Source organism: Cololabis saira, chromosome 10, assembly GCF_033807715.1.
Source record: "Cololabis saira isolate AMF1-May2022 chromosome 10, fColSai1.1, whole genome shotgun sequence".
In the NCBI taxonomy this organism is placed as follows: Eukaryota; Metazoa; Chordata; class Actinopteri; order Beloniformes; family Belonidae; genus Cololabis; species Cololabis saira.
Genome location: NC_084596.1, coordinates 34,390,221 through 34,442,671, shown reverse-complemented (window position 1 = coordinate 34,442,671; position 52,451 = coordinate 34,390,221). Strand labels below are relative to the sequence as shown.

At 43.2% G+C, this 52,451-nt stretch overlaps 4 protein-coding genes across 6 annotated transcripts; 2 read left to right on the top strand and 2 right to left on the bottom strand.

Annotated features, from left to right (window-relative positions):
• Window positions 1–1,120: 1,120 nt before the first annotated feature.
• Window positions 1,121–4,543, bottom strand: lyrm9 (LYR motif containing 9). 2 transcript variants are annotated; one of them, XM_061732717.1, is made up of 4 exons: window positions 4,518–4,543; window positions 4,051–4,188; window positions 1,437–1,529; window positions 1,121–1,357 (listed from the first exon to the last, which is right to left on the bottom strand). In XM_061732717.1, exons 2-4 carry the CDS (start codon window positions 4,174–4,176, stop codon window positions 1,340–1,342), a joined length of 237 nt encoding a protein of 78 aa, XP_061588701.1. In that variant the 5' UTR covers window positions 4,177–4,188; window positions 4,518–4,543; the 3' UTR covers window positions 1,121–1,339. The 2 variants fall into 2 exon arrangements, with proteins under 2 accessions (XP_061588701.1, XP_061588702.1); XM_061732718.1 differs by having other exon boundaries at window positions 4,427–4,535.
• A 2,136-nt stretch (window positions 4,544–6,679) lies between these two features.
• Window positions 6,680–15,601, bottom strand: si:dkey-154p10.3 (zinc finger protein 786). 2 transcript variants are annotated; one of them, XM_061732699.1, is made up of 8 exons: window positions 15,386–15,601; window positions 13,711–14,262; window positions 11,726–12,236; window positions 11,604–11,658; window positions 11,343–11,489; window positions 10,616–10,749; window positions 9,040–9,163; window positions 6,680–6,952 (listed from the first exon to the last, which is right to left on the bottom strand). In XM_061732699.1, the coding sequence occupies exons 2-8, from the start codon at window positions 14,170–14,172 to the stop codon at window positions 6,796–6,798; spliced, it is 1,590 nt and encodes a 529-aa protein (XP_061588683.1). In that variant the 5' UTR covers window positions 14,173–14,262; window positions 15,386–15,601; the 3' UTR covers window positions 6,680–6,795. The 2 variants fall into 2 exon arrangements, with proteins under 2 accessions (XP_061588683.1, XP_061588684.1); XM_061732700.1 differs by having other exon boundaries at window positions 15,406–15,601.
• A 7,307-nt stretch (window positions 15,602–22,908) lies between these two features.
• Window positions 22,909–27,514, top strand: ccr9a (chemokine (C-C motif) receptor 9a). Its single transcript, XM_061732715.1, has 3 exons — window positions 22,909–23,083; window positions 24,193–24,258; window positions 25,009–27,514. The coding sequence occupies exons 2-3, from the start codon at window positions 24,193–24,195 to the stop codon at window positions 26,089–26,091; spliced, it is 1,149 nt and encodes a 382-aa protein (XP_061588699.1). The 5' UTR covers window positions 22,909–23,083; the 3' UTR covers window positions 26,092–27,514.
• Window positions 27,515–39,211: 11,697 nt separating this feature from the next.
• On the top strand, window positions 39,212–48,946 carry bfsp2 (beaded filament structural protein 2, phakinin). Its single transcript, XM_061732703.1, has 8 exons — window positions 39,212–39,744; window positions 41,010–41,092; window positions 41,733–41,889; window positions 42,611–42,772; window positions 42,851–42,979; window positions 43,065–43,309; window positions 48,002–48,055; window positions 48,593–48,946. The coding sequence occupies exons 1-8, from the start codon at window positions 39,295–39,297 to the stop codon at window positions 48,687–48,689; spliced, it is 1,377 nt and encodes a 458-aa protein (XP_061588687.1). The 5' UTR covers window positions 39,212–39,294; the 3' UTR covers window positions 48,690–48,946.
• The last annotated feature ends 3,505 nt before the right edge of the window (window positions 48,947–52,451 follow it).

Genomic DNA, 52,451 nt, shown 5'->3' with positions numbered 1-52,451 from the left:
ACAACTCTGTTGATGACACAGGTACTTTTATCACGGTGTTCTGAAGCAAGGTAGCATCTAAAACATGCAGGACAGGGGTGCCTCGAGGACCAGGATTGAGAAACACTGCCATAGACTAACATGACAGCAGCTTTGTTTGGGAACTTTCGGGGCTTCCATGAACCACGTGAACCCCTCTGGCGGCGAGAACAAAAGTTGTCGCCACTCTGTTTTATCCACTGCTCTGCTCTGACCCAACAGAATTAACAGCAACAGTGACCTTCTCCCACGCAGCACTTTTTCTTTTGTTGGTCACACCTGCATTCAGTGTTCCAAACAGTATTTCCTGGTTAGTCTCAACTTCTCCCACCAGTACCTCGATCTCGGTGTCGGAGAAATTCCTCTTCTTCGCCCTCTTTGCCATGATTTCGGTGAGGGGGAAAAAATCCATTCACGCATTATTAAAGGGATTGTTGCTACCATATAGGGTCAATTGGAGGCGTTTCTGAATGCAAATGACCCTAACCATACACGAGCACGGCAGTTAAGATCAGGTGGGATTTATCATCACTGATCACTTACCGGTACTAGTGTGCGTACGACCGGTGTCCGCACGTTTAATAATTACGGATTTTTTTGTACTTTTTCTGTAACCTGGAGTGGCCTAGCCAGTCTCCAGATCTCAATCCCATAGAAAATCTTTGGAGGGAGTTGAAAGTCTGTGTTGCCCAGCGACAGCCCCAAAACATCACTGCTCTAGAGGAGATCTGCTTGGAGGAACGGGCCAAAATACCAGCTACAGTGTGTTAAAACCTTGTGGAGACTTACAGAAAACATTTGACCTCTGTCATTGGCAAAAAAGGTTATGTTAATAAATACTGAGTCGAGCTTTTGTTATTGACCAAATGCTTATTTTCCACATTCATTTACAAATTCATTTTTTAAACATCCTACCATGGGATTTCCTGGATTTTTTTTATAATATTGTCTCTCATAGTTGAAGTGTACATATGATGATTACAGACCTCTCTCATCTTTCTAAGTAGGATAACTTACACAATCAGTGATTGACAAAATACTTTTTTGCCCCACTGCGGCGTGTGTGTGTGTGTGTTTGAAATGTTACATTTAGACAACTGAGTTCTTCTTTGAGAATAATTTAATGAAAATATAGTATACATAAAATATAAGTATTAACAGTTGCCATGGTGACTTGTCCTTTTGTGTTCCAGCAGTCCAGTATGTCTTTCATCAGTCACATGATCAGAACTATGACAGCAAATAAAAGGAAGACTCGTACTGTTACAAATGGTCACGATGAAAACCGTCAGCAGGTGCAACGCTGCAGAAACCAGAAAGCTCACTTCTTCTTGGTATACTGTAAATCACAGCAAGATTCAAAATTACTCTGTTGAAAAAACAAAGAACTAAAAGCATCATTTGTTTCTCATCCTCACTTTGCCAAGTATCCAGTCTGCATCCGTGAGGGCCCTCTGGATTATCATCTGTATCCTCTCTTGGTCATCTTCATCTGAGTGGCTTTTATAACCCTGGGCATTAAAAACAGTTCAGGATATGTTTGTTAGGATTCAGTGGCAAGAATCATCTTTTCATGCAAAAGAAACCACTTAAGAGATATCAGCTTATGATATAAATACTAGACAATTCATAGTTCTCTCTTTTTGTAAATTTTAACCATGTTAACAATATAAACCTGCAAAAAAACAAATGCAACCACAATCCTGCAGCACCTGCAGTTGACTCGATATAAGGCTCCGAAAGACGCCTAAACATTCAATAAAAACTTTATTCATATGTTGCTGAGTCACATCAGTTCGTACCAACGTACATTTCAGTGACACGTTAGTTTTATTTAAAAAAGACAACTTTAGGGAACCGGTTCTTCGCTGCAAATTGTGTATTAATGTTTGTTCAGACAGTATACGGGATGTTTTAAGGATCTGGCTTTCATCTGGAGTAGTCCCATACGGTCGCCATGGTGACAGAGATGTCCAACCTGTCAGCAGCTCCCGCTGAAAGGGTCATGTTGTTCGGAGCTGGGACAAGTTCAGGGCAGCTATCCAAAAGGATCCTCTGGTTACATCATTTTGCACCTACCTTTAACTATATGTTCATGTGTTTGATTGTGAAATTGTTGCAGTTCAACTCGTGTGTAACTTATCTGGTGATGTGGGGACTGTCGTGACCAGTACTCGAGTCGTAAAAAAAAAAATCAGGGGGGATGGTGGATTTTATCATATGGGGACAGATAATTTGTGCTAATTACAAATAATATAATATATTACAAATAATAGCACTGACCAAAACACCTGCAGAAATACTGCAGGAATGACATAGCAGCAGATAAATGCAGCCTTCTGTAAGCTTTAAATATCCACTGGGCTTACATCAAATACATCAAAACACAAAAATAAAAAACAGTTTTCTGAACTTATCAATATGACTCTGTCCATCACAGGATAAGTAAAATGGATCCCTGCAAAAACTCTTAACAAGAATATTCGTCTTATTTATAGTTAAAATGTCTCATTTTAGTAAAGAAATTTCATTACACTTAAAACAAGACTCATCACTGGCAAAAAAAACAAAAAACAATTTTCACCTGTTTCAAGTAGATTTTCACTTGAAATAAGTAGAAAAATCTGCCAGTGGAACAAGATTATTTTGCTTGTAATAAGAAGATAAATCTTGTCCCACTGGCAGATTTTTCTACTTATTTCAAGTGAAAATTTACTTGAAACAGGTGAAAATGGTCAAATAAGTTATCTTTCTGGTGAGGTGATGACTCTAAATCAGGGGTGTCAGACTCGAGTCCTCGAGGGCCGGTGTCCTGCATGTTTTAGATGTCTCCTTGCATCAACACACCTGATTCAAATTAATGGTCGTCACCAGCTTGTCATCCAGGTCTGGACAGCTCTGTTGGTGACACAGCTCCTTTTATCACGGTGTGCTGAAGCAGGGAAACATCTGAAACATGCAGGAATGCAGCCCTAGAGGACTGGATCCCGACACCCCTGCTCTAAATGTTGAAATAGCAGTAAAACCACATTCATTGATGAAATGACAAGGAAAGGGGGGATGGCAGTTTTACAGGGGAGATGATTTGAACCGTTTTTATTTCAGGGGGGGATGCCATCCCCCTCATCCCCCCTCAACTCCAGTACTGGTCGTGTCCTTCACGTGTGGTCGTGAACTTATTGTCGACGTTACGTTTCCTAATATTTTGGACTTCACTGCATGGCCATTGAGAGCTGCCAACCTTGATGTGTGCATGAGGGACCGTTCATTTTACTTTTTAAACATCCGACCAGAGGTGTCAAGTAACGAAGTACAAATACTTCGTTACCTTACTTAAGTAGAAATTTTCGAAATCTATACTTCACTGGAGTAATTATTTTTCAGACGACTTTTTACTTTTACTCCTTACATTTTCACGCAATTATCTGTACTTTTTACTCCTTACATTTTAAAAACAGCCTCGTTACTCTATTTCATTTTGGCCTTTAAAAAAAAACTATCCAGTTAAATTGCTCCATCCGGATAGAGTGAATTTGGTTGTGGTTGTTTCAGATGTTCTTGTCCAGTTTTGTTCTTACATCCGTTCCCTCAGATTCCTGCAACTAAACTTGGATGTACATTCCAATAAACATTAGGATAAATGATAACATGCCTCTGAAGTTTGACTTTTTGCACCATGACAATACTTATAGGAAACTAGTCATATCTCCTGCTCTCTGAAACACATGTTAATGCTCAATAGTACACATATATGGTTCTTTAATATATTTGCATTATACTAAGATGCATTCATTTTCAATGGCTTTTGTCCTTAATGGCTTTTTCCCCCTTACATTACTTTTACTTTTATACTTTAAGTAGTTTTGAAACCAGTACTTTTATACTTTTACTTGAGTAAAAAACTTGAGTTGATACTTCAACTTCTACAGGAGTATTTTTCAACTCTAGTATCTATACTTCTACCTGAGTAATGAATGTGAATACTTTTGACACCTCTGCATCCGACCGTGAGGGTAGAACCAGGATGGTTACCTGTCTGATGGCGTGTCGGTAGTGCTGCTGCATGGCTGCTGACGGCAGCTGTCTGCAGCATCTCAGCAGGTGCCGGTACAGCTGCACCGGCGTGTGGATCAACTCAGCTCTACCTACACCCGGCATTCCTTCCTCCTGCTGGGATTACACAAAAACAACACTTTCATGTTACATAATACATCAAGTAAATAATGTCACCAAGTTTAAACACCAGCCGTTAATGTTACAGGAGCTGAGACATTCCCCTGACAGTTACAAGCGTCCTAGACAACATGAGTCTGTTCAATAAAATGCTGGAGATCAAAAAGCAGCTACGCTTTACTTCTGTTTCCCGACATTTTTTTATCACAAGCAAACCAAAATAAATCGGGCTTACTGTGGCTTTAAACTGTAAACTGTCAGTAGCCGGGAATCATGTTAAATGTTCTCACAATCAACAAGAATAAAAGGGAAGAACCAAAACACACCAACGACAAAGCGTAGAACTTCTTCTTCTATGGTAAGACAAGCCACGTTACACGGAAACAGCGCCACCTACTGGTTATAGAATAAATACCAAACAGACCTGCATCCTGGCTGGTTGACTAGTTTTCTTTTCGTAATCCATATTTTATTTTAATGATAGCCCTTGTATATTATCATGAATCATTCTGAATCCCTGGTCCTTAAAAATGATGGAAATAATTTCTTAATTAATTTAATTCAGACTTTTCTTACACAGATAGTTAAATTAAATGAAAAATACTTGAATAATAGCACGTGAACACTGGTGCGGGTATGAAGTAGAAATTTGCCTTGAATATAAAAACAGTATAGGACAAATCTGAAGCTGGTTTCCAATTCACATATTCTGATTATATATTTAAGGGGAAACTTAATAATAACTGTGAGCAACTAAATAAAATTAAATATTATTTATTTCTCTGTATCCCTTAGGAATCACTGAGGCGTGAAATTCTTCAGCGACTGCATGACCGACTGCTAAACATCTTGGAGAGGCAACCTGTTGACATGGAAGGGCTACATTTTGTTTGTCAGCAGAATGTAGTTTTATTATGTGCTCTCTAGGTGAGACTGTGAATGCAGGAGAAAATATACTGTCTGCTCTTACAGATTTAAGTACAGTTATCCAGCAGGAGAGAGAGAATGAGCAGACATCTGCAACACTTGAATTGCAAAGAGGCTTTTGTGGGCGTCCACGATTGTCTGTGTCAGTAGAGACCCTCACATATCAGGTTGAACTTGGATTGTCGTCCAAATGTATCGCCAGACTCCTTGGAGTTTCAAGAGCTACACTTTTTAGGAGGATGACTGAAAATGATATTTCAATATCTGCCTCATACAGTGGCTGCAGTGATGATGAATTGGACTCATTAGTCACAGGAATTAAGAGCACAATGCCATATGCTGATGCAGTCGTCAAATGTGCTCTACTTGCACAGAGACACAGAGTGCAATGGGACAGAGTGTATGCGTCCTTGCATCGTGTGGACCGTGTGTGCTCTCCAGGATGACTCGTCTGGGATGCGTGGTGAGAAGGACGTACGTAGTTCCTTACCCAAAATACATGGTGCACATTGACACCAATCCTAAGCTCATCAGGTATGTCTGCACACTATCTTTCTTAAGTTCTTAAATTTGTTTTTAGCAAATAATCTGCCCTTGTGTGTATTGTATCACATCAGAGTAATAGATCACACTGAACTTGATTGAATTAGAGTCCCATGAACTGGTTTTTGTTCTGCTTACATTCTTACATCTTACATGAAGATGTTATGTTTTGTGTTCTGGACTTACTTCTCGTCTGTTTTTGTTTAACCTATCAGCATAATATATGATTTTTCCAGAAATCTCCTTTATACCGTGTTGTTCTGATGGTGGGTGTGGTTCAGGCTCAGCTGTAGGGGGCGCTGTGGAGCAGCAGATCATCAGCTCTCCTTAAAACCAGTAACAGCAAGAGCTGGGAGGGCTGAAGGACTCCTTCAATGGATTCATTTCAGTAGCTCAATAGTCATCTTTCCCCACAAAGACCATTCCAGCCGTTTCCATGTATCAATGTTTTGTTTGTCAGTTACGGTTCTCAGTTGAACATCATCATCCAGATTCGGAGTCATTCCACTCGGAGGAAAGTCACGGCCTTCGGGACTCATTTAAAGCTGATTTACCGAATGGGACCACCGTGTTTGGGATATTAGCATAGCTTCAGATTTCTCAAATTTAAATATCATTCTGTTTAATTCATTGATTAATTCAGTCCTGTGTTGGATCTGCTGCTCTCCCCTCTCTCCACAGTCCTTTTTGTATTGATTTCAATTTACATTTTAGGTCAGTGATCCCTTTTCTAAGTTGATGACATTTGCCAGCACCAAATGTAGGGTTCATCACATTTATTTTGACTAAAACCCAATGCATCTTGGGATCTTGGTCGGGCTGCTGCTGATTTATGTGTGATAACTGGCCCGCTGGTGAGTCCTTGAAATATTTTGATGAAGACGACATTTATGATCCAAAACTTATCTTTATTGCCAAGTCCATTAACCTCCTGCAGGACACTAGATGTGAGTATATTAAACTGAGTATTATTATAAGATAGTATTATTATCAATTAATAATCATAATAACAACAGAATGGACGTGACTGTTCTGTATTTTATTACATGACAGTTTTCATTTTCAATTTAAAGTCATCAGATATAAACAAAGTCTTTTGAGAGTCCATGCAAGCATGTGACATCATCAGTCCAGTCAGAGCGGGGAGGCGTGTTGGGGGGGGGCGTGGTGTCTGCGGATGTGTCTCTGCAGCAGCTGGCGGTCCGGGCTCGAGTACTCGCACTGCTGACATGAAAACACCTCTCCAGTGTGATGGCGCCGGGCGTGGAGGCCCAAACTCTTCTTCTGGATGCTGACGCCAAGAAAGAAAAAAAAATACAAAATGTCCTGTTACCATGGCAACCAGCAGCATGAGCAAAGACACGTGTGCAATGACGTGTGCCAATCATAGCTATGTGGTATGTTGTCCAGTGAGAAGCTGCGCTGAACTGTAATACCAGTGAGAGCCACCAGGGGAGGCCAAACTTTCAACAAAGTCTCTTTCATTGATCTTATTCAATTTTTTTAAATAATTTTTAATTCCTGTTTGGATCCTGTGCTGCTTGAGGAATTTCCTTTGTTACCTTTCCGTTTCTAACTACCTGTTTTGATGAGTAACCATAGCAACGAGTGGATTGTTTACATATGGGAGGAGCTGATCGAGGTTTCAAGAAGCCAAATTATAACCAGACCAAGACCCTAAATCCTCCATGAGCTGAAGAAGAGACGTCTGGGATGCAGAGCAGGAGCAAAGCGGAGAGAGAGGAGGAGGAAGTTTTAAACCAGTGCTTCCAATTGTGATCATTAGTAACAGCTGGTCTCTCGCAAATAAGATGGAGCAGCTTGAAGCACTGACGAGGACAAATCTGGAGTTTGGTCAGTGCTATCATGTGTTCCACTGAGACATGGCTGCAGGAGCGTAAACCCCAATTTCAGTCCAGACTTCAGACGATACGGGCAAGGGTGGTGGAATTGAAGGCTTGTCAGCAACAGATGGTGTAATCCAGGATTACTGGGAACCATCAGCTCACACAAAGCGCTATATACAGGACTGTCTCAGAAAATTAGAATATTGTGATAAAGTTCTTTATTTTCTGTAATGCAATTAAAAAAACAAAAATGTCATACATTCTGGATTCATTACAAATCAACTGAAATATTGCAAGCCTTTTATTATTTTAATATTGCTGATTATGGCTTACAGTTTAAGATTAAGATTCCCAGAATATTCTAATTTTTTTGAGATAGGATATTTGAGTTTTCTTAAACTGTAAGCCATGATCAGCAATATTAAAATAATATAAGGCTTGCAATATTTCAGTTGATTTGTAATGAATCCAGAATGTATGACATTTTTGTTTTTGTAATTGCATTACAGAAAATCACAATATTCAAATTTTCTGAGACAGTCCTGTACTTTGTAAGTGTAAGCCATTTACCATTTACCATCATTTCTGCAGCCTGGATATTGAAGTCTTAGCTCTGAGTTTCAGTCGTTATTATCTAGTGAGAAAGTTCACCAGTGTTTCTGTAGTGGCAGTTTGCATCCTGTCGTCAGCTAGGACAGATTCTGCAAGTTACTTCATCAGCTCCGCTGTTGCTAAACTACAGACTCTTTTCCTGCTCTGTCCAGCTGGCCTCCAGCAGGAGGGTCCCCCCTTATGATTCAGGTCCTGATCCAGGTTTCTTCCCTCCTAAAGGAGTTTTTCTTGCCACTGTTTAGTTTAAGGTTTTTCTCCTACTAGGGGAGTTTTTTACCTGCCACTGTTTATGTAATAATTGCTCGGGGGTCATGTTCTGGTTCTCTGGAAAGATTCTAGAGACAATTTTGTTGTAATAGACGCTATATAAATGAAATGGAATTGAATTGAAACCCTGCACATTTCTAACTGTTACAGGTGATTTCAGCCTCGTCTCTCTCTGCCACATTTCCAACGTTTCAAACGAACAAACGTTGGATTTGTTTTATGCAAACATCAGGGATGCACACAGGTCGTCTGCACAACCTGCTCTCAGCAAGGTGAATCATAATCTGGTCTTCCTCTCCTCCACATATCAACACATCCTCCAGAGGCGTCTTTGAATTTGAATCTGTACCCTCCTATGTGATTTTGTGGTTATGTTGTTCTCTCATATGTAAGTCGCTTTGGATAAAAGCGTCTGCTAAATGACAGTAGTAGTAGAATCGTGTTCACGTTAGACCAATCAGGTTTGAGGACTCACTCTGATGCTCCGCCCCCGTCCATATCTGGTCATTTATGGTTCCAGGCAGACGAGCATGCAAACAGCTCATTGTTTATGAGTGAATGAGAGGCATGAGACAGGTGTGTGAGTTATGGTAGGAGAAGCGTGTGTGACAGGTGAGACAGGGGTGTAACAGGTGTGAGTCTTGGGTGCTACCTGCTGTAGTCACAATGTGGACACCTGTACGGCTTCTCCAGACTGTGAGTCCTGCGGTGTCTTAACAGAGAGCTGTGGTCGATGGAAGCGTAGGGACACTCGGGACACCTGTATGGCTTTTCACCTGAGGATACATAAACATAGTCACCTCACACCGTCTCACCACAGGTAACACACCCGAGGACGAGGAGTGTCCACACACCTGTGCACTAGGGATGGGCAGTATGGACTAAAAAATGTATCACGATCATTTCTGGCATTTATCCCGATAAAAATGACGATGAAAAAAATACCAATTCAACTCCTCCTTTGTAACTATAAATCTATCACCACATTCAGTCTTTGTAGCCCCCAAATCACTGCTCTAAAAGATACTAAATACTACTAAACTACACCAGTTAAATTGAATTAATTAAAACCAATTAAATGAGTTACACCTGTACTGCAAAACTGTAATGACTCGGATCCGCCATGTTTGTTACACAAAAACCTCATCAACGGGAACCTTCCTTCCTTCCTTCCTTCCTTCCTTCCTTCCTTCCTTCCTTCCTTCCTTCCTTCCTTCCTTCCTTCCTTCCTTCCTTCCTTCCTTCCTTCCTTCCTTCCTTCCTTCCTTCCTTCCTTCCTTCCTTCCTTCCTTCCTTCCTTCCTTCCTTCCTTCCTTCCTTCCTTCCTTCCTTCCTTCCTTCCTTCCTTCCTTCCTTCCTTCCTTCCTTCCTTCCTTCCTTCCTTCCTTCCTTCCTTCCTTCCTTCCTTCCTTCCTTCCTTCCTTCCTTCCTTCCTTCCTTCCTTCCTTCCTTCCTTCCTTCCTTCCTTCCTTCCTTCCTTCCTTCCTTCCTTCCTTCCTTCCTTCCTTCCTTCCTTCCTTCCTTCCTTCCTTCCTTCCTTCCTTCCTTCCTTCCTTCCTTCCTTCCTTCCTTCCTTCCTTCCTTCCTTCCTTCCTTCCTTCCTTCCTTCCTTCCTTCCTTCCTTCCTTCCTTCCTTCCTTCCTTCCTTCCTTCCTTCCTTCCTTCCTTCCTTCCTTCCTTCCTTCCTTCCTTCCTTCCTTCCTTCCTTCCTTCCTTCCTTCCTTCCTTCCTTCCTTCCTTCCTTCCTTCCTTCCTTCCTTCCTTCCTTCCTTCCTTCCTTCCTTCCTTCCTTCCTTCCTTCCTTCCTTCCTTCCTTCCTTCCTTCCTTCCTTCCTTCCTTCCTTCCTTCCTTCCTTCCTTCCTTCCTTCCTTCCTTCCTTCCTTCCTTCCTTCCTTCCTTCCTTCCTTCCTTCCTTCCTTCCTTCCTTCCTTCCTTCCTTCCTTCCTTCCTTCCTTCCTTCCGTGGATTTAACGCAGAACCATAAATCAACTTTACACAAAAACATCATCAACGGGAATTTATTGTTTTTACCGCGAGATGACAAATTCTTACAGTGGGGAATTTTTTTGACGGTATATCGTGAACGGTAAAATATCAGCCATTCCTACTGTAAACTACCTGCCCTCAGCTTTCTTCCCTGTCCTCAGGTGTCTCTCAAGTATCTCACCTGTCCTCTGGTGTTCCTTGGCCGTGTTACCTGTCTTCAGGTGTCCCTCGGCTCTCTTACCTGTGTGCGTTCTCAGGTGCTGCAACAGTGAGGCTTTCAGTCTGGCGCTGTAGGAGCAGTGAGGACAGGTGAATGGTTTCTCTCCTCCGTGAACCCCCAGGTGACGCCTCAACGTGAGCTTTGACGAGAACTTCCTGCAGACAGGAAAAAAACACAAAGCAACCATCCAATCAAATACCTGTGCTGCTCCTGAAAGCACCTGGTCTCACCTGGTACAATATCACCCTCACTCTGTCTTCTGGAGACTCTTCATCCCTCCATCACCCTCACTCTGTCTTTTGGAGACTCTTCATCCGTCCCCCAATGGAGAAGTCAAACTTAACCAATACAGCCAATATTTAACTAATAATAAAGTTAAGTAGTTTAAATGTCAGATCAGTTAGAGGGTCGTCATCAAAGTTCACAAATGATCCACGACAATTAATTTGACAATGAGTTTCAGAAGATCTAGAGCAAAAAAGAACAAACGAGTGTAGAAGACCATCCATCTCTGGAGGATGATGACTTCAGATTCTACAGGGTGATCTGGAAGATTCTGCTGCACTTTGGACGCTCTTTATCACTGATTCTATTCATAACCTTCATGGACAAAATTTGTAGTTGCAGTTAGGGAGCAGCAGGGTCCAGTTTGTTGGTCTCAGGTTACTTGTCTGCTTTTTGCTGATCAATGTGGTTATCAAAGCACTCCTACACCAGTGCAATGAGGCATTGTGGGTAATGCAGTCACCTGTGGCAGAGCGAGCAGCAGAAGCCTGTCTGCTTTCTGCTGTCAGCTTCTTTCTGTTCTTTTTTCTTTTTTCTGCTCTTCTTTGTGGTTTCCGAGATGCTTGGCGATAAACCAGCCGGAGGTCTACTGGTCTTACTGGGAGCTGACCTGTTGAATTTGAATACATTTGTTATCAAATAATGGTAACGTGCGATTACAGCAGAAGTGTTTTAGGGTGATGGAATGACTGGTTGGTTGAGCTGAGTGAAGGCTCTGACTGACCTGTCAGGCGGCTCTGCCTCCTTCATGTCTGTCTGGGCTCTCCATTTGTCTGAAACTGATCAATCACCGGAGTGAGCAGCAGAGACATGACAAGTGACTGATGAGCTGCAGCAGCGGCTGACCTGCAGATTTATCGTCCTGCGGCGCTGCTTCTCTCTTCATCCTCCGACAGACTGCTTCGTCATCCTCCCTCCTCCTCCTCTTCTTTCTGCTTTTCCTCCTCCAGTGGCCCCTCCAGTGAGGTTCCAGCTCCTCCCAGCTGTCTGCCGTCCAGCTACAGCGGACACAGCCGAAGCCGCCACCGGCACGGTGAGACCTGACATGGATGTCCAGCAGCCGCCGTGACGGCAGCGTCTGCGGACACAGGAGGCAAAGCCTGCGGCGGCCGTGGGGTTGCGTTTCCGTCTGTCCGTCGGTCCTGCCCTGCTGCTGGTCGGGGGAGGGGTCGGCGGGAGCCGGAGGAGGAGGTTTGGCGGCAGAGATCCGACACAGTCCCAGAGTCATGAGGTGGGCGGACTGTGCCATCTCCTCCTGGCTGGTGGGGGGGTTGCTGGGACACGGCAGGTCCACTGCTCCTCTCTTCAGAGGGAAGATGGGGGACTCTTCCTCCTCCTCCTCAAACAGAGTAGTGACCTGCGGAAACACACAACTTCCTGTTTGAAACCAACAAACATTCATGATCGTCTTGGACGACAAAAACAATGTTTATAAATCTGATGAAGATGATGCAAAGCTCCTTCCTGTGACACAACGTCCAGGAAACAATCTGTAAATCACTCAAGGAAAATCCAAGAGATGTTCTGAAAACTTCAGGAAACAATAATGTGACCATCAGGAAATAGTCAAGGAGCATTCAAGAAATGTTTGGGACACTTAATGGAGCTTGAGGCAAGAATAAGAAATGAGACTCATTAGCGCCACGACGGGCGTCGGGGTTACTGCAGCCAACAGCGAAGCCGGCACGGGAGAACGCGCATGCAGCGTCATGTGACGTCACATCCGCAGGACAGCGCGGGAAATTCGGCCCCACAATTGCAGCACATTTTGCAGCACACAGCCTGTTCAAGGCAACGGAAAGATACGCTAGAGGGCTCATTCTTTTTGGTTTGGAACGCTTCATCTGACATTATTACTAGAAAACTTAAAACGTATACGAATTTTTTTCATAAATCCTGCCTCAAGCTTCTTTAAGAGATGGTTTAGGAAATCAGGGAACATTGATGGAACATCTAAGAAATGTTTTGGTAACTTCAGGGAAAGATCATGGGATGATGGGAGAAAGATAGGATATGTCCAAGAAATGTTGAAGGAAAGCTAAGGGAACATTCAAGGGAGAAGAAGAGGAAAAATCAGGTAATGTTACGGGACACCTTCAGCAACTGTTCGGGAAACAATCGGGGAATGATCATGGAATATTTTGTAAATGTTCAAGGAGCAGTCATGGAAAGTTTAGGGAATGATGAGGGTAGGATCGGAGAACATCTAGGGCAAGGGTCTCCAACCCTGGTCCTGGAGAGCACCTATCCAGCATGTTTTACATCTTTCCCTGCTTCAGCACACCATGATACAAGGAGCTGTGTCAGCAACAGAACTGTCCAGACGTTGATGACAAGTTAATGACGACCCTTGATTAGAATCAGGTGTGTTCATGCAGGGAGACACCTAAAACATGCTGGATAGGTGCTCTCCAGGACCAGGGTTGGAGACCCCTGATCTAGGGAACCTTCAGAGACTGATCAGGGAACAATCAGGAAATCTTTTTCAGAACATCAGAACTGACTTCAGTTCATTTTACACAAAACAAGCCATGTTTCCATGGTGATCAGACAGGGACAGACAGATCTTAAGGCGGACTGATGAGTATTTTGCCTTTCGTCTCCACTTTTTGCTTTTCTGCTGTTTCCTCCCTTGAAACAAAGTCCAGATCTGAGTCGAACATTCAGTATGAATTGAGGGCAATGATTCTTATACTTTAATTTAACTACAACCCGAACTGTCAACAAAACTAAACTAAGCATTCACAAATTCATCTTAGATTTAGACACGGCTGAAAAGGGGCTAGCAGCACAGTGTGCACTGAGGGGTTGGTGTGTGTTAGCTGTGTTACCTCACAAGTGTGTGCCACCTGCAGCCCCCCCTCATTGGCTATGTCACAAGCGGGTGGGCTCATGTTGTCCAGCATGTTGTAGAGCAGGAACTCCTCGTCTTCGTCACTCTGTTTAGACTCTGTGTTCAGATCCAGCTGATAAGGTGACACCCCTCGCTGCAGCCCTGCGTCCGCCTCAACCCCCGCCTCAACCCCCGCCTCAACCCCCGCCTCAACCCCACCCTCGGATGTCCCCAGATATGGTAGGGTGGGGGGTCGGTGCTTGAGCAGGTGGGTGCTAATGGTGGTTTTGAGGCCGCAGGTGAACTGGCAGAGTTTACAGCGATAAAGCTCCACCAGGAAGGACTCCACCTGTGACAGACCCTCCACCTCTCCACAGAAAAGACTGGATCTCATGGCCCCACCCCCCACCTGCAGAGTCACAGGGCTGACGTCACTGTACCGCTGCATCACCCAGGACATCACAAACTGCTGTTAATGCCTCAGTGGAGAGGCGGGTGTCCAGGGGAGACTCTGAAAGCGAAAGATGATCCGACTGCCAAAACGTTACACCTGGAAACAACAACAAAAAAAACATACTTTAGAAATACGATATAGAGATCCAACAAATCCATTATTCCTTCAGTTAAAATTTCATGAATTAGTAGACTATAGTATTCTGCAAATTATGTTTAAAGCTCATAAAAAAACTTTACCAATCAACATTCAGAAAAGATTTGAAAAAAGAGAAAGCAAGTATAACTTAAAAGGAACAGAGATTTTTAAAAAACCAAGATGCAGGACAAAATTGATGGAACGTTGTGTTTCTGTGAAAGGAATCAGTTTATGGAACAATCTGAATAAAGAAAACAAATAATCCAAATCAAACATTACATTCAAAAGAACAATTAAAGCCTGTATGTTAAGTAAATATAATGAAATATGTTAGTTAAGTTGGATTGACATACCCATAGACGGCGGTACATTTATTTTATTTTAGTTTTTTACTCACTTAGTTGTTGTTTTTTTTTAATTTATGTTATTTGTGAATTTATTTCTTGGAAAAAGGGGCAGATTAGATAAGATTCTTCTTCTTTCTGCTCCATTTTCATTCACAATTTATGAACATTTGTATTTGTATTGAATTGTTTGTTTTATTTTTTGAATGAAATAAAGAATAAAATGAAAAATGAATACTTTAGACATGCTTCACCTGTTCCTGACACAGTTCCTGAGTCTACACCTGTTCCTCACTTTCACCTTCTCTATAATTGTTCCTGGGTGTCTACACCTTCTTGGAAAGTTTTTGTAAATATGATGATGATCACCAAAGCACGTAAATGTACATTTCTGCAGGTGCTGAAACATCCAGAGGCTTCCTGCCTCAGTCTGACATTTAAGGCCTGATAAGATGCTTTTAAACCATCATGATGGTTTGGTGGACTGTGAAAAATATTAATAATAATGCAAATAAATATAACACGGATTAAATGGTTGTTTGGTTGTTTCTGTGACCAGATTATACAGACGTACAGAACTACAAGGTCAACCTACACATCCAGAATTCAAGGAGAAATGAGATGAGCTGTCTTCATGTGGAGCAGCAAAGATGAACGTGTGTAAGTAAACATATATAAAACCCTAAAGTGCAACAAGTCTAGCCTTTTTTCTTCCTCGAGTGTGACCGTGAACGCACCGTGAAGACCATGAACGCACCGTGAAGACCCTGGGACTCGCACTGGAGCAGGACCCCAGGAAGGTAGTGAGATCCGAGCAGAACCTGCACCACAGGTCCAGGGGGAGAGGTTCTGTCTCAGGTCCTGACTGACAACATGCAGAAGAGACCTCAAACTTCAATAAAACACTCACACGACCAGCGAGCAGCTGGCCGCGGTTTGTTTACATCCGCGTCTTCTTCTTCTTCTGCTGCTGCTATTACGACACGCGTGTTCGCGGCTGCGCGGCTGCGCGCCCCCTGGTGGTCCGGTGAGAGACGGAACCCTGCAGTTCAGAAAACAACTTTACAACAAAACAGGATGTCGGGCAGAGTAATTGACTTTTTTTTTCATTATTATTAGTAGGCAGAGTTAGTTTATATTATGCCTTTATTTGCGTGGCGCCATGTTTTCTTCTTCTCTTGTTTCTCTGGCAGCCCTTTCCTCAGGGAGCTGTCCAGTTTACCGACACACACAGAGGTGCTGAAGTTGCTGTATGATGGAGTCCCAACAGTAGGGCTGTCACCTTTCAGAAATAGAAATAAGAGATGCCACGATTTGAGCAGTGCAGGCGCCAAAAAAAGGGCATCCCAAAAACTTCTAAAATGCATTTATTTTATATGAAAAAACAAAATGCTTTGATTTAAAGTGCTTTAATAGCATTGGATTTGCATGACTGTACAGACAGCCAACCATACAAGCAACTGAAATGCTATGTATGTCCACATCAGCCAAGATGTACATGCAAGTAAATATAAATATAACCTACAGGTGAAGGTCGGAAAATTAGAATATGGGGTAAAAGTTAATTTATTTCAATAATTCAACTTAAAAGGTGAAACATATATATTACGTAGTCTCATTACATGCAAAGCAAGATATATTAAGCCTTTATCTGTTATCATTTTGATTGAATTGTTCATTCATAAAATATTCAAATTTTTTTAGATTTTTTATTTGGGGTTTTCATAAATTGTGAGCCATAATCATCAAAATTATAACAAATAAAGGCTTGAAATATCTCACTTCGCATGTAGTGGGAAATAATGTATTTAAAATATTTGTTTCACCTTAGTTGAATTTACTGAAACGAATGAAGTGACATGACATCAATAAATAACAGAGCGAACCAACACATGTTGCTGTCTTTAATGTATCCTGTCCTTTATTTTGTTCATTATTGTTAGTTCGTTGTTCATGTGTGTGCAAGTGTGTGTGCTTGTGTGAGAGACATACATGGGACAATTGTGAAATAACGCAACTTTTAATTCCCAATTACGTAACAATTCCGTATTTCAAGGGACGGGTGGCAACCCTGCCCAACATCTGTTTTTCAAATCTGAAGCCTTTGGGAAAGTAGAGACATCTACAGTTCCTTCAATGGCCACAAGGGGCCGGCTCTGAACAGGAACCCATGTTTGAATACAACCTGGTCAGCCATCCTAAACCTTCTCCTCTTTACAAATGGAATCAGTCGGGTTCCTCTGACTAGACTTTGATTTCCATGAAGTGGAAGCCCAATAAAGAAGAAACTGCCTCAGGTCACCTGTGGATAGACATCCAACCAATCAGAGAAAGGAATCATGTGACACAGAGCTACAAGCAGATGTGTATCGACAACATACATCCAACATGTCTGCAGTGGATCCCTGGAGAAAACCAGCTGAAGCTTTTATGGTAAAAACTCTGCAGCATCTTCGTTGTTCTGACCAGTAGATCTTGGACGCTCCTGTTTGAGTCGTTACATAAAGCCCCACCCCCAGCTGGTTGTGAACAGTTATATAAATCATACATTTAAGCATCACTGGGGATGTGTTTTTTTTTTTCTCCCTTTGTCTCCATATGTTTAATACCAAGTTTGGTAAAACCTAAAGCATATACTGTATATGCATTTTAATCTTCAAACAGAGGTTGTTTATTTGTGTGTGTGTACATGTGCATGGGTGTGTGTGTGTGAGTGTATTTCCTTCACCAGCCGTATTAGCAGCCTCCTATGTGGGCGTGTGGTTTTGATATGTGACAACTGCACAGCGGTCTCTGGTGTGCAACAGCTACCCATCACTTTAGCTCTATATCGACTTCTGAGCTTCAAATAAGGACCAATTGAACATAATTATTCTTATATTCAAGAAAATCAAGAAAATTCATGAAACGTGAACAGAATAAACAATTGTGTAAAATGATCACAGAGTTACATTTACATGTTTCAACATTCATGGGAATGTTAGAAGTTCTGAACTTAAATAATCTCTTTCTACCTCTGACCAGTGTAGAACTGGGGTTAATGAAGATGACAGAAATGTTGCTGTCATTCTCAGACTTTACACTTTAACGTCTGATACGGAAGGATATTCTCACTTACTGTATATGCTCAACTACTAAAACACATCTTCTTCTTTTCCTTTTGGCTGCTCTCTTCAGGGGTCGCCACAGCAAGCCATCCGTCTCCATCTGCTTCCTCTTCTCTCACACCAACCAACCTCATGTCCTCCTTCACTACATCCATGAATCTCCTCTTTGCTCTTCCTCTGGGGCTCCTGGCAGTCCCCACTTTAGCATCTTCTTCCCAATAAACTCACTATTCCCCCTCTGTACACGTCCAAACCATCTTAGTCTGGCCTCTCTGACTATCTACCGTAACTTGTGCCGTCCCTCTGATCTTTTCATTCCTGATCTTATCCATCCTCGTCACTCTCAAAGAGAACCTCAACATCTTTATTAGGGCCCGAGCTGTACAGTGCGAGGACCCTCTTGTTTCTGATTGCTGCAACTCTGCCTCCTGTCCTTTGCTCAGGGCCACAGTCTCTAAGCCAAACAACTTCGCTGGTTTCAACACACTCTTTTAGACATGTTCTAAAAATGAAAAAAAAAGACACATTTATATTCAATCTTCGCATTTTGTTTGTCAGAACATCAGTATGTTGATTAAATGAGCTCACCAACGATGTCATGGAGGTGGTTGTGATTGGACGCCAGCAGCAGCTACCTGCTCTATTAACCCAAGACAGTGTGAAAAATACTATAAGCTGGAAGTCTCTGCACAACAAGGGCATGAAACCAGACCTTCCAGTACCAGAGGTCCAGATGCACCTGCAGATCCAGTTCACCTATAAAACTGGTTCACCTGCAGAAGAACCAGAGTATCCACACATGTAATCAGACAATAACTGTATTAATAAGCCAGGGGCATCGTCCAGAATTGTGTTTTATTCTCAGAAACTTCATCAAACATTAGCAGGAAGAGCTGCAGGAGCCTGACGGGTTAATCAGGTCAATGAAACCTCCTGACAGACATCAGCAGAGTAGGTTGGTCTGCTTATTAATCATCACCTTCCTGCAGCACTGATTCTGACGCCTCTTACCATCTGTGGTTTTGTAATGATTTTATATGTCTTTGTGTAAGCACTAAGGTCACCGTGACAACCAGAATGTGAAAAAGTAAGAGGGCAACCAGGTCACATGACCCCGCTGTTTTTTCCTTTTCTGAGAGGAAGTGTGTGTGTTAGTGTGTGTGTGCGTGAGAGAGAGTGAGAGATGTCACACAGCCACATTGCGTGACAGTTTTTCACACTGTGCAACATTGCATGACAAGCTGAAACCACACACATGCACGCACGCACACACACGGGCACACACACAGTCTTGTGTGTGGGTATATGTGAGACATCACAGCATTATGTGAAAAAAGTAACATTTATTAATCGCTGATTGACAGAGAAATTTTTGTGGTCTTGCTTGACCTCACGGTGTCCTTAAAACAACAGCAGGATGGAAATGAAGTTCAAGCTGCTCCAAGTGTGAAAACAAATATGAGAGCAGTGATGGCAACTGGGTGATTCACCTCAAGGATCGGATTAATCCAGCTAGACCCAGTCCAGACCTGAACCCATCCAGCTGGTCCAAACCCTGAGATCCAGACCTCCTGAACGAGAAGGTCCAGGTCTCTGACCATCTGTTTGGAGAACTGATTTGTTTGTGATTTCTATGTCAACGGATCCCTCGAATGTACCTGGGATGTACCCACATGTACCCACGCCTGAACACACGTGTTTTTGTGTTGGCACAAACAGGAAGTTGACATAAACAGAAGAACATCGTGTTCACAGAGACACCACAGACACCTCACACCGATACCACTACTATGAATTTAACTGAAAGTACAGAACAGTTGAAAGTACCAAACTTTTGCCCAGCTCTGTCGTCATTGTTACCATGGCAGTCTAGCGGCTAAAACAGGAAACTGTTTGGATTTGCATAGTTTCTGAACGTCTAGCTCAAATAGACAAACCAGCACACACAACCAGGCCCGCCTGGCAACGACCTCAGCTTCAGTGACGTCTTCAAGTCCTGACCTGAGTCTAGACAGTTTCGATCCTACCTGAGCTGACCTCAGTCAGCTCACGCAGCACTGGTTCGAGTCACGAATGACCTTCTTATGGCCTCAGATAAGGGACTAGTGTCCATACTGGTTCTACTGGACCGCAGTGCTGCTTTTGACACTGTAGATCAGCATCTTACTACACAGGTTAGAGTATGTTGTTTGGATTAAAGGGGCGGCTCTAGGTTGGTTTAAATCATATCTGACAGATTCCAGTTTGTTCATGTACATGAGGTTTCTTCAGAACAGTCGAGGGTCTATTATGGTGTTCTGCAGGGTTCAGTGCTAGGGCCAATCTGGATCAGTTTATACATCTTTATACATCAGTTACATCACACTGCAGTAGGGCATCAACATGATCTGCTGATAGTGAGCGGTGCCCTTCAACCTTTGGCACTCCTCTTCTTTCTTACATGTTTGCAGGCCAGAGCTTCAGGAGCTGCATGCTGACCTGCAGTCCCCCCAATGATCATCCCAGTGTCTGCTGTCTACACCTGTTTATACACCTCTGTAGTTCATCAACTAATCATGTATCAGTCATATGTACTGTACATGGAACTCCTAGTCCTCCAGCTAACGGATAATGACTACTAATATGCTGTATTTTCTCTTATTTACCATTGACAATATATGTGTCTACACTCTCTCTCTTTTTCATAGTCTCTGTCATATCTCCCTCCTCTTTTCATCATCTTCTTGGGTGGCCTTCAGCAGGAGGGCCCCCCCTTATGATTCAGCTCCTGGTCAAGGTTTCTTCCCTCCTAAAGGGGAGTTTTTATTGCCACTGTTTGGCTTAAAGGTTTTTCTCCTGTTAGGGGGCCATTGTTATTTAATAATTGCTCAGGGGTTGTGTTCTGGGTCTCTGGAAAGTACATACAGAACCATTTGTATTATAATATTGTAATATAAATAAAACTGAGTTGAAACTGGAAGCTGGCTGGGACATGCCCATCTTTGTTTAGTAACTACAATCTAACTTTCTCACCCATCATACTTTCTGGGCTTTCTTTATCTCCTCTGTAGTGATGTCCAGTGTTGCTCTGTGAACTAAATTTATCATTGTGTGATGTGATGATGTGAACAAGACGCAGTTGTTGGAAAAGAGAACCAGGATGGAAACTAAAACTTTACAGGGTTTTGGTTGCAGACAGAGACAGAGCACAATGACAGCAGGCAACCCTTCCTAAACTTAAGATGCTACTGCTACTTTGGCGGTCAAATAGATCAAACTGTTGTTGATCAGCAAAAATTTCTTATAATTATTTACCCAACAGGCTGATTGCTACCAAATAGCTATAAAATCCACTTGGGTCTGGATCCAGACCTGCAGTTCCCCTACTGAAAACTCTGGTCTGGATCCAGACCTGTATATCCTTTACTGATCATTAGGGTCTGGCTCCAGACCTGCAGTTCCCATACAGACCACTAGGATCTGGATCAGTTCTCATGAGAACAACATGGGTACCATGTGGTGAAAACCTAAACACTTCTCACGTCTCACATTTATTGGACCAAGGCTGACGTTCCTGTTGTGGTCCAGAGAGTTTTCAGAGATTTTTGGGAATGATGATGGATGTGGGTGATTGACACTGGTGGGATCCTCACAGCCAATAGAATCAATGGAGAACCCACAAACCCAAGTCACTTCAGGATTCATCCAGTGACATATCAGTGTGCTGCTTTGTACAATGTTTTATAATCAAGAAATTATCTGCTAGAAAATTATTTAAATGACTCCCGGAGAATTGTAGTTGCAGGAATCCAGAGTCGTCACTGGAATGTGATTCATGTTGAAACACCAAAGATGAGACTGGACCTCACTCTGAACAATTTTCTCTCTCAGGAATACTTTTTCTCTGCAGTATATGTAGCTACACAACAGAGGTTTTTCACGTGTGTAGGGGATATCGTTTTACTTTTTATGTGTATGCATAAAATCAAATCAAATCAATCTTTATTTGTTTAGCGTTTTTCATACAAAATAAAAAATGCAACGCAAAGCACTTTACATAAAACATAAAACTTAAAAAAGGCCAGAACGACCTCCAGGACGACACCCCTGCAGGCCAGAGTCACTCCCAGCATGGAGGCTCCCCATGAGGAAACACTGGAGCTAAAAGCTACAAGAAAGCAGGATAAGATAGGCTATGAGGTTAAAATACACACTAAAAGAGTTTAAAAGTATAACATAAAATCCTAAAAGTAGGCCTAAAAAGCAAGACCTGCTAAAACAAGCATAAGAACAACTTAAAACCATAAGAGCATAAGACCTGGGTTAAAACAACAAGAACAGCTAGTTTACAAGCCAATTTAAAAAGTATGTATGCAGTACCTTATTTTACGCCATGTGAGTTGGGCTGTAGAAGGTAAAGTTGTTGTTTTGTTGTCTTACAACTACCAGCTCAGTCATCCTTGCGTGTGTTGCATCACATTTTACTTGGTAAAAACCATGTAGGGTACTTTATTTATATAGCCCTTTACACTTTACCTTTTGCTGTGCCAAAGTGCTTTACAGCAAGTAATAGATAAAAAGGAGGATAAATTGGAACAATAAAAAACAATAAAATACATCAAAATCTAATAAGATAAAATGTTAATGATGTCTGTTGTTTGGACCAGAACTTACCTTTCAGCGTTAGATGGTATAAAGTCAGTATGATATCTATCATATGATGATACCTGGGCAAGGGGGCATGTGTGTGTATGTGTGTGTGTGTGTGTGTGTGTGTGTGTGTGTGTGTGTGTGTGTGTGTGTGTGTGTGTGTGTGTGTGTGTGTGTGTGTGTGTGTGTGTGTGTGTGTGTGTGTAAACAACCGTTAAACCGTGCTGTGACGGTGGTATTAGTATTGTTATGGTTCAAACACGTCTGTCAGGTCTGTGTTTGTGCTTGTGCACAGTCAGACAGATGTGTGTGTGTGTGTGTGTGTGTGTGTGTGTGTGTGTGTGTGTGTGTGTGTGTGTGTGTGTGTGTGTGTGTGTGTGTGTGTGTGTGTGTGTGTGTGTGTGTGTGTGTGTGTGTGTGTGTGTGTGTGTGTGTGTGTGTGTGTGTGTGTGTCTGTACACGTGTGCTGGAGGACGCTCCTCCTCCAACAGTTTGCGTAACGTCTACATCTCCTTCCTTTGACTCGTCACTTTGTGGTTTAACGGACAAAGACTGAAAACTGAACACTGCAGGGACAGAGACGCTGAAGTACGGTTGAGTCCTCACGCATCCATCCACCTGCTGTCCATCCACCTGCTGTCCATCCACCTGCTGTCCATCCACCTGCTCTCCATCCACCTGCTGTCCATCCATCTCCTGGTAATTAACTGCTGATTACACACACATACACACACACACACACACAGAAAAACTGTTCAAACAAAGAGCGGGACTTCAGAGTAACAGTTGAAACTGTTGTGCAGCAGCTAGTGGCGAAGAGATACTCTGCAGAGATACTGGTTTATGCAAACATACTGAACATAAAGGTTTTAGTGGGCTGAACATGCCGCCCTCAGATGCAGATAGTTCAGAGCAGTTACATCTGAGGCGTTTCTGTCTGCGGTGGTCTTGTTCAAACATTAGTTTCGCCAGACTTAAGTGTCTGAAAGCTGCCGGGTCACATGCCCCGCTTAGCTTCTCACTCTGGGATTCTGCACTTTTGTGGTTGTTTTCTGAATAAAAACTGACATTGGTGCAGCTCGTCTGAGGTTGGACCTGCTGGCTTCATGTGCTGCTGAATCAGAGTCTTACACCTGGTACACCTGGTTTTTTACTGGCAGTAGCTTGGATATTTTTAACTGCACACCCTATGTATGTATGTATGTTTTTATGTTGTTGATGTTCTATTTGTCTTTTAATGCTGCTCCTTATGCCTTTTAAATTGCCCCTCGGGGACAAATAAAGTGTTTTGAATTGAATTGAATTGAATTGGTAGCAGTGCCATGGTCTGGGTCGGTCCATCCCAGGTTGGATATACTGAATTTTAAGACCGGTTTTATTGTGGACATGCTAGTTATTATACAATTTATCACGTTTACCGTGCCTGGACTGTTTTCTCTGTCACACTGAATAAAAGATAAATATCCTATAATGTACGAGGATGATGTGATGTTCGGGCATGCGTGATGACCAGGGTAAAAACACCTTCCTTCTGAGGGAACCTGGTGGCAGTATCATGGTCTGGGCCTGTTTTCAAATACACCAAGTAAAAGTACATCATGGCGGGAAAAGTACATTGTGAGGCCGGGTGTCCCGACCGAGCGCACTCGGACACGTGGCGGGGCTGGGAGAGTCAGACATCCCCCCTCTAACCAGCTCAGCCACAGGCGCAAATGTCAGACAGGAAGTGATGCAACTCTGAGGCAGATGTCTGTGCAGCAGGGAAGCATGTGACCGGAGAACTGAACATGTTTGTGTTTGTGTTACAGATGAACGAGTTACTCCACATAAACTCCACCTCCATGGATGACTTCATCACCGCCATGACTACGGAGGTAATTACATCTCACTTATGACTCATCCTGCATCCAATAGGGACTCCCATCCATATTCAGGGTATTCAAGGTATATTAAGGTATATCCAGGTGTGTTTGTCAGGACTGGTATGGTGAGGACCCAGATGCAGGAGAGAGAGTGGGAGGCCGGAGTTCTCAAAAAACAAGGATTTATTAACAAAAAGGCAATAACCAAAAACAAAGCGCTGCTTAGCAGGATCAAAACTCACAGGAAAAGGGATAAAAAAACTAGAGCAAATGGAGCACATGGGGGGAAGCACAGTACGGAACCATGAGGAGCAAGGGAATGACAAGACCAGATATACACAGGGTATAACGAGACACAACGAAACACAGGTCAGACAATCAGGGCAGATGGGACACAGGCGGGGCAAAACAGAAACTCAAAGACTGGCGGGAAGAGTCAAACCCTGACAGTGTTCAGCTAATATTTTTAGTTTTCTTCTCTTCAAGCAATTGAGGTTTTAGAAGAGAAGTTTCATACCTGCGACAGTTTAGCTGTATTGGCTGAAACTGTCTATTCTGAAACTATAAATATACCGTATCATAAGTGACAAAATACTGTACATCTGATCAGCCCATGTTCAGGTATTTCCGGGAGTGTTCAGGCTTATATCCAAGTGTGTCCACATGTGGTCAGGTACACTCAGGTTAGGCATGTCAAGGTGTATTCAGATGTGTTTCCAGGTATTTCCAGGTGTATTCAGTTGTATCATGTCTTCTTGTCAGGACCCACTGTCCCTCCTTCCCTCCTCCACCACCGAGGAGGACTATGACTATGACAAGTTTGCGGACATGATGTGTGACCGGGAGTCTGTGCGGAACTTCAGAGGTAATTTCGAGCCACCACTTTTCTGGCTGATCGCCATCATCGGTGGTGCGGGGAACCTCGCCGTGGTGTGGATCTACCTGCACTTCCGCCGGCGGCTGAAGACCATGACGGACGTGTACCTGCTGAACCTGGCGGTGGCTGACCTTCTCTTCCTGGTGACACTGCCGCTCTGGGCGGCCGAGGCATCACATAGCTGGATCTTCGGCACCGCCCTCTGCAAGATTAACTCCGCCTTGTACAAGGTGAACTTATTCAGCAGTATGCTGCTGCTCACCTGCATCAGTGTGGACCGTTACATCGTTATCGTGCAGACCACCAAGGCGCAGAACACACAGCTAAAGCGCCGCCACTACAGCCGGCTGGTGTGTGTGGGGGTGTGGCTGCTGGCGGTGGTGCTCGCCACACCTGAGCTGGTGTTTGCTGAACCTGCACAGGCGGAAAGCATGACCTACTGCAGGATGGTGTTCCCGGCCAACGTGGGCAACCGCACCAAGATCCTGGTGCTCTCGCTGCAGGTGAGCATGGGATTCTGCCTGCCCTTCATCGTCATGGCCTTCTGCTACAGCGTTATTGTCGCTAAGCTCCTCAAGACCCGCAACTTCCAGAAGCACAAGGCCATGCGCGTCATCCTGGCTGTGGTGGTGGTCTTTGTCGTGTCTCAGCTGCCCTACAATGCCATGTTGGTGGTGGAGGTGTCACAGGCATCCAACATGACCGTGACGGACTGTAAGGCCGTGAAGAGGCTGGATGTGGCCAGGCAGATACTGAAAAGCATAGCCTACATGCACGCCTGTATCAACCCCTTCCTCTATGTCTTTGTGGGCGTGCGGTTTCGCAATGACATCTTGCATATGCTGCAGTGCTGCTTCTGCATACCGACGCAAACCAAGAAACCTCCAGGGAAGTTCAGGAGTCCCCTGAGCTCCACCAGGGCCACCGTAATGTCCGACAGCGACACCTCACAGGCTCTGTCCCTGTAGAGACACCCTCAAGAAGATCTTATGGCACAGTCACTTGCAAAAGTTTGAACGCCCCTCTTTCAATAAAATGTTTGATGAAAAATCATCTGATCAGTGGGTTGTACTGATCAGTACAACCCAAAGCAGCTTGCATTGACTGAGAGGTGTACAGGTCCCAGATTATCATCAAATGCTGTCTTTGGTTTCCTCTAAACATGGTTCTGGACATTAAAACAAATCTCATCCGTCCATAGGACATTGTTCCAGAAATCTGATGGTTTGTTCAGATGCAGTTTGTAAAACTCAGTCGTGCTTCCATGTTCTTGGAAATTCACTCCTGAGGAGATTGACAACTGTCATGACCTACTTAGATCTTACTGATATATTAGGGGTGCTCAGGATTGCCTAAGTGCATGAGTGTATGTGCTTTTTTCTTTGGCTTATTTTTTTAATTTTTGGTTTAAATATGATCGGATGAATTTTTTTCATGATGTTTTTACACAAGAATCCTTTTATCAAAAGCGGAAGTACTAAAGTCATAAATACGTCAGTGGTTTTTCTTAAGTTTAAAAACAGTTTTTGTGTGACTGAGGTGTCAGAGAGGTTAAAACTCCCCTTATCACAACTTTCAGAGCCCAGAGTTGTGAAGAGCTCTGAGCCGGACGAAGGTGTTTACATGATAAAGATTATTTGAGTTCTGGTGGTGTTTGTGCGGGCAGGACACGGGTCTTCAACCTGGGACTGTTACAACAAGGATGCTCAAACCCTGCCGAGAGTCACCTAAAAGGTCTAAAAGGTCCTAACTATGAGGCCTTATCCCAATGAGACATGTTTCCAGGAACTTCCCAAGCATTTACATGGACCAAATCAAAACTTTCCTAAGACTTTGCGGGGATCAGGATTTTTCTGGACATTTATCAGATGTTTCCAGATACTTTTAAAGACTTTCCCACAAGTTCTTCATGATTTCCCCAGGGTTAGGGTTTTTCTGGACTTCCTCAAAATATTTCCTGATATGTTAAGGAGTTTTCCAGAAGAAATGTTCTCAAAGTTTTCAGAATGTTTCCAGATAATTTGCTCTTCTGTAAATTGAATGTAAAGCTGCTTTTTTTTGCTTTTTTCTTTTTAAAAAAATAACAAAAAAACAAAAAAAAGACCCTGAAAATGTGTGATATTTTCAGCTGCTGTTGATGGAGACGGGTCGGTGGTGTTTGTGTTGGATTGAGGTAATATCATATTCTGAGTGTTAAACTGAGCCGAACATGTCTCTGTCATGAAATGTGTATGTGCCAACATGTGCTAATGCATGCTTGCAGAAGCCAGGCTGTCCTCGTGGTCTCTGTACCTGTATATATTTTGGTGGCAGTTTGTCATCGTGTATGTCACTGTTTTCACATATAAATGTGTTTGTTTGAAATTCTGAGAATAAAGTGTGTTTAAAGAGTTCAGTGCTCGTCTGAGTGTGAAAAACAGGAGGAAGTTGATCAAACTTTGTCACAGGTTTTCTTCACATCCTTCCTGCCTCCATCCTGTTCATGTTTTTGAGCTGAACTTCTGCAAAATTGTCTCAGACATTCAGAAACGCTCAGTTCCGAGCACCTGAGAAGGTGGGATCACTTCCACAAATCACATCACTGTTTCTGATGAACACAAACCGGCTCAGGTGATGCAAGCCCAAACTCCTTCCTGCCTGACCTGTTCCTGAGGTTCCTGCTCTAAAGCAACGTGACTAAACTTAAATAATTTTATCTCTGCAACTACCAGGTGTACATTAATAAATCTGGTATTAAGATAGAGGAAACGTGAGATTTAGGCAGGAATCTAAAGTTAAGTATAAATATTATCACAGTAAATGTAGATGGAACACAGCAGCACCCGCATAAATCTACTTTGGGAGCTCATACCTTTTTGGATTCATGTGGTGAAAACCTGAACACTCTAGAAATCCATTGTAAGGCATCTACTGTATCTTTCCATTATTTATAACCACTGCTGTCTACCCTGGGTTACGGTAGTCTGCCGGAGCCTATCCCAGCCAGGTTGGGCAAATTCAGGGGTACCTGCCACCAGTCCATTGCTGGTCCCACATCAAGATTTATGTTGTCTGTTTACAATTGACAAGATTCTATTGTCAATCTTATTTGTGATCACAATATTGAATTATTTAGTCAATACTAGTGAATAAATGTGTCTTGCATAACTCTGGCTCTACCTAGGCTCAACTCTATGCCCCCCAGAAACCACAGGAACCACTTCTCTTTGTTGTGGTGTATTGTCCACCTCAGTACTGTTTGTACAAGGAGGAATTTGATGAATCATGTGAGCAGCAACTCATCTAACCCGCCTGCCACATCACAACCAGGAAAAAATATGGAACGTCATGTGACCTGAGGATGAAAAAAAAAGTGCTTTCATTACAGGTTTGGAACATGTTTTTTTTTTTTCAAATCAAACAGAAACTAAATCAAATGTAAAGTGTTATTTTTTTTTCTGTGTTACATGTCTTTACTAAAATGTCATGTTTCCATCAGGTGTTTTTTCAATCAATAATTTCAAGGGGAATGAAGATGCACATACAGATTCTTTCTCCCAGCGCTTTGTGATACCATGAATTTACTGATGGTGAAACACTGAAGATCAGACTGAATTCTGAGTTGGACTCTCTGAGTTGTTTTTTTTTGTTAATCTTTCCCTGTGTGCTCAGTGAGTTTTAGTTTCAAGGTGGTCATCCTAACACCTTCACAATTTGTGGAGTCTTTTAAAACTGGCTTGGTCAGCCATGTCGGGTTTACTTTTACCTTTTCCATTTATTACCATTTCCACAAATACAGAACGTTGGCATATTTGATAGGGTTGGTTTTGATATCTGTTTTTACCATTTTGTTATTGCCCAAAAATACAAATAAAAAGATTTATTAAAAAAAAAAAAAAAAGGTGCAGGGATGGGCCCTATGTGATGAATCATACAGGAGCTTCCAGGAGCCACTATTCAAAACAAGTAAGGGGGCTGCAGAATTGCAAATAGCATCTTGACTCAGCAAGTTTTTCCTATGAAACCAACTGTGATGGAAAGCCTTGGTTAAACCAAATCGACTGTGATAAGCATTGGCCGTGGCCTGGGTACAGAGTGCGCAATCTGATACTTTGTTCCTAAAAGATAAAATCTGACATTACAATTGTCTGTTTATCAGAATTGTAAGGATGAATCATCATTTGTGTTTTAAAATCATTATGCATCTTTTGTTCTGTGTCATTGCTGCATTGCATGATATATGTTCTGACCCAATTGCATGCAACTGCTTAATTAAATCTACTGAAATCTGGCTCATCTCTCAAGTCTTATTCTTGGTAACTTAGATGCATTAAGTTTCAGTCCAGATACTCACCTAATGGTTTAAAGATATTATACAGAGGCAGTGTTGGGGAAGTTACTTCCAAAAAGTAGTGTTTGATCATTCTTCTTTACTTTTTTAAAAAGTAACCCATTACTTTACTTAGTTACCTTCAATGTAAAGTAACGTTATTCGTTACTTTTATGTTACTTTTGTGCTTGATTTTGGGCAGGACTCCATATTGTTTTTAAATGTGTAGGCCTAATGTAGGCCTCCTACATAAAGTTTAATTGAGGACATAACATGTATTTCTTTTGTGCTCTTTATTCTGCACTTGACATGAACATATTTGGCTACAGGTTTCAACACCAAAGCCCCATGAAACAATAGCAAATACAGTAGACTCAATACAGGCTCCTTAGGAACAACATGAAAACCTCAAAATTGCTCATATGTCTCAAAATAAAACATGCCTCATCTAAATTCAACAGAAAAAATTACCTAAAAATGGCTTGATGTTGCTGGCTTGAGTGAATAACTCAGCCTTTCCACTGGTGCACTGGATGGTGTGGCAGTGTTGTTTTCATGAACACAGCTTTTACTCGTGGGGAAATGGTTGAGGATTAACTCTGAGCCTGATCTCATGTACTCAAGTACCTCTGCATCTGCGCTAAAGGACTTCATCCTCCTCCTCATCAAACGCAAGAGTCCTTCTCATTGGCACTGCTGTGTGCGGCAACTTCTCGAGTTTTATTCTCGGCCGACTCTGCATCCTGAGGTAAAGTGAGACATGCTGTGCCTAGACCACTGCACAAGCATGAAGCTGAGAAGTAGTGTCGCTGTCAAATATGTCCCTGGGGAAAGTAACTTGTTACCAATTTTTCGGTGAAAGTGCGTTACACTAGTTTTAGTACGGTAACGCTTTTCAAATAAATAACGCAGTACACACAACACTGTACGAGGCATTAATAGGTTTTTCCACAACATTTTGGCGGCCATGAAGGGACATCATCTCTGCGACTGGACCGGCACAGAGCGGAAACTTTGGCAAACTATCTGACAACCTTACCCGGCAGAGGCCTTCAGGGATGTGGACCTGATGTCTGCTCTGCGCGTGGGGGGTGAACTGCCCATTTACTTAATTTCAAATTGTTTCATAATTGAGATGATAGATGGAAGGTTGAGTCAAAGATCCTCTATACAGAAGATAGCACATTACCGTTACTGCCAATGGTATGAAATGGTATACACTTCCGGTCTCCTAAGTGGGCGTGGTCGCCCCTCTGACCTCACTTCCTGTCTCCTAAGTGGGCGTGGCCGCCCCTCTCCCCACATCGTTTTGGAACATACAACACTAGATACAGTACAACTTTCTTCCAAAAAGACTTAAATAATAAAAATAACAGTATTATTAAGCAAAGAAGCAAGTTTTCGTTTAAGTTTTAGTTTTTTCGTTTTAGTTTTAAACTTCATTTTATCCGATGGGAAAACGATGAGAGCCAAATCTCGCGAGAGTGTGTTGCTCAGACAGAGACAGGTCTCAAACAAAGTTCATTTTCTCCTAATCTGTCGGTCTGAAAATTGCCATTTGGGTGTCAGAATGTTCAGAAGGTTTGTGGCTTTTGAAAAATGGGTCCCATATTTACTTAGGTTACTATGGGGCGAATTAATTCGTAATAATCTGTGCTCACGTTCACTTTGCCCATAGGACTCAATAGACTCAGGACCTACTTCCGGTCTCCTAAAGGGGCGTGGCAGTCACGTGACACAGATACAGGAAACACAACCGTAGTGGGCTGTCTCGTTTATTGAACGTCTCTGGTTGAGTACATTTGGTTTAATCAAACTGGCCATGGCTAAATTTTCCATCACACCAACAAAAATCGATCAGCAGTGTTCCTACTCCGCTGTGGACATTTTGGATATTTTTTGTTTGTTTGACATTTGTGGATGCCTAGTCTGGTTGTGGTTCCATCTATCCTTTTACCGATTGGTTGGATGTCTCCCCAGTGGTGTCTGTTATGTTTGGAAAACTAAAGGATCATAGTAAACACCCAGAGTGCAGACATCCAGAAAAAGGGGCCTACCTCCGTGAGAGCAAACAAGCCAAGAGAAGGAAAATGATGAAGCAGCTGCAGCAACTCATTCCACTACAGGGTTTGATTTAGGTGACAAAGACACAGGGCCCAGACAGGTAAAGCTGAAGAGCTACCCACATGATACTTTTGGTACACAGAAGCGAGCATTTCACCACAGCTGGTTTGAAAAGCACAACTGGTTAGAATATTCAGTCAACCAGGTAGAGTGTTTGGCAAAAACATCAAACATGATAGTCTGGTCAGTAGTGGTTGCAAGAACTGGAAGAAAGCTTTAGTCATCTTTGGCATGCATGAGATGGCACAAACACATAAGGACAGTGTTGTTGCATGGAAAAGCTTGTGCTCGTGCGCTACGTTCGCTCATATCCTGTGCATCTCTTGGGGGCTAAGCCCCCCCTGTCCTTAAAACCTAGTGCCTGCCCTGCCTCCCACAAACCAAACTGCCATAGAACGGTAGTTGTAACAACTGCACTATTACCAGGGCAACGGACACTTACACAACAGCGTCCAAAGGCAGTTTCTCCTGTGTTCTTCTAAGATTCAAAGACGATCCAATCTAGAAGAACCAGGCTTATTCTTCATATCAAAGAGGAAAACAATCAGGGTGGCTGAACAGGCTATTTGTAGGAGCCGGCTGCTAGAAGTGGTTTTCCAGGGCACAGTGCGCTTTACTTTTCCTTTTACATTTTCTGTGATGCTGTATTTGGACTCGGTAAAGACAGTTCTAAGCTGTGAGGTCATATCTGCATTACTGGAACTGATGGTGTCGTTTGATGATGAAGAAACAAGATCTGGGAGGAAGTGTTTGTAGTCTGAGCTTTGTGAAGACACTTCCAAATGATGTAGAAATCATTGATTCTACTGGCTTTAATTCTCCTCACAGCTGTTAGTTTTCTGTCTTTAGTGAAATGATTTCAAGATTTTACGTCAGCAGCAGTCGACACAACAACACGAGTTACGGAAAGAGGAAGCTGACCTCAGATCAGTGGGTTTGATATTTTTTGCGGGTCATGTGTATCAGAAACAAGAGGAAAAACAAAATGTGACAAAAGCAGAAGTGAAAACTAAAACAACAAGATAATAAATGCAAACTGGTTATCACAATTTTAGGACAAAGCAGAGTCATGTAACAGGACAAACAGACTTGTTAGACGTCAGACAGTAGACTGGTGTCTATTCTGGTTCTGTTAGGCCTCAGAGGGTGGAGCTGAGTTACGGACTAATGGACTTCTGTTGTTACTGGTGGCCACTCACAGCTCTATGATGCTCAGTGCTTCATTTAATACCGTAGATCAGTGTCTCCCAACCTGGGGTCCGGGCCCCCCCTGGGGGGGCGCCAGAGATCTCTGGGGGGGCGCGAAACTTTGTCTGCTTTGAAATTACGCAGTTGTAAAAATTATATTTGCGAATGAGTCATTCATAAGACATTGTTAGGAATAATTTATGAATGTCTTGAATATTTTTTGTGTTTTTTTATACACTGGTGACAAACACAGGAAATGATTTCATTCCTTATTATTATATCATTACTCAACATTTAATCTAATAAGGAAAAATGTTAAAACATTTTGGTCTCATATTAAGAGACATTTTTCAGAAATATTTTATGTCCTTTTATGTCCTTTTGTGTGTATTTTTTACATTGGTGACATTGGAGAAAAACAAAGTCATATGTATAGAGAGTAAACCAAAGAGAAATGTATCAAAAAACATAATTAATGTTCAGTTTTTCAATTAAAGACTATTTTGGTGCTAGTATGTACGGGTCGGGGGGGGCCTGGCTGGTCTTAGACACAAGTAGGGGGGGCTCCAAGGAAAAAAGGTTGGGAACCACTGCCGTAGATCATAACATTCTTTTTCAGATGGACTTGTTATTGGAATTAAGTTAAAGTGGGTTGAAGATAGATTTCATTTGAATCAAGAGACTTCCTCACCCACCAGAGTTGGTCTCATGACTGATATTCAGATTTAACTATGATTCTTATTGAGGTACAGAAGCTTACAGTGTAGCATAGATCCTGCGATTTTCAGAAGAGTCAGATATGCAGGCTTCTGCACTCCTCAACTCGCCTCTTCCTACCTGAAGACAGCTAGGAGTATTATGGGTACACCCCTTTCTTCTTCCTGAGTGAGTATGGCTTCATATGCAGGACCATAGCCATATCAAACACCCTCACCACCCTCCTTACTGCACCCTTTCCCTGATACCATAAGGGTATGAGCTGCTTTTAGCCACAAGTATTGAAGATGGTAAATTGAGCGGCAGCCGGAGTGACCACCAGTCACAGCGGAGCTCCACTATTCTTCATCTCAACTGTGGAAGCACTTGTTTCAGATTTCGTTGGTTAGTGGAGATCAGTGACTGGAAAGTAGTGGTAGGTGAGTGTGACCAGACACCAGAGGAGGGAGAGAATGGTTTATACAGGCTGGCGAGTTAGAGAGACAGAGATGGAAAGGCGTCAGAAGTGTGTTAGGAAGATGGAAATAGTACCTTGAAGAGTTGATGAATGAGGAAAATAAAAAAGAAGAACAAAAAGTAAAAGAGGTGACTGTTGTGAACTGGGATGTAACAAAGATTAGAAGAGGTGAAGTTACGAGGGCATTGAAGAGGATGAATGATGATATACCTGTCATCATTCATCAGTATGTAAGTTTCTAGGAGAGTTGGCAGTAGAGTTTTTGATTAGGACATTCAATAAGATCTTAGAGCGTGAGAAGATGCCCCAAGGAATGGAGGCGAAATGTGCTGGTGCTCTTTAAGGACAAGGGAGACATGCAGAGTTGTGGCAACAACAGAGGAATAAAGTTGATGAACCATACAATGAGGTTATGGGAAAGAGTTGTAGAAGCTGGACTAAGGGCAGAAGTGAGTTTTTGTAAACAGCATGGTTCAGTACAGAGTACAGAGAAGTACAGAGGGAGCTGCAATGTGTCCTTGTAGAGACAAGGACACTTTCCCTGGGAAAGCAAATGAAAAGATGCTGAGAGAGGAGCTACGGTATTGTATGAGGAAGTCTGTACCAGAGATGTTTGCTAGAGTGGTGCAGGTTAGGGTTAGGGTATATGTATACGAAAAGATTGAAGTGTGCTGTAGGTATCACAGAGGAGTTCAAGGTGGAGGTGGGATGCATCAAGGATTGGCACTGAACTCATTCTTGATTGCCATGGTGATGGATAGACTGACAGATGAAGTCAGACAGGAATCTCCATGGATCATGATGTTTGCAGATGACGATGTGATCTGCAGCGAGCAGATTGAGGAAAATCTGGAGATGTCACAACTTGGGGGTGTTGGACCCATATTGAGGAGACAGTGGTGGCAGAGGTTTGAAACAAAAGGTATTTATTTAACAAAAAACACTGCTGTGCAAAATCCAAAACAAGAGCCCAAACTTCCCAAAAACCAAAACTAACCATGACACAGGAAACAGTCAGGAGAAAACAGGACAGACCAGCAAGGAGCAAGTGAAAGACAAGACAAGACAAGACATACACATAGGACTTGATGAGACACAGGGGCAAACAATCAGGGCAGAAGGTAACAAGGCAAGTCAAGACAAAAGTAAAACACAAGGACACAGGCTTTCAAAATAAAACAGGAACATGGACCCAAAAAACGTGACAAAAGAGGTGGAGGTATGCACTGAGGGAGAGGAATGAGGGTTAACCACAGCCAGAAATAATACGTGTGTGAATGAGAGGAACCGAAGTGAGAAGGTTTTGGGCAACAGTCCTATGTGAACATGGGAAGCCTCAATCAGTTTTAGAAATGAATTTTGAGTTAAGCTCCAATTTGTATTTATTAAATGATACACTGGATCTTCAGTTAGACCGGAAAAAAAGCAGGATATTAATTATGATCACATACTTCGCTAAGAAATGCATACTTTTACTTTGGAAAGATGATTCCCCTCCAACTTTCAAGTTTTTTTTTGATCAAATTTCAGTTTTTTTACCATTGGAGAAATTAACTTTGGAAAAATACAACCGTGGTCATATTTTTCAAGAATTTTGGTTTCCATTATTTTCAAAACTGGAGAATTTTTCCAAAGGGGACCAATGAGTAGCTCTATTTTCGAACTTGTGCCTTATATGTACGTATGTTTGTATGTATGGATGGATATATTTATAGTTTGATATCGCTGTTGCTGCCATTATTTTATTATTATTATTATTATTTCATTATTTTTTGTATTTTTTTTATTAATTTTTTAATATTTATTTAATTTTGTTCTCCCTTAATGTATGACTTTTTTTATTTTATTTTATTTTATTTTTTTTGTTTTTTTTTCCCTATGGCAATTATGGAGAGAGTAGGAATGTGGGTAGAATAGAAATCGTGAATGTGAAAATGTGAATTGTGAAAATGATTGTGAAATAAAAAGATATAAAAAAAATAAAATAAAAATAAAACAGGAACATGGACCCAAAAAACGTGACAAAAGAGGTGGAGGTATGCACTGAGGGAGAGGGATGAGGGTTAACCACAGCCAGAAATAATACGTGTGTGAATGACAGGAACTGAAGTGAAAAGGTGAGTTTTGGGCCACAGTCCTATGTGAACGTGGGAAGCCTCAATTTCAACCTTAAGGCCCAGCTCTGAGGCCTAACTCTGAGACCAGCCTCGATTTTAAGACCACATTGTCTTAGCTTTGATCGCATGGTCTTAAAACCAAGGAAATTAAGCAATGACTCCAAAGCCCAGCTGGCTTTCCTGGTTTAGGGGCAATAAATCGAGAAGCCATCCTGCTAGTTGAGCTCTTGAAAGCCCACTGGTTACTACACTGTCCACCAGCGTTACAACGGAGTGACCAGCAAACGTTTCATCCATCCATTCCATCCATTATCTATACCCGCTTTACCACACTGTGGGAGGAAGCCGGAGTACCCGGAGAGAACCCATGCAAGCACGGGGAGAACATGCAAACTCCACACACTGCTGGGCCTGGGAGTCGAACCGGGGACCTTCTTGCTGTGAGGCAACAGTGCTAACCACTAAGCCACCGTGCTGCCCCTAATACATAATAATATGGCTCAAACTTTTCCGATAATATTTAATTCATAAAAAACATTGATGGTTTATACTGTCGTGCAGACCTCATCATGACATACTCAGATTAAAAAGTAACTGTCTTTTTTCAATGCTTCAAAGAGCGGAACGGGGACCCGTGTGCAATGAGACGACGTGACCAGGAAAAGGGGGACAGCCCGGCTGTCAGCGACAGTCAAAAGCTGAGAGCGAGTGTGGTGGATTTTGCACCACTAATTCCGAATGAAAATGGCCATTCCCAAGTAAGTGGCTGGTTTATTCCGATTTTAAATCCGAATAGAATAATTCCGCGATCATGTATACACTCATTCCGCTTTAAATTAATTCCGGTCTTTCTGCGCTGCTCGTTCCCTCGCCCGTCTGTCTCCATGACACTTATTTTCCGCGCTGGCCTTGTTTTCAAACAAAGTTTCAAGATGGCGGCACGCAGAAAACGGTGGTCAAGAGCAGAGACCATTTATTTAATAAATAGCTTGGAGGACCTGGAAATAATTAAAAGAACAGATGGCAGGAAACATAAAAATTGCCCTTCCCAACCCACAGACCTCAAGGGGAATTGGATAAAGCCGATCAAACGTGTTTTCCATGTAAACTTTAATTCGGAATTACCATTTCCATGTAAACTCTGAAAAGGAAAATAGTTTAATTCTGAATTATTTAATTCGGAATAATTAATTCCGAATAAAAACATGTCATGTACCCGTGACCATTCTGGGATACTTGGCCATCTCAAGTCTACACAAGCCTCAGCTGGATGCAGCCTCGCATCCTAAAATGGGCGGAGCGAGAACACGTGGGTATTTATTCTGTACTTGCTTTTTTGAAATGGGAACAATACTTCAGCTGCAGGTGATGACATTTCACAAGAATGCAAAAAAGCATACTGAGAAACAGCTTTAGTCTAATCAGGAGAGAACCTGAAAACTTCCAACTGAAAAAACCAAGCTGGGGCTCAAGAGCAGCTCTCTTCTCACCACAATCTGCTGCCTCATTGTTTCTGTCTCTATTGTTGTAACCTGGCATTTCTTTAACTGGTATGGTTACTCTGAACTTTTGTGTCATTCAGGACATCTTGGCACTCATCCATGAACCAATAAATCCACAGGTCGTGAGGACTCTGACATCAGTTTCACCCTCCACCTGTCATGCTGACTGGAAGTGAAACTCCACCTTCAGATGTGGCACTGGCTGGGAAACTTTCAGCTGCTGTGTTGGCGTTTGCGACTTCCTGCTGAGATTGAAGCCAGACATCTGAGCAAGTCGAACCGTAAATCTGAGGAGGATGCACCTGAACACCTGCTGACGGGTTTTCACAGCAACGCTCGCACACAAACGCATTGACGTCAGGAGGATGTTTAGCGTGTGTTCAAATCACTTTTTACTGTCACTGGGAATTAAATGAAAAACAAACCATAGCTTACATGAGAAGATGACAAAAACCCCAACTTAGTTTCTCTGTAAACCAGGTTGATTCAGAACACCACGAAGAAAAAGTGCAAACAAAAGAGAACTTTTCACAGGAAGAAATCTCCTTACTTTCATAGGATTTACGAAGTTAAGAGACAGCCAAGTGCTGTTAATTTGCATTGATGAACTGATTATCAGCAGATGTTCAGACCTCCCATAAAAGCTGATGTTTTGTCAGTATGCTGATCTTGAACATTCAGGTGTGTTATTACAATGACAAGAAGGAAAGATATCAATGGTATCGGAGAAATAACTATATCCTGAATAAGCTTGAAAGAGTTTGAAAACCATTTCACAAATATGTGGAGTTCAACATTCTTCAGGGAGAAAGATTATTCTGGAAAACATTCAGTAATCAAGGTTGACTGCAGTTCACAAAACTGCATCTGAACAAACCAGCAGACTTCTGGAACAATGTCCTCTGGACAGATGAGACTAAAGTGGAGTTGATGGGTCTTAATAAGACCTTAAGTCTTATTAAGTCTTAATATCCAGAACTGTTTGAAGAAAACCAATCATGGCATTTCAGCAGAAACACTTCATACCTCCGGCTGAGCACAGTGGTGGGGGGTGATGGTCTGGCACCTGGACACCTGTCGGTCCCTGAGTGGACCATGAACTCCTCTGTACACCAGAATATTCTAGAGAAAAATGTGCGGATCAGTGATTTACCAATAAATAATTAAAAATAAAGGTTTTGGGATGACCAACTTCATACTTCCCACAGGATTTTTCTTTTTTGGCATGATTTTTTGTTTAAAAGATAATGGTATGTTGAAAAGATTAGTTATAATTAGTTATATTTTGTTCTTCATCTGAAGTTGTGTTTGTTTAATAAGGTCTACTAATGAGATAGGATTAAAAGAGGGCGTCTAAACTTTTTCACATGACTATACATTCTACGTCTAACATAAAAGTAAACATTTCGGTGCATGTAATGAGTTTATTGGTACTCAGCACTCAGTGAGATTAAGAAATATTAATTCTGAGAATATAGAGAAACTCGTAGTAAAGACCAGGTGGACGATACACCACAACAAAGAGAAGTGTACTCAGCATGCAGATCAGAGGGTCTGTGGTTCAGGACTCTTCCCGACCCCACCCCTTCCGTGCTGATGCAGCTGAAATGCAGCTATGTGTTTCCATGAGGACAAAAGCTTCAGTGGCCTGAAGCACAAACGGCTTCTGAACGCACACGTTTCTAGAACCCTGCCGTCCCATAAATCCTGGTGGCGAGCAGCTCTGAGCGGTTTGACACTGGGAGCTACTGAGCACCATGCCTCTTCCCCGACGCCGCTCATCCTTTCTCGGACAGCCGCCCACCGAGCGCCCGGCCTCTACCTCCTGTGGGAGGATGGGCGCGGCGACGACCACTGCCCCCCGCGGCGTCTTCGTGGGGCCTGCACCTCCAGTGGGCGTGGCCTCTGGGCTGGGGACACGGGTGTCCCGCAGAGCCCTGGGGATCAGCAGCGTGTTCCTCCAGGGCATGAGGAGCACCGCGGTGCCCGTACTGCCCCGGGCCGGGGATCGGTCTGCCGGGCACGGAGCGGCGGCAGCAGCGGGGAGCCTGAACAGCTCCCTGATGGAGTATCGTGACAAAGTGAGAGCCCTGGAGCAGCTGAACCAGCAGCTGGAGCAGCAGATCCGCCTGAACCTGGACCGCAAGGCCTCCACCGCCGGAGCCTGGGGGGCCCTCCGTAGGGAGTGGGAGGAAGTCTACAGACAGGTGAGGGAAGGAGTCTAACAGCATGTCTACAATGCTCTGCAGTACCTACACCAACACTGAAACTGTGAACATACCTCTTAAAGGAGCTTGAGGCAGCAGGATTTATGAAAAAAATTCGTAAACGTTTTAAGTTTTCTAGTAATAATGTCAAATGAAGCGTTCCAAACCAAAACAAATGAGCCCTCTAGCGTATCTCTCCGTTGCTTTGAACAGGCTGTGTGCTGCAAAATGTGCTGCAGTGCTGGGGCCGAGTTTCCCGCGCTGTCCTGCGGATGTGACGTCAAATGACGCTGCATGCGCTATAGAGTCTCATTTCTTAAAAGGAGCCTCATGCTCCTTTAAACATTTCCACCAGGAAAACTTGTTTCAGATAGAGCTAGACTAGTAAATACTAGGATGTAATTTCTTCTTAGAGAGAAGAACTTTATGGAGGTCCGATATGACCTTTGACCCCTAAAACACAGAATGAAATCTGCTGTTAGATAACGTTCAAAAACTAAAAGACGACTGCAGACAGCAGTCAAGTAAACATGCTGATCCAGCTTTGTTGGTCTTTTTCTGATTTTTTTCAACTGCTCGTGGTCCATTGATGTGATCAGCTGTAAATTGATGCTAGGCAACTCTTGGCATTCTCAAACTCAGTTAAGATGATATTTGATCTCAGTAATAGGATTTTAAGTGGTTCGAATCAAGGAAGGTATAGTATAAGTATAGAGGAGGTACTACTACTCCACATCGAGAAAATATATATAGTCACCGTGGGCTCCAGATCCTTCAGCTGCTCTGCCCCTCGTCTCTCGGATTCTGTCCCACATCACATACGCAATCCTGACTCTTTTCAGACTTTGAAAATCTCAACTGAAGATGCATCTTTTCAAAATTACTTATTCTTTGTATTTTTTATTATCATTTTATTATTTTTCTGTCATATATTGCATTTCTCAGTGTGAATGTTGTGTTTTTGAATTGTGCCTATAAATAAAATGCATTTGAATTCAATGTATTTTATTTAGCTACCTGTATACATATATATATATATATATATATATATATATATATATATATATATATATATATATATATATATATATATATGTACACTTGTGTGTGTCTTTATGATGACATCTGAAGTAATCATAAAGACTACTCCGCTACTCCTACACTCATAAAGACACAAAAACCTGTGAAATGATGTGTCGTTATGATGACATCTGAGTGTGCTGCCAGCAGTTTGCTCAAGTGTATGATTCCCTGCGTCTCTGCAGGTCAGTGAAGCCATCCTGGACAACGCTCGACTGATGCTGCAGACAGAAAACGTTCAGGCCAACGCAGAGGACTTCAAGGAGAGGTTAGCTCTGAATTAATATTTCTTCCTAAAGTTCACCCTTTCCTGAGCGTCTCCTCGAGAAAGAAATGTTTGTTGGCGGGAGTTTCCATGACGACCAGGCCCATGAACCTGCAGTAAAACTATTATGTTTCCACATGTTCTGTCACGTGTCTCCCCCCAGTGGCTAAAAGGAGAGTCACAGTCAGGACAGACGGAAATCTGGATACAAAATGTATCCAGATTTCAGTCAGTGATTGGCAGGAGGAGCTCCACCACGAAAACATCCATTTCAATCTCTCCTTTAATTTCAGAATTAATAGAATAGATAAATAAAAACATCCTGGCCCCAGAATTCATCTGTGTGAGCTGACATATATTTGACATCTAAGCATCAATCTCCCCAAGGCAAGTCAGGAGTTCTTGTAAATGTTTAATTTCCTCAGGGTTCATAGATAAATACATCAGGGTGTCATCTGCATAACAATGAATGTCATATTTCCTGATTAGTCACCCTAGAAGTGTTTGGTCCTAGTCCAGAATCCTATGGATATCCATCACTAACTCTGTTGAGAGCACTTGATTTGGAAGAACTGTTACTTAAAAATAGTTTAAGCTGGCATTCCGCTCCTGCAGGAGGATAGTAAGAAGTTGCTCCCTGCAGGTATGAGAACGAACAGCCGTTCAGGAGAGCTGTGGAGGAGGAGATCAGCTCCCTGTACAGAGTGATCGAGGAGGCCAACACGACAAAGGCAGAGCTGGAGGAGCAGATGGACGACATGAGGGCAGACCTTCGCAGCCTGGAACAGAACCACGAGCAGGTGCTAGCAGACTCCATTAAAAACACACACAATTTAAGAGTACAGACAGTAGACCTACATTTCTGATGAGTGGTTTTAAAGTCAGATTGTTGGGGCTCTGCTAGCCTTCTGTCAAGCTGGTGTGGTGAGGACCCAGATGCAGGAGAGCGAGGCATGAGGTCGCAACAAAAAGGGTTTATTTTTCAAACCAAAAAACAGGATCAAAACACACGGAAACAGGGATCAAAAAACTGGAGCAAAAACCGGCAGGACACATGGAGGAAAACACAGTACGGAACCACAAGGAGCAAGGGAATGACAAGACCAGATATACACAGGGGATAACGAGACACAGGTGCAGACAATCAGGGCAGATGGGACACAGGCGGGGCAAAACAGAAACAAACTGGGGGAAATGTCAACCACTGACACCTTCTTGGTAAGACTGATTCCAGCCAAATCCCCAGTTAATCTAAAATTGGGTAAATAGCCAGATCTACTGAGTCAGGGAGCTGACTGGAGCACACCAACAAGCTAGCTATTTTAGTTCAAATTTGGTCATCCAGACCCTTGACCCTATGAAGACAGAAACTGGAGATCTGGATCCAGACCCTAGTGGTTAGTAGAGGAACTGCAGTTTTTGTCACTTCGACATCAGATACATTCTTCAAAGCTGGAGGTTGTGTCTTCGTTGAGTCAAACATGTCAGTGTGATGTTAAATGACCCCCACTGTCCATGCAGGATGTGCGCTTCCTCTACAATCAGATGGCCGGCCGTGAGGTGGACGAACCCGACGCTCCCATAGAAACCAGTCTGGACCAGATCCTGGCCTACATCCGGAGTCACTGGGAAAAGGTGACAGAGAGGAACCGAGCTGATACTGACAGCTACCTGGAGTGTAAGGTAGGTGTGTCTCAGCACAGCTGTGCTCCCAGGTGTGTATGTGGCCGTGTTTGACGGTCTATGTGTGTTCTCCAACAGGAAACGCAGTGTGTGGGCAGCAGGCTGAGTCCTGAGGAGGAGCAGGTGGAGGCACTGAAGGCCGAGTGCAGTGATACTGGCTGTAAGATCCAGAGTCTACAGGCTGAGACAGAGTCCATCAGAGCGCTGGTGAGGCAAGCTTTGAGCCTGACCCTCACCTAACTATCACTCCATCCTCTTTGATTAGCCTAACCTTGGTAATTGTTACCTATAGAAACGAGGTCTGGAAAACTCATTAACCGATGCACGCCACTGGCACGATATGGAGCTGCAGAACCTGGGCTCGGTGGTGGCCAAGCTGGAGGCAGAGCTGGGCGACGTGCATGCTGAAATCGAACAGCAGCGGCGCGACTACGACACGTTGCTGAACAACAAGCAACGGCTGGAACAGGAGATCGGCCTGTACCACGGTATCCTGGATGGGGAAGAGAACCGCTTCCAGCCCATCACCAGGATGCAGTAAGTCCACAAAATACAGCCATGACAATAGACAAATGACAGAAAACACAAACCCCGTCATAATTGACCTAACCATCCCTAGGATGTACCTAGCTCAACCATCATTAGCGGGTATCTGACTTAAGCGTCATTACCATGTAACCGACTTGGGCATCATTAGCATATAGCTAACTTACCCCTTATTAACATTTAGTTGACTTAACCATCATCAGCATTTAGCTGACTAACATGTGGTGAACATGTACCTGACTCAGCCATGGTTAGCATGTAAATCCCTAAGTTTTGGTTAGCATGAAGCTGATTTGGATGAGGTCAATGGAGATTGACCCCGCAAACTGTAGTGGCTCCTGGAAGGTGCCTGTCCGCTTATTCAGGTTGGCCGATAAAATTCTCTCCAGGACCTTTGTTAACCTACCACTACTGGAACAAGCCAGGATGTCTACCACAGCACTGGGACCTTGTCTTGGTTCAGGCTGAGGTTGAAGAGGGGTTGCAGAATCCCACATATCCCACATCTGAACAGGCTTTCAGGACTCTGGGGTTGACACCATTCAGACCTGCAACGGGAGGGAAGGAGGGCCCCAGCATCACTTGATGTGGCAGGAGACGATGGAGCAGCAGCAGGATCCACGATTGGGATGGAAGATGAGACAACTGAGGTGTGACAGGGAAGCCAAGGGTCAAGGGAGGATGGGGGGTCTGTTTGTCTGGAGGCCGAAGAGGATGCTGGGATTGTTTCTAGACTGAACCTGCTGAAGAATGTGTTCAGTTCTTTGGCTCTGTCCAGACTTCCTTCTATCTGGTTCTCCTTCCGCTTGAAGCCTGTGATCTTTTTCATCCATGACCACACATCTCTTGCATTGGTCTGCTGGAGCTGGTTCTCCAGGTTCTTCCTGTAAACCTCTTTTTTTGTCTCAAATCTTTACCTTCACTTTTTTTTACTGAACTCAGTTAGCATGTGGCTGATTTAGCTGCAGACATCACATAAAGCTTGGCCCCACCTCATTGTACGTCATTTACCTGTGGAAATAATTGAATGGGGGGCCAGGTCACAGCAGGAGGTGTTCACATTAGGAGTGGAGGAGAGAGTAGCTGAAAATAGGGATACGTTGAGAATAAAGATTATATCTTTAATTAGATGTGAAGGTGAGTAGTATTAAACAAGCTGGTAAAAAGGAGAGACCAGGATCTTGTTGTGTAGAGAGAGCGTTTAAGGAAATGGGTCAAAAGAAACAGAGGGTAAACTTTCCTTTCTACATTCAACTACTTTTCATGTGAGTTCTGGATTGAAAATCAGATTTTCTCGAGGTTTATACAGAACCTAATGTCAGCCAGCCACTGAGCGGGTGGGTGGGGCAGGATCCCTCCATCTTCTGACCCAAAGACAACTAACAACAATAAACAATGTTTATTTAAATTCAGAGGGGATTCATCTCCTCCAGTTATATCAAAAAGAGCAATCAGGGGATCGGCTGCGAGGTCAAGAGTGATTAACATTTTTCCAGACTGTGACAAAAAGCGAGGCCTCCTCTCTGCAGTAGTGACAAACATCTGGATAGTTGATTGTTTTTGTAGGTTCAACTTACAGTATAACCAGAGAAGCAGCCAGTTTGGGTGAGTATTGATAACATGTGGGGTGTTGATATGAATACCAAGAGGTGATGTGCATAAAGAGACAGTTTATGTTCAATCTCGCTCCTCCTAATACTTCAAATGTCTTTGCAGGATCAACACAACTGTTAGCGGTTCTATGTTCAGGTTGAGAATTAGCTGACGTACAGGGAACCTTTGTCAGGTTCCTGTTAGGAGGTCAGAGGGTTGCCATTGTTGCAAATTAGTGAGAAATTAGGCCAATTAAGGTATTTATCCACATGATGAAGACTGGACTGAAATTAAATGTTTCTAGAGCTGCAGGCCAGTATCTCCACAAGAGACTAGATGCATTCAGGAGTCTCCTTTGAGGCTGTATGAAGAATAGTAAATACCTGACATGTGTTAAAACAGCAGTGATGATTTTTTTAATGAAACCTGTTTGGTTCTCTGATATAAGTAATGATAGAAAATTATCTATCCCATGGACCAAAACTTTAGCTGGTATTTTGGGAGCAACTTGTATTAAAGAGATAGGTCTGTAGGAGGACACTCCCCTGACTCCTTGTCCTTCTTGGCCAACAGTGTGATTCAGACCTGCGGCTTGCAGTTATTTCAATCAGTACGTTTACATGCACAAACAGAAAGTTGAATTGTTGCCTCCGACCGATATTGAATTTTTAAAAGCCATGTATTAGCCATTACATTAGCCATGTATGCTTAGCCGGGCTGTAGTCGAACCGAACTGAAGCTCTTGAGATCAAGCTGTTGATAATGCGGCCCTAATCCGAGATATTCCGGCATGTATACGCAACCCACGCTTAGCCGAGCTAGTGACTTCCCCGGGACTCCCCCTTCCAGAAGTGACGACACCACGAAAGCCAGAATATCAACACAGTAGGAGAAGAAGAAGACGAACAACAAAGTAGGAACCGGAAGAACGCCAACGCAAAAGTGTATGTGGCGCCACCTAGCAGCGTGGAGTTGAACGCACCTCACCTAATAATCAATTGTCTTCTTGCGCATGTTTACTTGGATTTCTCTGAAACTCCAGTTTAATCCGTAGTTAGACTGTTGCCAATAGCTTGATTTAGATGTGCATGTAACCGCACTGGCTGAGTCTGAGAACACTGAACAAAGCTGAGTTGAAAGAAAACAGGAAAATCATCCAAGGAACTTAATTCAGTTCAATTTAATTTATACAACATCTATTACAATACCAATTGTCTCTAGGTGACCCAGAACAACACATCCTCAATACATGTCTGAAGTTTATTTTTCTGTTCGGTTCTGTTTCTTCTGGCTTCATAGACAAAAAGAGCTGCGTATCATCAGCATAGCAATGAAAATTGATGCAGTGGTTCTGGATTATACTGTATATAAGGGCTGTATATACTAACTAAACAAGATTGGGCCTAGCACTGAACCCTGTGGCACACCGTAGCAGAACCTCGTCTGTGCAGAAGAAACCATGAACAGCACTTGAATCACATGAACAAACTGGAATCTGTCAGATAGATATGATTTAATCCAACTTTAATCCCAACAACATGCTCTAACCAGTGCAGTAAAACACTGATCTACAATGTCAAAAGCAGCACTGATGAACCGGTATGGACACTGACACTATGGACACCATTATCAGAGGCTATGAGAAGGTCATTTGTGCCTCTAACCAGCGCTGTCTCTGTGCTATGATGCATTCTGAACCCTGGCTGAAAAACTTCAGATAGATCATTTCTGTACATAGTCACATAACTGGCTTGCAACTACCTTTTCCAGAATTTTAGATATAAATGGGAGGTTGAAATTGGTCTACAATTAGCTTAAATTTCTGGGCCAAGAGAGGTTTTTTTTACTTACTGCAATTTTAAAAACATGTGGGTCACATCCTGATTTTAGGGATAGGTTGATCTGATCTAATATTGGCATACCAATAAGAGAGAAAACAGTAACTTAGAAAACAGGGCCGAGGTAGAGATATTTAAGTCATTTCAAAAGTGGAGTAGTGTCTTTTAGGAATTAAAAATTGTAAGTAGCACAAGGGGTGCAGTCTGGTGGTGTCACGACTTCATGACCTCTTTATCATATAAACAATCTGATTATGTAAGTAAGTACACCTTTTTCATACAGCACCTGCTACAGACATGAGTCACACAGTGCTTCACAAGGCAGAAACAAACACTACATAAGAGCAAATAGAGTGCATTAAAAGCACATCTATGTAACGAATTGGTAGAGGTAGAATGTTTCATAGCTTAGGTGCTCAACTGTTGCTGCAAAGGAGCGACCATCTCACATCTTGAAACAGGTTTTTGGGACCACAAATAACATCAGACCTGCAGACCTCAGATTGCAGGCCAGGATGTAAGGTTGTAGAAGGTCTGAAATATACAGTATACAAAGGAGCTTGACCATACAGGGCTCTAAAAGTTAGGGTCAAGATTTAAAATGTGTTCTACAATTCACAGGTAACCCATGAAGAAAGTGTAAAACAGACATGATATGAGTGTACCAGTTAAAAGCTTTGCCGGGGAATTATGGACAACCTGCAGGAGATCAAGAAGATATGGTTACAACAATCAAGATGCAAGGATATAAGTGTTAACAATCATCTCCAATCCAGCCTGGGAGACAAGGATTACAATTTAGAGATGTTATAAAGATGAAAGAAATAGCTTTTTAAATAACTGCTTAGGATTACACTTGAAGACATTGTTAAGTCAAATACACGCCAGAGTTCCTAAAGAGTTCCTATAGCAGGCTGAAGGACTTGTTGTTTTATCAGTGAAGGGACACTGTCAGGGAAAAACGATCAAAATTTCTGCTATTTCAGACTTCACTTTTAAGCAACTATCCCTTAACCTCGAGGTAGACGATTCTGGTTCTGAGAGACTACTGTCCATGTTTTAGATGTGTCCCTGCTTTAAGCACACCCTGATACAAATTAATGTCATTAACAGATTTGTGCAGACCTTAACAGGCTGACCCTGACAAGCAGCTCATTAAGGAGGATAGGAACTCCGTAAGCAGTACAGCTGTATACCATTGACATAAAGGTTGTAAAAAATATCACTGAACCTGCAAATTATCTGTCTTAAGGGAGACGAATTTAAGTGTATTGGACTCAAGACGTTACCCTGAGGAACCCCACAGGTAAGCTGAGTTGATTCACACAGAATCTGATTATTAAGAACTTTAAAACTGTGAAGTTGACCATTTTAAAACCGTTCCAAAAACTGTACCACAGTCATACCACAGTCTTTTGATCAAAATCCTATGAGTGACACGGTCCAAGCTACAGAGACATACAATATAAGCTCAACTATGATTATTCAGTCAGCTGCCATCATAATTTCACTTGACACCCTAAGTAATGCAGTTTCTGTTGAGGGTATTAGTGAAAGCCTGACTGCCATGTAGCTCAAATCTGCTGTTTCTCCAAAAAAGAACTTAGCCGCGGTGCTACAATTTTCTCCAAGGTTTCTGACCAAGATGGACATTTTGATATCGGTCGATAGTTTTTTGTGGAAAACAAACTGAAACAAATGGACTCGGATGTGATTTTCTAATGTGGAACCCCAGAAAGGGCTGCATTATTATTTATTTTATGAAATGTTTAATGTACCGGCTGCAGTGACTGGTCGGTTGACTGATCTGACACGTACCTGAAGGTTAAACTCACTTGTGCAGGTGTTCAGGTGCGCAGAGAGAGTGTGAAGGAGCTGCTGCTCCAAACTCCAGGATTGACATTCCAGGACCCCCAGAACCTCTAGGACCAGGTCAGTGAGGAGGTTCTGGTCTTTCTGGATCTCTGTGAACTCCATTGGACTTACCCGTCCTCCACCGAGTGTTGCAGTTCTCTGTGACTGTGGTGTATTAGAACAGATGAAGCGTGCTGCTAAACCAGAACGAGACGACCCCGCAAGAACCGTAAACCAGATCCATCTGCAGGTTCTGGCTATGGAGATGCTTCAGACTGGATCCAGAAATGAGAAATGAATGTTACCTGTTTGGTTTTTCATGAATAAAATGACTGAAAGTGAAGCTGCCGCTGTATTCAGATGGTTTTTGCTTTTTTTGCTTTCAGGAACAGAAACCACCACATGGATAAGAATCTCATAGAAAATCATACACAGTCATGGTCAGAAACTGGTACTCCCTCTCGTATGTGTAAAAACATAATATTGCCTAATATTAAAATCCACTATGATCAGATTTATATGTGATTACACACATACACAAACAAACAAGAGTCCAAACTTTTCCCCACATCTGCAACTCAACAGGAAAAGCACCGGAGGATGTGTTGGACCCAAGGCTGTATAAAACAATTGGAAGAAGCATTAGGTCACGTGACCCATTGGTTTCTGAAGATCAGTTTTGAAACCTGTTTTTTTTTTTCAAGGTACATCCATGAGGTATTGGAAGCCGATGGAAACACGCCCACCGTACGTCAATCATAGCTAGCTTTGTTCCTTGCAGCAGCAGAAATATCGGCCGTCAGAAATACAGAAATACCGTTTAACATGTTGACTTGACGGCGAAATTGAAAATGTCAATTGCGTTTAGCTGAGGCTGGGTTAATACAAACAGATGGTTGCTTTGCTAAGCGTGGAAGAATGACGATTATGGATGATGAAGTGGTAACGGCTAGCCTTTGGCTGAGCCGACTGTCAGTCAATCATATTGATAATAAATCCGGGGCACGGTGGCGCAGCCGATAGTGCAGCCGTCTCAAAGCTAGAAGGTTCAATTCCCACTGGGGACGCTGTGGGCGCTGAAGTGCGTGTTAGTTCCCCCATGACTTCAGCGCCCACTCCCTGGGTGGGGTTGGCGAAAGGGCCTTTCTGTGTAGAGTTTGCATGTTCTCCCCGTGTTCCCTTGGGTAGCTAATGTGAGCTACCCTCACAAAAACATGCAACAGTCCTGGGCTATACATGCCCCTCTGGCCAACCGGGGCGCCAGATGGGGTGGGGAGAATCTGGCTGGAATAACGTGATCCTTTCACGCGCTACGTCCGGCCAGAGAAACCCCACCCTGTCTGGTGAAAATAAGCGGCTGCTCACTCCTCAAGTAAGGAGGAGACCTGAGCTCAGTGCAGGACCTCCCGGGGTTGGTAGAGGAAGCTATTCCCCGGGGCCTCATTTATAAAAGAGTGTGTAGGATTCATACTAAAAGTGCACGTGCGCCCAAAAGCCGGAAATGGCGGGCGCAAAAAAAAATTCCAGATTTATAAAACCGTGTGCACGCACACTTGCACGCAATGTTCACTTTATAAATCACATTCCAGCTGGAAGGTTGCGCAGGTGAATTCGCCTCATACCCCGCCCTCTACACGCCCACTTCATACCATAAATGGGGCAATGGAAACTACATGATCATTGTATTTGCATATAAATGAGCCTGCTGAGCATGCGCAGCCCCTTCCTGCAGCCTGTTGCTGCTGCGCGTCAGGATGAATGAGACGTGTCGAGCTACCGTGCCACTAAATTTCACGGAGACTGAGATCGAGATGTTGTGGATGAGGTAGAGGTCAGGAAAACCACATTATTTGGTGGTCACAGTAAAAGTATAAATAGTATATAAATAGTATAAAATAAAGCGAGTGAGTGGCAGCACGTAGTTGCTGCGCTAAACGCTGCGAGTGCCACGGACAGATCTGTTGCAGAAAAAAAAAGAAGTGGTGTGATTTGAAGGTGGAGGCCAAGAAGTACGGAGCCCCTAAAGGGACATGGATTTTTTTTATACCGTATTTTCGCGACCATAAGGCGCAACTTTTTTTTTTTTTTTTTTTTTTAAATGTGCCGGGCGCCTTAAGAAACAGTGCGCCGTGTCTATTACCTGAATTACGGTAATGTCAGGTCGGCCACCATGAGAAGGTAAAAAGAGAAGGGGGCGGGTGAAGCTGAATGAGACCATCCACTGAGCTGTTTAATGCGAAACAGATGATGAAGACTTTTAAGGATTTGCTTGATGTGTAAAGTGAAATAAAATACAATCAAACTAAGTTTTGCTCCGCTCTATTTAAATAAGCACACTTGTGTGTGAGTGTTCTGCAGCGCGCGTGTGTTTTGCATGTCGGGAACCGATGCAGCAGCGCGGTGATGCGCGCTGCTGCAGCCGACTTCCTGGTTCCCCAAGCGGGTCCGATGACCTGGTTCCCGGCCACTTTAAGAGCAGAGATTTCTGGGGTCTGTCTCAGGTCAGATCAGCTTCACTCTCCGAGATTTGCAGCCAAATCTGTCGGTTACAAACCCGGTACCGGATCCCGACATGCGCGTGTGTGTATTTGCGGCGCGACACACAGATTCTCATGTAGCCCATGTGGGGCTGGACTGGCGCAGCTGATGGACAGAAACTTATGGTGATTTTTAAAAGAAAAACTTTGCATAAGACGTTTCCAGCCGGAGTCATTATAAGGGTGAATGAAAAGAGGGGGCTGGATGAAGGGATGATGATGATCAAGAAGCTGAGACAGGTCTGGAAATTCGGACCGGCGCAGCTGAATTAACGGAGCTCCTGTCGGATACAAACCCCGGTACCGGCTCCCCGACAGCGCGTGTGTGTGAGCGGGTCCATCGCGAGGGTCCCGGGACCGCCGCGGGACCAGCGCGGGGGGGGGGGGCGGACCGGGACCCGGGACCCGGTCCAGCGCGAGGGAGCAAACGGGGAGCGGGACCCGGGACCGCCGCGGTCGGGATTTTTAAAAGAAAAGCGTTCCCTAAAGAGACTTTTCCAGCCAGAGTGAAATGAAAAGGGCTGGATGGATGAGGAGATGATCAGTGGCTGAGACAGGTTTGTGCAGCAACCCGGTGGTTTTTTAAAATTCTTTAATGCAGAAACAGAATATGAACCTTTGAAGGGTTTGATTGATGTGAAAAGTGAAATAAAATATCAAACTAAGTTTTGCTACTGCTGTATTTTTAGCGCGTGTGTTTTGCAACGCGTGTGTGTGCAGCTCCGTCTCCATAGACGGCGCCTTTTGGGTCGGTGCGCCATATGTGTGTTAAAACCAAAAATGACACACAAAACTGAGGGTGCGCCTTTCCACACAGTGCGCCATATGGTCGCGAAAATACGGTATATATAATGAGTTTTAGGTGCGCGCGTGACACCTTTAAGGCTGATTTATGGTTCCACGTTACACCAACGCAGAGCCTACGGCGTAGGTGCGCGTCGCCGCGTACCCTACGGCGTAGCCTCTGCGTTGGTGTAACGCGGAACCATAATTTAGGCTTTACGCGCGTGCGTAAAGGTTTTACGCGCGTGCGTAAAGGTTTCACGCGCGCATAAAACTCATTATATATATGAAAAAAATCAGTGTCCCTTTAGGGGCTCCGTAGAGTGGCCCGGCACTCATTTGTTCTGTCCTTAGTCACTCTACAGTTGGAAACAGTGGGTGACGAGGAGGTTCGCGGCACGGCGTGTCCTGCGCCGCGGCTGCAGCAGCAGCACCAGAGCGAACCAAGCTCATGGACCTGGAAGTGGCCGACTGACTGACGCTGTGCTTCACAAACAGAGGGATACGATCAGCGCTATCATATTATAA

Coding starts and splice junctions, on each gene's coding strand:
- lyrm9 (XM_061732717.1), bottom strand. CDS start 4,176: ATGCCGGGTGTAGGTAGAGCTGAGTTGATCCACACGCCGGTGCAGCTG. Junction 1,530..4,050: donor ACCGACACGCCATCAGACAG/GTAACCATCCTG, acceptor TTTAATGCCCAG/GGTTATAAAAGCCACTCAGA.
- si:dkey-154p10.3 (XM_061732699.1), bottom strand. CDS start 14,172: ATGTCCTGGGTGATGCAGCGGTACAGTGACGTCAGCCCTGTGACTCTG. Junction 11,490..11,603: donor GAGGCAGAGCCGCCTGACAG/GTCAGTCAGAGC, acceptor CAAATTCAACAG/GTCAGCTCCCAGTAAGACCA. Junction 10,750..11,342: donor TGCTGCTCGCTCTGCCACAG/GTGACTGCATTA, acceptor TCCTGTCTGCAG/GAAGTTCTCGTCAAAGCTCA.
- ccr9a (XM_061732715.1), top strand. CDS start 24,193: ATGAACGAGTTACTCCACATAAACTCCACCTCCATGGATGACTTCATC. Junction 24,259..25,008: donor TCACCGCCATGACTACGGAG/GTAATTACATCT, acceptor TCTTCTTGTCAG/GACCCACTGTCCCTCCTTCC.
- bfsp2 (XM_061732703.1), top strand. CDS start 39,295: ATGCCTCTTCCCCGACGCCGCTCATCCTTTCTCGGACAGCCGCCCACC. Junction 42,980..43,064: donor CAGAGTCCATCAGAGCGCTG/GTGAGGCAAGCT, acceptor TGTTACCTATAG/AAACGAGGTCTGGAAAACTC. Junction 43,310..48,001: donor CAGCCCATCACCAGGATGCA/GTAAGTCCACAA, acceptor ATCTGTCTTAAG/GGAGACGAATTTAAGTGTAT.